Consider the following 61,225-nt stretch of genomic DNA (forward strand, 5'->3'; position numbering starts at 1 on the left):
GCACCATGAAAAAAAACGAAAAAGAGAGAGAGTCACATTTAGTAGAATGAAATGTAAGAGTTGATGGAAGGAGTTACAAAGCTAATTCAATTAGCAGTTACATAATTATGAATGATAAGAATGAATGAATATATGTAAATGTAAATATGTAGTGATAAATAGATGGAAAAATGGAAAAAGCAAAGACTTATGACTTATGTTTAACTTACAATGTTGAAGCATTTCTAGAGGTGCAACATAGGCAAAATTTCTAGCATTAGAATGAATCAAGTTTCTAATTTAAAGATATATAGATATGAAGTTTCAAGTTTCAAACATATAACATATATTTAAGGCCGTGAGTTCACGGAAAAAGAAAACATAGATTTGAACTTTAAAATTCATAACAAACATGAACGACCAAAATATAGCAGAAAAACAAAACAAAGGGCGCTTAAAGTTAAGTTAAGATATTGCATGAGCATTTTTGCCCATTTATCCATCACAATCTCATCGTATTCTTTATACCAACACTTCATTAAATAAACCACCAACATTTTATAAGATTGAATAGGATCGGTCCAATAATTTTCAAAACTAAGTGAGACTTAAAATAAATTTTGATACATGGAACCTTTTTTGTCTGCACGTGACATTGTTGGCTTTAATGACCTTACTTTTAGACCGACCTTATATTTAGAGACGGGGAAAGGAAGTAGATTATTATATGTGTTTAAATGACATTTTGTGAAAACCGCTTGTATTGGATCGGATTTTGGATTGATTTTTCAAAACCAAACCGAACAACATACAAATATTTTAATATATATTTCCATTTTTATAAGTATAATATATTATATTAAGCTATTTGCTCAAAAAATATTATATTAAGCTATTATTATTATTTTCACTTTTTAATTCTTTTAATATTACGTATGAGTTTAATTTAATCAATTTTGTTTCTATTTCGTATGTTTTAAAGATAATCAATCATTATTATTCATTATTCTGAACTATTAATTTTTCATAAATCATGTTATATTTCGTATCAAACTTATTATTTAATCATATTTTTATAAAATTATTACTAATAAAAAAAGTTACAATTTGTAATTTAGATATCTATAAACCGATCCAAATTAAACCACATTAATTTGGATCGGATCTGATCGGCTTTTTAAAACTAATCATCCAAAATCGAACTAAATCGCATATAGTTTTATCTTTGATCGAATGAATTTTTGGCTCAAAACCGATCCAAACCGTACCGTGAACACTCTCAGAAATTGATAATAACGGAGTGGAAGGGACAAATTAGATGATCGTGTTTTCCATTTGGTAAGCTTTTGTTCTGCGTCTGGACCAACCCTTCATCCCACTCCACTAATCGGGTGATTTATCTTTAATTGAAATGAAAGGGATGTTAGAAAAAAACAAATATTTTATTGTGTGCACTCAAGAGTAATTAAGGATCCTTATCCTTATCCTTATCATGTACAAACTGAACCCAAAAAAAAAAATTAAAAAGAAAGACCTCGTGCCTCAAGAATCTGTATCTGCCTCCACACTCTCTCTTTCGGTGTATATTACAATTTCTTCACTCAGATATGTGGTCGAGTGAGTATCTTCTTTTCTTATGTGTCTGTTAAAGTCGCACTTCCTGGCTAAAATCACTAAATCCCACATATTTCGAAAATTCCTTAAACCTTTTTTTTTACAAGAGATTCCTTAAACTTAATTTTGCATATATATATCAACCGTATGGTATACTACTACAATTAATGCAACTAATACGTTATTAGGGTGCCTGTAGCATAACAAATCAAGAATTTAAGATGTATAATAAATTCAATTGATTTTTTTTAACTAAAACTATTTGATATCGAATTATTTTTTTGCATAGAAGAGGGCAAAGCCCAAATTTTGATATCGAATTTAATTCAGAGTATTATTTTCCCACCCTATGCATGACTAGCGCGCCATGTAAATTTTCCAAAAATGCCCTTGTGCAATCCGGATTTTAAAATCCGGATTCATGTTTCACTATTTCGGATTTTATAATCTGGGCAATTCTTATGTATAATCAGCCATCAGACTCTCTCACATTTCAACAGCTTTGAGTTTTGCTTTTAAAAACAACAAAAAAAAACTAAGTAAAAAATGCTAAAGACCTGTCAAGTAAAATCATAAAAATATAAAAATACCACAAAAAAATTCTAAAAATAAAATAAAACTAATGCAAATTTTTTCGGTTTTTTCTGAGAATATGAAAAAAATTTAAAAAAATGAAAAATGGGTCGAAATGATGAAATTTTGGATTTTGAGGGTCGAAGTCCCGTAAGAAGTTCCTTCTACGGGAGTCATGATCTTTGAATTTTTTCTGATTTTCTAGGGATGTTTCGGAGCAATCCGATCAAGTAGCCCGAAAACCCGATTTTTGACCAAGAACGGGTAACAATGACTCAAAACAGAAGGATGAGAGTTAGGAAGATTAATATTGTTCCTTAAAATGACTATCCATGTTACAAACATGTTTAAAATTTGTGCTGGTTTTTCCCTTGAAAACGGGTGTTTAGGGGGTGTTCGGATTATGAAATCCGGAAAAATCATGTAGCGCGCCCTATTTTTTGAAGTTTCCATATTACAAAATCCAGAAAAATCCGAATTTATGAAAAACTCAAATTTTCACCCTATAACAAAGGAAAAAATGAATCCAGATTTTAAAATCCGAATTGCACAAGGTCATTTTTGAAAAATTTACAAGGTGCGCTAGTCATACATAGGGTGGAAAAAGTAATACTCTTTAATTCATATGGATTTACTATTTTAACAACATACATTTTAAAGTATATTTAGTCACTTTTTAGTTTTCATCCGTTAAAATACTCCTTTTTAGTTTTCATCCGTTAAAATACTCCTTTTAAAAAAGAATTGAGTGTATTCTAACTCATATATGTGGGAGTTGGTAAGACACGTCCACTTATTTTTTTAAATGAATATTTTAGCATTTATTTTTTAGAATGAATATTTTAACAACATGTATTTAAGATATATTTAACTATTTTTTAGTTATAACTTACTCTAAAATACGCATTCTAAAAAACAAGTAGGTGTACGTTAGCAAATCACTAATTCATATATATCGACAATGTAAAGTTTTTTTTATATCGTGAATCAATCAAAACTGTTGGATTATTAAAATGTTCAACTTTTATCATAACCACTTCTTACCCTTAAAATTATTAGTGTTATACCACTGAATTTTCTTTAAGTAAACCATAAAATTGGCTCTTGTTTTTGTAAACCGCTTCCAAAGTAGTCTTTGACTGTTGATATTTTAAAGAGAAATGATATTTGAATATCCATTTTATGACAATTTTTAAACATTCTTTCTCATACTCACATTATGGTCTTATTCTTTTTTTTTTCTCTCTCTCTATTGTTCTTGACCAATAAGAAGAGAGAAAAAGAAAGTTGTCACAAAAAAATTTCACAAATAGTTGTACAAATATCACTACTCTATTTTAAAATAGTATTTATCTTTGTTAAACGATTCTCAATTAGGTCACTCCGTTAAATCCGTACAGAGACCGACCTGAAAAAATATTTAATAAACACACTTCCCAAAATATTTCCAACGTAAAAGCCACAAGCTCCAATTTGTAGAGTCTGGAATTCGCATGTTTGAGAGAGTTTGGACGCAAATCCAAACGAGCATTAAGTCGGTGGTTTACTCAATTTTTTATTTATTGATTGTGTCCATGTATTGTGCGGTTAAGAGTATAGTCCTTTCATTAAACAGCTGTTCTAGATGCAGGGCCGTCCCTGAGAATTCGGAGGCTCGGCTCAGGGAATGAAAAGAGGCCAGTGATAAAATCAAAAGTATTTTTTTAAAAAGAGCAATAGATAATATAAAACGAGTTTAGGCGAATACCTTCAAAAAGAGTCTTCATTCGCACCAAAAAGAGACTTCCTACGTGTATTTACTGAAGCAAATTCATCAATCAACTCTTCGTATTGTATATTTGGTGAGGTTAGACATGTAAGATTATTAAGAGGTCAATTTGGTGATAATTATCTAGAGTAGATAATGTGGCAAAACTAATGCTTCTAGAGTAGAAAAACTATGAACTTCCTAATGGACAAGTTATCATAATTGGGGCTGAGAGGTTCCGTTGCCTAGAAGTCTTTTTCCAGCCATCTATGATTGGAATGGAAGTTGCTGGAATGGAGATATTAAGGGGGCCTAAAAAGCAATACTATTTTTTTATTAGAGATACTATCACTACTGGGTATAAAAAAAATTGAGGCCCATCCTTGAGGGAGGCCCAGCTCGTTTGAGCTGTTTGCACCCCCTCAGGGACGCCCCTGTCTAGATGCTAGGAAAGAGGAAACTGGCCTTGCATTATTCTCGTCCATGCTTGTGTAAGTTGGAACTTATGTCATCAAGTTAGCATGAGTATACTTTCAGCCTAACTTGGCATCAATATTCGGAATTTATCAGCACCAAACTAATCGACACAGTAAATAATAGTTTCAAAGTTTAATACATCTCATTTTTTTAGTTTAAGTTTTTTGTTTCTTGAAACAGTAGAATTTTTTTCTATCTCATTATTAAGTGTAAAGATGACGATTGTAGAGTCTGGATAGGGTACTACCCTTGCGTTTCCATATCCGTACTTTTGAAATTTCACCTAAATATTTTGACATATATGAATATTACAATTAATTAATATTATAGAATTTATAAAAATAATTGTATATATTTAAAATTACTATATATCCTCTCATTATCATTTTTTTTTCTGACTGAAACCTCTCATATTAATAATAAGAGTTGAAAAAGATATATTAATAATGATTAAAAGTATAGTGAAAAATTAATCAATATTTTATGAATATTATAAATTAAGTAACATATGACATAAGGAAAAAATCGAATATGTCACGATAACTTTGAATCAAGTCATTAGTCATTAATTTGAGTATATTGTGATCATAAGTATACAATTGTCAAAAACTCTCTCTAATTTACTTTTAAAAATGTAATAAAAAAAATGTAAACCATTTTAGAAAGAAAAAACAAACTTGTGCAACAAAGGAAATACACTTAGTTGGTAGTATTTTATTAAATAGGTTGCAATTATAGTATTTTCTACTTGAAACCAAAAGAAAAATTAAAAGTGTACTAGAAGTAACTTTGTGGCATCCTAAGTAGGAATAACACCATCAATTGGGTATGTTAAAGAAGGAAGAATGATAGAGAAAGTTATGTTATCTTAAAATCCAGTGGCATCTAAGTATCTAGCAGATGGTGAAGGAATTTTCACTTTTAATACTTAAGAATTTGTCCCTTTGAGTTTATAATTTTTTTACTCCATATTGATTTGTTTAGATTGTAGATTAGGTTCCCTGATTGGGAAAAAAAAGGTTCCCTGATTCAGTTTTTTTTTTTTTTTCCTTTCTCATTCTCTTCATTAATTAATAGAAATGCATTTCACCGCCTGATCCCATAATTTTTTTTCTTTAGAATCAATATTATCTCAGTTTTTTTTTTTACGTTAATATTATCTCAGTTTGACTTTAGTTTTTTTTACTATTTTGGAGTTAATTATCAAAATGTCATAATTCTACGATTTTACTTTATTTCTAAAGTTTTGGTAAAAGTTAATTAAAACAATGCAAATGCTAACAAGTGTTTTCTTATTTTGGTTACACTAATGAGTGTTTTAAAGACACGCATGTATATTAAGAAATTAAGTTAGAGATGTTGTTTGAAAGTCATGTATTCTACTTTTTAAAATTTTATATTTTCAATACAAAATATTTTTTTATTATACTCCTTGACATGGGTCTCAAGGACATGACATCTTAAAAAGGAGGAAGTATTGGGTGATCAATGATTACAATTATTTAGCCACACATACATAAATATTTTTTTTAAAAAAAGTAGAAAAGGTAAAAAAAAATTATTTAAAATTAAATGTTTTTTATATCAAGTAGCCTAATGGCTTGAGTTCACACAATTTTAAGATAGCCCCTGCATATATATTTACAATGCACATCGTATTTATCCAATTCAAGCATATTTTACTCTGATGATCGAAAAATTAAGCAATTTTTATGAAACTAACATTTTTAATAATTTTTTTATATGTAACTTTTAATTTGAGAAAATAAACCAACTTTTAATTTGATGAGTGGCTTATTTAACTTACTTCGACCATTTCTTTATTATCCACACTGTAAAATCATGGTTGCTCGCTCCGGTGAGAAGGAAAAAAAAAAGAAACAGTTCATCATTTTATGAAACTCAATTAGATATCTCAATTGGAGATGCTCTACAGTAACACATTTAGTTTAGATAGTAAGTTTTTTTTGCCATGTAAAGGTATGAAGTTTTCATCATAGTTTAGCAATGAATAATCTCCTCGAGGAACCCATGAGACATACAAGATGAGTTATCCACTTCAAACAAACAAAAAAAATCCATACGCAAGAGTCAGATATCAAACTCTTACACAATTTGCTTAAGGGAAATTAACTTGTATTAGATAGTAATTTTATTTTGCTTAGAAAAAAAACTACTTCTATTTTAAGGAAATAAACTTTTGACTCTAAACCACCTCTCACAACTATTTTTTATATCTCAGATTTAATATTTGAGATATGCTTTGGAGACTAAAATTATTTGATTGAATGTTATAAGTATGAATATTAATTAGAAGATAGTTTGTACGAATTTGAAAATGATTATTTTGGGGCTAAATAATCATTTTTTAAACTCAAAAAAATTAACTTGGTTCTTTGACTAAAAATAAATAAATTAATTGAGTCACGCAAAGCTAAATGCATGAATTTCGTTTTTGAAGAGATCGACAAATTTTGAGTTACGCAACATTAATCTTTCTCTTTATTTTTGGTGTGACTAGGACCATAATGAATCTAACATTGTTGCGTTTTTAAGATTGAATTCAAACCACCTGACCCGATTAAGCTGAAAGAGATCGTTGCAATTTCATCAAGTGTTCTTTGGTGAATCCTTCACTTTTGATTTAAGAAATAATGATATAAATGCTATTATATAAAATAATATATGAAATAAATGTTTAATTGCTTTTTCAAATGCTTTACTCAACCCATGGTTCTTGCAATAATCGAAGTGCGTAGTTACTATGGTCTCTCTCTTGCATGTCCTATCACTCATCACGCACTATAAATCTTTCACCAACAACCGTTTCTTCTATTGGCAGCAAAAAAAGCCTGGTTACGTTCTTCCTTAAAAAACTACTAACTCCTTAAAGATCACGAAACTCGTGCACGCTCACCATTCTCATCCAATACATACGCACACTAGAAATTAGAAACACTACAAACAATGTCCCCAAATATTAACTCTTCAAAAACAACAACAAAAATGTCATCAACATGCAAATTAGGAGAAAACCATAGCTCAAACCATAAAACTAACCAACCAATGTCACCTCCTCCACCATTACAAACCCAAAAATGTGACGCAAATCCAGCGAAGACGCTGCTTTCAGAGGAGCTAAGAGTTCAAGGAAGATTAGCTTTTCCAATGATGTTGATGAATTTAGCTTGGTTTGCCAAGACAGCAATCACAACAGCATTTTTGGGTCGACTAGGTGAGCTCAGCTTAGCCGGTGGCGCGCTCGGGTTCACTTTCGCTAACGTTACTGGCTTCTCTGTCTTGAATGGTCTCTGTGGTGCCATGGAACCTATTTGTGGACAGGCTCATGGAGCTAAAAACGTGAGACTCCTTCACAAGACACTTCTCATGACAATTGTATTGTTGCTATTGGTAACAATTCCTATTACTTTCATGTGGCTTCATATTGACAAAATTTTGATTCATTTTGGCCAACAACAAGAAATTTCCACTGTTGCTGGTACTTATGTTTACTATCTCATACCTGATTTGTTTGTTATGTCACTCTTGTGTCCCTTAAAAGCTTACTTGAGCTCTCAAAGCATCACTCTTCCTACCATGTTTAGTTCTGGTGTAGCACTTGCTTTTCATGTTCCTGTTAACATACTACTCTCAAAAACCATGGGTCTAAGAGGGGTTTCCATGGCTGTTTGGATAACTGATCTTATTGTTGTTGTTCTTCTGGCCATTTATGTTTTAATTCTAGAGAATCGAAAGGTATTGGCGTGGAAAGAAGGAGGATGGTGGGATCAGAGTATTATGGATTGGATTAGGCTAATCAAGCTATCTGGATCTTGTTGTCTCAACACATGTATGGAGTGGTGGTGCTATGAAATTCTAGTCTTGCTTACTGGCCACCTCGCAAACGCCAAGCAAGCATTGGGAGTTTTAGCCATTGTGTTGAACTTTGACTATTTACTTTTCTCAGTGATGCTGTCATTGGCCACTTGTGTTTCCACCCGTGTCTCAAACGAGCTTGGCGCAAACCAAGCCGACCGAGCGTACCGGTCAGCGCGTGTGTCTCTAGGAATAGCTTTTATCGCAGGTTGCACCGGCAGCTTGGTGATGGTGGCTGCAAGGGGAATTTGGGGGCAACTCTTCAGCCATGATAGGGGCACTATAAATGGAGTAAAAAAGACAATGTTGTTGATGGCTCTAGTGGAGTTGTTTAATTTTCCATTGGCAGTTTGTGGAGGCATAGTTCGAGGGACAGCTCGACCTTGGTTGGGTATGTATGCAAATCTAGGCGGGTTTTATTTTCTGGCTCTGCCCCTTGGTGTTGTTTTTGCCTTCAAGCTTCGTCTTGGCCTTGTTGGACTCTTCTTTGGACTTCTTACTGGTATTGTTGTTTGCTTGTCATTATTATTAGTATTCATTGCTAGGATAAAGTGGGTGGAAGAAGCTGCCAAGGCACAAATATTAGCAAGTAACGACCAAGTTAAAGAAGTTCCCTGTGATGACGCAGAAGTACCAACTGAGGCTCGTGAAAATGACAAGGTGTAAAATGTGTTAAAAAATACATGTGTACACTTTCATACGTGTTTCCAAACATTTGGCAAGGACAAATAAGACACGTCTCAACCATGCATAACAATTCAAGAACAGAAGATCATACTCTCCAACGGCTGAATTGCTTGTCAAACTCATTTTGAGTGATTACGGATTTTTCTTGAATATCACTCACAAGAAGACAACACTGCCAACCTACATGGGTTCTTTGTAATTTCAGATCACTACTACCTAATGCTTTTGCTTTCTCTATTTATTTATTTCTTCTACTTTTCTTCCTTTTTCTTTTTCTTTTAATGTTTGGGTTTGAGGAGGGGGTTGAAGGGGGAAAGGGTCATTTTACATTTGAAAATATATATGATTATGCAATCAAAATCAATAGGAAGAACAGCCTGTTGATCTATCTATTGTACAAACAATTGCATCAATTATCAATGTGCATTAACATAAAAAATAAAAAATAAAAATTGCTAAATCATCTTTTAAGTAACCATCATTCATCCTTAACAACATGTTTAGAAATTGAGGCCTCTAGCTCTTTAGCTTTTTCGTCATTAATGCCAAGGTTGGATAGTATCTTGTGACCTGGGGAATCCACATCAGACCAAATGCCAAGAATTATGTGTGCTGTGGTTACTTCCCCACCATCAACTGCAATTCACATGAATTTATAAAAAGGATTATATTTGTTTGCACTAAGCCATAGAATATTTGATAAGAATCAAAAGTTTCATAAGAAAAGGAGATGATGATGCACCACACTCCATTCACCAAATAAGTGACAGAAAAAATAATATGGGAAAATATATAAATTAGCAGTGGCTACCCCAAAGTGGCATTCGTATTTATATTGAGAACAACTCTATCCGACAAAATAAAACTCAAACACCGGACAACTAATAAGAATAACGGGCCTTTGTCACAAGATCATTCTAGCAAACAAAAATCATCTAAACAATGGCAGGGTACATAGTACCAAAAATGTGAAAAAGACAGTTTTTCAAATTGCTATACAACCCCTGCTCTCTTCTCATGGCATGTTTGGTATCACGGTGGATTTTCCAAAATCACAGCAAGCCAAATGACTTTGCAAAAGCTAAATTTTGTAGCTTTTGAAAATTCACAGTGACTCACCGGAAACCCAAGGGCTTTATCTTGGAATTCATAAGTTAGTAGCATACAATGATTTCTAAAAGCAGATTTGAGAATATCATTACAATTTGAATGCAAAATCATAAATTCACTAAATCATCATAAACCTGAATGCAGGAATATTTGACAATTATTTTTGCCTGAAGAAAAGCCTCAGCACCAAAACACAAGCCCGACTGGCCCCTATCTTTAATCTTAAGTCAAGGGAAATCAAATCAATGAAGTGAACAACCCAACCTCTTTGTTTGAAGCTTTGCACGTAATTAGCACATGATTAATATCAATAATCATAATCCTGTACATAATCAAAATAGGTAACTAGAAATCTAGAGTCATGGTTAATAAAAGCCTCTGACCTAGGGATTTAAATAAAATAGTGCCTCTCCTTTTCAACTTCAAGCACATATATTATTTGGCACAATCACACTCAGAAACATGAATTCCAATACAAATTATGTTAGTCACCTATAAAATTTCATCAAGAACTCGTTACAAAATATTGTCTAATTGGCATAAGCATGATAATCAACGTTTGAATGCCAAGGTCCTACGATTTTTCGGTTCCATTTATACAAACCATAGCATCAATCCATAAAAGAAAGGAGACAAAAATCTGTCAAGTCTCGTCCGTTAAAATGCAATTAAAAACATCTGGATGAGTGAGACAGAGGAGTCATAGAAAATATCAAAGAGAATTCAAAGCATTAATCCATACAGTCATATAGTTTTTGTAAGAAGCATTCCACTCTTTGGCAATTGATGATATAAATAGTAAAGTAAATGAGAAAAATGGCAAGAACAAACCAGATTTTAATTTTCGATCAACAGCCCAATCAAGGGCCTTCTGAGCATCATCAGTCACTGGTGGACGCTCGGGGGTTTCTGTTAAGTTATCAACTTCTCCAAGTACTTTCACAATTTCATCTCGCACCTTGAAAAGTGTAATTCCATTGGCTCGCAAAAACTTGCTAGCCAGATTAGTACCTAGAACCCCAAAAATAGAGTAGGCTTAATGCACAAACTTAAATATCCAAAACTTTTATTGTAAAGAAATGGGGTAAGGGTCACAACACAGGGGATATGTAAAATTAAAAGCCTCCCAAATATAATAATGGCAAAATTTTGCGCCTCAAAAGAACTTCAGAAAAAATAATACTATAGCTTTTCAGTTCATGAATATTTTCGATATTATTCCCGGTGAAAAAATCAAGTCTCTGTTTCCTTTAATTAGTTGTTACGACTTGGGAGAGGGAATCAACTCCTTACACAAGCCAAGTATTATTCTAAAAGTCATCTAAAGACTCTACCAGAAAGTAAGTTCAGGTGAAAATGTGAAATGAGCATATGTGCATAAGATTAAATGATTGAATTTTTATGAATTTACAAATGACAATTTATGAATCAAGAGAACTATGCACATGAGAATGAGAATCTATGAAGCAAATGACAGAAACTCGTCTATGGTTATCAGCCAGGTAACAACAAAATTAGTCTGTGTAACAACAAACTTTTGCATCGTATGCAAACTAAAATCTGTAATAATATCAAGAACTGACCCAATTACAGTGAGTTAAGTTCACATCAAAACAATATTAACAAGGTTGTCCATTTATATTGTAAAGACAAACAAACACAGATTACACTTTGGGAGAAATTTGAAACATCGCAAACAAATAACTAACCCTCGATAAGAATCCCCAAAATAAGAGCTTCAGTGCCAGTAGTAGTAAACTTGAGTTTTCTCGCCTCGATTGCAGACATTGCAAACGATTTAATAGCTTTAGAAGACCATCTTGCTTTCACCAAACAAAATCAACAATCAACAACATGATTGAATGAACAAGAAAAGAAATTTGACTCACATGATACTCACTTGGGAATTTCCTGGCCTGGAGAAACACGCTCAGGATTTCTGAAAATGCAAAACAACAGTTAAACTCTATTCAGTAAAAAAAATAAAATAGTGGATAACTGATAAAGCAACTTATAGCAGATTGATAAGCTAGCTTATAGCTAAGCTGATACTAGATTAGCTAGCTTATTGAATTCGTAGTGTTTGCTAAAATTAGTTGTTGAATTAACAGATAAACATGAAATTACACAACAAAATATATGTAACTTTTTCGATTAAGATAACAAGACGCAAAATTGAGAGAAAAAAATATAAGTTTAAGCTATAAGCTAAAAAAGTTTATCAAGTCAAACGAAGCACTAATCAAAAGTCCAAAATGAGACAAAACAACATTGAATATGGGAACGGAAGAAGCTTACGAGGTGGGGAGACTGAAGGAAACGGTAGCAGCCAAAGGACGGCGGTGGAAAACGGAGACGGAGGATTTTACACTGACAGAGCAATGTTGAACCCTAATTTTGGTTCCTAGCCAAGAATTGTTAGGGTTTGTTATGTTCAAATTCTGAATCAAACGAAGAGAAGGGTTCGAACGCAGTGACAAGGTTGAAGGGAAATGGAAGTGTGTAGTAGCCATTTCCTTCCAAGACGAAGATGCGACACTTTCGGAAGGAATTGGATAGAATGTTTTTGTGCAGGAAAATGGATACGGCGTCGTGTTGGTGGTGGGCTTTGTTGGGTTTTAATGGTAGTTGGGCTTGGGCCTCCAAAACTTCTTGATACAAATTAATCTTTATGCACCTAGGATTGCTCACAAGCACCTTGAACTTCCGAAAATACCTCAACTACGATCGATTACAAATTGCTCACTAGTAAACGGAAGTTACGAGCATTCTAGAGTGTTGGAACACTAGTTAATTCTAGTGAAGAAAATTGGAAAGAAAAACACTATGAAAAAACTAGTGTGTGGGTGTGACTTAAAAATGTCCCACATTGAAGGGTCACCCCAACTAGTAAGTGTTTATATATGGGAAAAGTGACCTCTAAGGGTGTGCTCTTGGGGTACCCAATTTTGTGAACGGGTGAACGCTTAAAAAATTGATATATTTTTTTTTGTCACTTGAAAATGTTAAATTAATTAATTAATTAATTTAATCATTATCCGTAAGCGCTACGTGTAACAAATAAATTTGTTACGATCCGACCCAATCCAAAAGCATATCCAGAAACTTCCGGATATATCCAATTAAGAAACAAAACGCGTTTGCTTAAGGATTAAGCAGACTTAATCCCCAAGTCACTCGTTTTTTGTTACAAACTCTCCCTATAAAAGGAGAGCTCGCCCCATTTGATTCTTCACACCAAAATCTCACAGTTGATGCTTCCTGTGCGGTTTTCTCTCTTCTCCCTTTCGATTTTAACAAATCGTTCTTCTGCTTCTACTCCTTTCTGTCCCTTCGGTATTAAGAGTGTTCTTAAGACCATAGTCCCTTGGTCTTAAGTTCATATTCCCTTCGATAATATATGATTCTTCGGAATATAGAGTACTATTAAGATCATATTAAAGAATGATCTTAACAGTATATATATTATTTTTTAAGGAGAAATGGTGGTATCACCATATTTGAGTGGTCGTAGTGCCATATTCATGTTTTGGAGAAGTTAGAATGGTGGTAACACCATATTTGAGTGGTCTCAGCACCATAATAGGATGGTAATAATACCATATTAATTTGAACGGTTTCGAATAGAGCGGTTACGTACCGTATCGAGTGGCTTCGATCAAACGATTGAGCCATATTGTGAGGGTGTAATTCTCGAACGATTTTTCTACTGTGCAGTAGTTAATCGAACAGTTGTAGCTGGGCTTGTTTTATCCTGGAGGCGGCGTGGTTGATAGTCTACCTTGCACAACTTTGGGTAGTGCCACGAAACGTCTTAAAGAGAGCGACCTGGTCGTGACTCAACCTAGTAACAACTTCGGTAGATGATAGAATTTGGAAATTCAAATTTAACAGTTTGGAAATCCAAAAACCAACAATTTTAAGACGTTTCGATCTGCTATGTCTACCGAAGAAGTTACATATTAAGGTTAAGTTATCCCTAAATACATTAAGGATAAATCAAGCTATAGATTTACATCTTTCGAATGAAACGATGAAGTGATTGTTGTTTCAATCAACAACACTAAAAATTTATTTGATGAAAACAATAATTTGTTACAAAACAAATTATTAGTTACTAAAAAATTTATTTGATGAAAACAATAATTTGTTACAAAACAAATTATTAGTTACTAAAAATTTATTTGATGAAAACAATAATTTGTTACAAAACAAATTATTTGTTACAGAACCAAACAAGTTTAGTTTGTTACAAAACATAAAAAAATTGTTTGGAGCGGAAAATAAAATAATGCAAGGCTGTTATTTTGTTATGGTGAATTCTAAAAGTGTTTCGTTTAAACATTGATATCACGTACTGGTTTTCAAATCTTTAACAAGAATTGATAAACATATGCATCGATCGCTTTACATAATCCAAACTTGTAAATATGCAATAAGGAAAATAAATGGAATTGTGAAATTCTATTTATGTTTAAGAAAGAATCTGAATTTCAGATTTCTATTGAATAAGACTGAGTTGACTCAGACTTAAAGAGAGACTTGTGTACCATGCACTCTTGTGGAAAAAGATTGCACTTTGATGGTATGTTAAAAATTAAATTCTCCTTCTATGTTATTAGTTGTGTGATTTTAATATTTGACATATCAAAATTGATCACGAATAAGTGTTTAAATTTTAAAACTTGAGTAACTTGGACTTAATTCCAAAGTTATATAATTAAACAATTTTATTTATTGCAGTCAAGATATATGAATCAAAAGTTCATATAAATTAGAATTTAGAGGATATGAATCTCTAAACATAATGATATGTGTTAGTTTGATGACACATAAAATAGAAATGATAAAATAATATTTTTATCATATTTATTGATGACTGTGAACTTTGGAAAAATAAAATTGATATGCTTGAATGTTCAATTTTTTATAACGAAAATTGAAATTTATAGAGTACCCAAGTCTAAGAACAAAAATTCTAATTAAGAAATTTTTGAAGAAAAGACAATCCAACTTGTCTTATTTTTCGAACTTGGGATTGTCTGGACTATATTAAGATCATGGACCCCAAGAGAGTTGAACTCACTAGTAGAGCCTATGAATGTGTATTCATCGGGTATGCGATAAATAACGAAACATATAGGTTTTATGACCTAAATGTTAAAGTGATCATAGAATTTAAAAGATGTCGAATTCTATGTAAATATTTACCCCTTTAACTAAAGAATAGTGGGGGCACTAGTGGGGGCTCTAATGGGAGCACGACATTAGTGGGGGCAAAATAAATTTCCCTTTAAAAATTAAGAACTAGTGGGGGCACTATATCTAATCACATTCATGTAATTAGAAACAGTTATGAAAACATCGTACGAGATGTTATAGAACCTCAAGGAGGTAAGAAAGCTAAAATTGCTAAAGAGTATGAACTTGGTTTATACAATGGAAGAAGATCCATTAAGCCTTAAAAAGCTATATCCTTAATGGATGCTGAATTATGGCAAGAAACAATAAACGATGAAATGGATTTTCTAGAGTCTAACAAAACATGAAACTTAGTTGACTTGTCTCATAGTTGCAAAACCAATCGGTTGTATTTGGATTTTTGAAATAAAAGGAACTAAAACCTGATGGTACGGTTGATGAATACAAGGCTTTCCTTGTAGTCAAAGGTTTTAGACAAAGAGAAAAAATATAGACTTCTTCGACATTCATTCACCAGTCACAAAAATCATATCCATAAGAGTACTAGTCCCTTTAGCCGCCATTTATAACTCGATAGTACTCCAAATGGATGTGAAAGTTGCCTTTTTATGGTGAACTAGAAGAACAAGTCTATATGGAACAACCTGAAAAATTTTGCAATTCATGGACAAGAAAACAAAGTCTGTAAGTTAGATAATTCTTTGTGAGGTCTAAAATAAACTCCTGAGGAATGGCATGAAAAATTTGACATTCTAATGTTATCGAATGAGTATAAAGTGAATGAAAGTGACAAATAATATTTGCACGATCATATATCTCTATGAAGACGACTTGCTCATATTTTATTAAAAGATTCATGTTATGAATTATGTGAAATCATTGTTTATCAACAACATTGATAAGAAAGACCTAAACAAAAAAATTGAAGTAATTCTTGGTTTCAAGATTACTAGATCAGAAAAGATAACTTTTTTGATAATTCTCACAAAGTTGAGAAGATCTTAAAGAAATGTAAACTTGCAATCACATATTATGATCCAAGTGTAAGAACACTTGAGATGGAATTAGAAAAACAGAATATACGAGCATCATTGGCAGCACTTAGGTATGCCAATGAATGTATTAGATCCGACATTGTCGATGTCGAGAAACTCTTGTGCAAGTTTACTAGTAGACGGATGAGAAGCATTGCCATGCTATAGAAAGAGTCATGAGGTGCCTTAAGAAGACTATGACTCTAAGATTACTTCACTAGGAGTAACATATTGTACTTAAATGGTACAAGATATAGAATTGAACATCTTTCAGATGAATATTTAGTGACTAGTGTTTACACATTGAGCATCACTAGAGGAGTTGTTTGTTAAAACAAATGATATTGACTCAGTCCACTATGGAATGAATCTGAGATGAGAACACTAGATAAAAACTAGTGAAGAAGCAAGTTGGCTAAGATCCTTGCTAGCTGAGATCCCTCTATGGGAAAAACCGTTACCTGCTGTGTTAATTCATTGTGATAGTACCGCGGCTATTGCAAAGATTAAGAATCGTTATTACAATGGTAAGAGACGACAGATAAGGCGAAAACATAGCACGATTAGAGAGTGTATCTCTAAATGGAGCGGTTAGAGTTGATTTTGTACGTACGAATGAAAACTTAGCTGATCCTTTGACGAAAGGACTTAATAGAGAGAAAGTCCAAGAAACATCCAGTAGGATGGGACTAATGCCTATAGCCCGCAAGTGATGGTAACCCGACCTACATGACTGGAGATCCCAAGAAATAGGTTCAATGGGTAAAAACAAGTCATGAAGTGGTAGAACATGCTATGAGAGAAAGAATATAGAAAGCATGATCCTGCAGCGAAAGAAGGATGAGGTAATAGTAACTCTTAATGAGATCTATACTCTATGTTGAGTGGGCTACACAGCTACAGGAGTACCCTTGATAGACTCACCTATACGAATGTGGAACTTAGGCCAGTCCTATGGAATTTCTAGGCAGAATTCCTAGAGCATTCGTCAAAACCGGGATACACGTGCAGGGCCTTAAAACGCACGGGCTTTTAGAATACACCTATGAAAAGGTTTGTGTGTGGATTCTATGTCTGAGATAGAGTTCAATGCTGTAAGCAACTCTTGTTAAATCAGAATATCTTCCACTATGCTAAGGTTCAAGTTGTAGGCGACACCTTTGTATATTAGCAAATCTTATGGAAACGTTTTACGTTATTTCTCGAAACCATTTTGAAGTCAAGTGGGGGATTGTTGGAACACTAGTTAATTCTAGTGAAGAAAATTGGAAAGAAAAACACTATGAAAAAACTAGTGTGTGGGTGTGACTTAAAAATGTCCCACATTGAAGGGTCACCCCAACTAGTAAGTGTTTATATATGGGAAAAGTGACCTCTAAGGGTGTGCTCTTGGGGTACCCAATTTTGTGAACGGGTGAACGCTTAAAAAATTGATATATTTTTTTTTGTCACTTGAAAATGTTAAATTAATTAATTAATTAATTTAATCATTATCCGTAAGCGCTACGTGTAACAAATAAATTTGTTACGATCCGACCCAATCCAAAAGCATATCCAGAAACTTCCGGATATATCCAATTAAGAAACAAAACGCGTTTGCTTAAGGATTAAGCAGACTTAATCCCCAAGTCACTCGTTTTTTGTTACAAACTCTCCCTATAAAAGGAGAGCTCGCCCCATTTGATTCTTCACACCAAAATCTCACAGTTGATGCTTCCTGTGCGGTTTTCTCTCTTCTCCCTTTCGATTTTAACAAATCGTTCTTCTGCTTCTACTCCTTTCTGTCCCTTCGGTATTAAGAGTGTTCTTAAGACCATAGTCCCTTGGTCTTAAGTTCATATTCCCTTCGATAATATATGATTCTTCGGAATATAGAGTACTATTAAGATCATATTAAAGAATGATCTTAACAGTATATATATTATTTTTTAAGGAGAAATGGTGGTATCACCATATTTGAGTGGTCGTAGTGCCATATTCATGTTTTGGAGAAGTTAGAATGGTGGTAACACCATATTTGAGTGGTCTCAGCACCATAATAGGATGGTAATAATACCATATTAATTTGAACGGTTTCGAATAGAGCGGTTACGTACCGTATCGAGTGGCTTCGATCAAACGATTGAGCCATATTGTGAGGGTGTAATTCTCGAACGATTTTTCTACTGTGCAGTAGTTAATCGAACAGTTGTAGCTGGGCTTGTTTTATCCTGGAGGCGGCGTGGTTGATAGTCTACCTTGCACAACTTTGGGTAGTGCCACGAAACGTCTTAAAGAGAGCGACCTGGTCGTGACTCAACCTAGTAACAACTTCGGTAGATGATAGAATTTGGAAATTCAAATTTAACAGTTTGGAAATCCAAAAACCAACATAGAGTTAACATATATCTGACAAATTTCGCTTGTACTACACTTATCTATCACCATCCTACTACACTATTTCATTCATCTTCAAAGTTCAATTTTTTTTGGTTGGTTTTACACTGACACTGCAATGTTAATCTTTGGTGCATTGTGATTGTTGTATAATTTTAAGTTATGATATATTGGTGTTGCATTATGAATGATGATGTATTGTTGTTGAATTATGAGCGAGTTAGTTGTTTAATGAAAAAAATTACTGGTTGTTAAATTGTTTGTGTGTTGAGTGTGTCTAAACTGACCGTTTTGAGTCCTGCTTTTGTATTTCAATTTTGATATTGCATTTCGTCCTGCAAACATATCGTAACTCACATTCCTATTAACGGTGTGTAACTACGGTTCTTGGAAACGTTGTATAACAATCATTTAATAGTAAAAGGCAATTAACTGTCGTTTGAGGTATTTTCGAAAATTCGAGATGTTTGTGAGCAATTCTATATGCCTAAAAGAGCAACTTTCCCTCTTGATGCCCATTGAGCTGGTGCTGTAGTTTGGGGAACGTATTACGTATACTATAGGTTTTTCCACCCTTAGATTTTCATATTTTTCTTTAGGTGAAAAAAATTTAGGGTGATAGAATGGCGAGTAAGCTCAAGATAGAGATGATACTAAGGATGTGTTTACGACGTTTTAGAGTGAAGTCCTCGTGAACTTAGCTCAGTTGGTTTGGATAATGCATAATATATGTAAGATCCGGGGTTCAAACCTCGGCCACTACAAAAAAAAAGAGTGAAGGATTTCGAAGCACTAATTTATATTTTGATATATATTTGATATTTAAGAAAAAATAAAAGAGTAACACGATATTATTTGTTCATTTTTTTTTACGAATATTATATGTTTATGTATCATGTTGTTCTTTCAAAAAAAAAAAATTGTGTCCCCGTGAGTTTGTATCAATTGGTAAGGACAATGCATATTATATGCAAGGTCTGGGTTCGAACCCCGAACACCACAATTTTTTATTTTTTTTGAATTATGAGATATAGATTAAAAGATAAACTTAGCTCTCCAAAATTTTAATATAGACTTAATTACACTTTTTGATACCCAAGTTATATTTCACTACAATTTTGACCCTTTAAGTTTGAAATGAGCGATTTCGACCCTGACTTTACCTCATTTTGCACTTCCTTGTCCCTCGTACATATTTTGACCAAAAAAAAACACTGATTTGACTAACTTTAATGACATAACATCTCTAATTGTTTGCCAACGTGGAAATTAATGTTTATTTAAAATAAAATAAAAAGAATAGAAAATCATGTTGCATATGTTTTCTATCATATAGGTTCTGTATGTTCGACCAAATTTTATTTCTTTCTCTTTTTGTACAATTGCACTTTGGGAAGATATGGAATTATCTTCGTCTCAGCCCTTGGAGAATGACTTGATCTCCCACATTGGATATGTTGATGATGAATGGTGCGCTCAATATTTATGGTTCAATGCTTCCTTGTTTTACATGGAAGTGATTTGATGAACATGTTACGGGAAAGACGATGAAGTTCTTCTTCCTAAAAAAAAAAAAGACGATGAAGTTAAGGGGCTTTAAGCATAGGGTTATTAGGTGGAATACTTTCGGACATTATTAAAAGGGTTAAATATGTTTTTGATCCCTATAAAATTGAGACCTTTTAAGTTTAGTCCTTACTTAATTTTAATAGTTCTTTTAGTCCCTAAAAAAAACCTGCACTCAGTATTAATCCCTTCTCAATTCAAATTTGTTTAATTTATGCTTAAACTCTTGAGTTTTTGAACAATTTTTTGCAGACGTATTAAGAACATTACTAAAAGTTCATCTGAAAAAAATTGTCGCAAAATTTGATATCTACGTCCAGATTTTGTTAATTTTATCTTTAACTTTTACCGTTTTAAAAAATTCATATTTAATTCGTTTCATGTTAAAAAATTCTAAATTTTAGTAAATGAACCTCCCATAGTATTCTAAACTTGTCTCAAAAAAAATCGTTCAAAAATTTAAGAGTTTAAAGATAATTAAACAAACTTTGTTGTAACAGGGACTAAAATTAGAAGTAGTTTTTTTTGTAGGGACTAAAAAAACCTATTAAAATTAAGCAAGCACTAAACTTAGGATTTCCCAATTTTATAGGGACTAAAAACATATTAAACCCTTATTAAAACAACATTATTCATTGTAGTTATTGAAATACTCACGTGTGTAATTTTACTTGAAAAAATTGGTTAAACTTTTATTGATATTCAAAAATGACAATTAATTTGAAATAATAAAGTTTTACAAATGAGACATTTATTACGAAACAAAAAAGTATTTTTAAAAATACATGTCATCTCTAGTTAATTAGCATTTCATATTATCTCAATCATAGTTTTTTTGAAGAACTCAATCATAGTTATTCGCTTCAAAAATCTTTTGTTTAAAATTAACTCTTATTTAAATAAAGTATGTTTTCATAAAATAATTAGTAAATAAATAGATCTTAGTGAACTTAATAAATTCAACGTTAACTAGAGGGAGAGTAAAGTCTGTTTCTTCAATACTGTTCAAAGGTTATTAATCTTTTTAAGACGTGAAGCAAACAAATGGTAGCATGAACGTGAAATATAAAGAAATCCATTAGAAAATGTAGGGTAAGAATCGAGCAAGAAAGTGGGAAACTAAAACTTGTCTAAAACCAGAGAAGGTATGAGCAAAGATTTGCAAGGAATCATATCATCATGTATTCTGATTTCGGGGCTCTGGATTAACTATTATTACTAGTAATTACATTTATTTATTGAAACATGTTGAGGCACGTTGGAACAAAACATGCATCGAGTGTCCCCTGGAGAGATATGCGGCGCCGTAGTAAAACTCTCTCCAATCTCACACCTTCAATCCCGCTTCAATGTCCAACAGCACAAGGTTTTAAATTCATTGGCGCTAGTCTCTTAAATAATGGTCAAAAAGTAACGTATCTATAACCCATAAATATGGGATTTTACGAACAATTTAAACCATATCACTAACAATTTATGTAAGAGAGATAAATTAATAAGGCCAATTACTGAGGTCCATTCATTGAAATGAATCTTACTAATCTTCCACATGCTTTTATCTTTCTCGTAAATAAATACTCCCTCCGTTTCAAAATGAGTGTCGCTTTAGCCAAAAAAAATTGTTTCAAAATGAATGTCACTTTCAGTTTCCAATGCAATAATAATTTTTTCTTTTCAATTGTACCCTCCAATTAATACTCTGCACACTACTTCCAAAGTATTACTTTTAAAACTAACCAATAGTTAATAAAGATAATTTGGTAAAATAACCATTCTCTTTCTTTTAATCATTGCACTCTTTTATTTAGTGAAATTAGTGTGTCTCACACTTTTGAAAATGAATTTCAAATAAAATGGTGATATTCATATGAGTTTCATCCAATAAAAAAATGAATATTAAAAAGAAAGTGTTTTTAGCATTTATCATAAAAAAATAAAGGTCATAAGTGCTAATAACATTGTTTAAGGAAATTTAAAATGAAACTTGTCTTAAAAATGTAATTCAGATATTCTTAAAATCATAAGTGCACAATTTTCTATAAAAATACCTTTCTTAGATTCCTTGAACAATCCACTAATGCCATTTGTTACTCCCTCCGTCTCGAATTAATTGAGTCATTGACTTATTTCACACTTGTTAAGAAAAATGTATAAATAAAGGGGAAAATAAAATATATTGAATTGAAAATGATGAAAGTAGTATTAATTAGAGTTATAAAGATGAAAAAATGGAATATATTGAATTGGAATGATGAAAGTAGTATTGAAAATTGAAATGACTCAGTTATTTTGGGACACTTTTTTTTAGTAAATGACTCAGTTAATCCTGGACGGAGGGAGTATCATTTTTCAAAGAATAATGTGATAGTAAAAAAGTTTCTAGCACAAATTTTTCAACACACTATTCCATTGGTTAAACTTACATGAGATCCACCAAACGAAGAGAAACACTTGTGTGGACCTGGACCAAGAATTTTGGTTTGGTCACACACACAAGATTTTCTCCTTCTCTCTCTTCTCTTCTCTCTTCTACATTTTCTCTCTCTTCCCTCTTCTCTCTTTGTGTGTGACCAAACCAAAATTTTTGGTCTTGGTCCACACAAGATTTTCTCCCAAATGAAACACTCATAGTTTGATGGAATCCATGCAAATCTAATTTCAACCAATTAAATAGTGATTAGAAAATGTGTGTTAAAGAATGAGTATTTTAGCACCAAATAAAATTCAATTATACCGTTGGTTATTGCATGTGGTAACTAACACTAACGACATGCCGTTTCTCATAGTAGCCGGCTTTTGTTGGTGTTGGGCAATTGAAGTTGGAGGGTAAAACAATAGAGTCAACTGGGAACGTGTTTTCTGATAGCCGATAGGCCTGCATGTGATACAACACAACGAGCACATCTCCCCACGACCCCATGGGCGGATCTCTATTGAGACCCCCAGGTGCCATGGCACCCCCCAAGTTTACTATATATATATATATAGTATTATCCATAATACAGCAAGGAATTTCCAGTTGTTCTAGCGGATAGGGGGTGCTTTTACAAGGTTAAAGGTCGTGTGTTCGACCCTTTAGCCAGTAACACAACGCTTATTTAAAGCAATTCAAACCACCAGATCACTTATGATTTTATGATTGTATGATATTATTTGAAATATTATAATATATAAGCGTTCATTAAAAGTGGAGTATACAAAAGCATTTGGCACCCCCAAGAAAATAAGTGAAGATCCGCCACTGGTCCCCATGGTTCTATCATGGCTCTCCATAAAAAAAATAATCTGAGTATATTGTGTCAATTTAAAAACATTATCCTCATTAAAAAACAAAAAAAGAAAACTTGTAGTATTATATTCAATAATAATTGTTTACTGTATTTGATGAAAAAACATATTATTGTCAAACTACGGCGTATATGTGTGCATTGATACTACATCATGTTCGTTTCTATTAATAAACATAAACATGAAGGCGTGCATCCATGCCTTAGTAATCATCATGCGTGCTATACTGATCCATAAGCAAAGATCATCACTATAGTTTCAAGTTATTTTAATTCTTTATAAAAAAAAAATCAGATATATTGTGCGTAATTAAGAATTAGTATTTGTTACCAAAGAAATTGTTTGAAATTATTATGGAATTATATATATATACACACACACACACACACACAAGATCCATATTTTGACTTTATTTAAAAAAAATAAAAAATTCAAAAGACTAGTTTTGTCTTAATGATGCATGGACAGTGATGAACATTAAAGAAATGTGTTTCAATGGTGATTTGCGGATAAACGCAAGAATATTCTGCTTAATTTAATTAAGAACGCAATTAAGTAGTTCGAATGCCATATTGTGTCGGGGATTTTTCCTTTTTTTATTTCAACTATTATGATGTAAGACCTCTAAAAAAAAAACTATTATGATAAGAGTAGAGATTCAATAAAAAAATATTGAGAATAGGGATTCATTCTGATCTAAGGCAAAAAATATTGTATCATTTAGCTTGCTAATTTTTTTAAATAATACAGCGTTTTAGGTCTTGTGAAAAACAAATTGAGACAATATATAGTCTCTAATTGAACATTCATACAGATAATAATCATTTTTCTATGCTGATTTTTACTATATCACGATTTTATTGTATCAATCTATTAGGCAATTGGATCCTCTCAATCTCCCATTCTCCCATTCTTCCTCCATCCACAGTTTGTTTCTATCTCTCTTTAGTCTTCACGTTCTCTTGATCTTTTTATTTTTCCCATATTATACACATGTGAACTCTCCAATTAAGAGACAATACCCTTATAATAATTGCAAAGCAACATTTAAGTCTCATGACCATAAATCTTAAATAAAATATCTCACGATCATAATGTTTTTTTTTTCCTTCTTAAAACCCAGACTTCTCTGTCAAAAAATCCTATACAACGCAACTCTATCTTTTAGGGTGTGTTTGTTACTTTGTTTTAGGTTTACCAAATTTATTTTTAGAAATAACATTCTTTGGAATATAAAGATGTGAATTATATTTTAAAGTATTTAGAAAAAAAATGTTTGGTTAACATTATAATATTCACATGAACCTTAAAAATAGAGATTATAATAGGTAGTTACACACATGAATTTATTCTCATATTCATGTAAACTTTATTCCCACCTCTTTCTTTGGAAAAAAAAATTCTATTCACAAGAACATTTTATACCCGAAAATAAAATTTAGTAAACTTGTAACAAAACATAACCATGTATATTTCTATCATTTGCGAGAGTGACTGTTTGGAAGCAATAGACCTTATTCTCAATGTGACAAATGCAAGTTTGCATGTGTATGCCTCTGTGTTACTAGAAATCTCAGATGCCTTGCACCATGGGACTATCAATTTAGTTCATATTCCAAGGGAGCAGAATATATGTGCTGATTTTATGGCTAAGAAGGGTGCCCATTCCGCTTCTTCAGCTCATTGGGATCGTCCTCCAGATGGCTTAGAGTCTCTCCTTCTGAGAGATAAACTAGATATGTAGTGTTTAGTTTTTTTTTCCTTTTTTTTTTGTTTCTTTTTGCTTTGTTACTTTGTAACACCACCAAAAAAAAAAAATATTTCTATCATTGTATTCCTAGAAATCTACTAATGTAACTTGAAACAAACACACCCTTAAAGACAAATTCCACAGTCAAGTTAAATAAAAATTTGTTTAGATTTTTTCTGAAACAATAGACACTCGTTTTTTTTTTTACTTTTTTAAAAGAAAATTAAGGATAAACAAAAATAATGCTAACTCTCTCTTTTATATTTTTTTGAAACCATTTATTTTCTAATTTGCTGTAAATATTGAAACTAAATAATTTAATTCTTATTTAATTAGATAATTATCGTCACCAAAAATTTGTATGCACATATTTGAGTATAGAAGCTACGACTTCAAGTGCCATTAAAAAAAAAAACTACGACTTCAAGTGAAATACAAGAAATGGGTCGAAATCAAGACAAAATGATTCTCTACATTTAAAAAGAGAACATGTTTTTTGTTTATTTCTCTCATATTTTATTTTCTTGCTCATCTTTTTCATCCATATTCTTTTACATTCTCTCTCATTGTTTAGCTCAAAATCATTAGTAAAAAATATTCACTTGTTCGAATATTGATGCATTCATCATGATCGTAATTGTAAAATAAAAGATATTAAATTGTGAGTGATGTAATAAATACTAATTATAAAGTATAATTGAAAAAAAATTAATATTACATTAAAAAGTAAAATAAATTATTTATTTTAGAGAATTTATTTTTTTACAAATGTGTTTATTAATTGAGTGAGCGACACTGACCAAGGGGAAAGCCAATAGAAGCGGTGTTGTAACGTGGAGGGCATCATTTGGGTCTGCAAATTCAACCTTGATTACACAATTTACTCAACTGGACCATGGATGTAGGCCCCACAAAAATTGCCACATAGGCCGACACATTTCCTCATTCATTTCAAATGTGCTGAGTTGTTGAGTACATAGCAAGCAAAGCTAACCTATTGAAGTCCCACGTGTCATCCATGTTGGATTACAAACATCCCTGATTGGTGGCAAAAATGGAGACGTGTCACCTTCATTTGTTGCTTGATTAAACACTTTAACAAAAACTAATCAATAATTAATGGAATAAACAATGATTTGTGGCGTGGAGCAGCACAAAATTGGAAGATGGGTCAACGCTGCATGCGCTAGTCACGCCATGTGATGTGGAAAAACTTTGCTCCATTAAACACACACACACACACCTTCCTAATATATTTTAGTACAACTTGTATTTTCAGACTTCTAAATAATAAAATAGGTAATATCTTTAAACATTTGTTTCCATATATAAATGTAACGTAACTTTATGAGTTACAAACAAAGCGTGGTTTGTGTCAGGAGAAAGAGCATACACAGAAAGAAAGTATTGGACACTCAGATCACACAACATAGTTTGAGTTGGTTAAGGTTGTGTGTGACGATTTGGTTGAAGAAGTTGAAGCAGAGATAAAAGATCATACATATTTTGATTTGTTTTTGTGATACCACAAAGAAAAACATGGAGTGGCCAGCATGTACGGATGAATATGAAAAGCTCTTGATAAGGATGAGCACACCCAGGTTTGTTAATTTTCCTTGATCATGTAGTTTATATGTTTTGGATTGATCTTAAATAGTCTATGTGATTTTATGAATTTCTACATGATGTTTTGCCAATTTTATTTACTCCTTGATCAAATATTTTGAATGATCCTACCACATATATGTTGAAACTAGTAGTAGATACTCCTGTCTTTTAACCATTTCATTCTCGATTTGATCCATTGGCGATGCTTATAGCAAAATATATGTTGAGAGAGGTGAACCTCTTGAATGAATCTAAGTTACTTCGAGGGATTTGTCTATGCAATTTTGCATGCGACAAATTTTTTGAATGATCCCAACCTGGATTTTCTTTAGTTTAAAAACATTTACTATTTTTATGTGTTGTTTTTGGTTTCTTTAACTCCAGCAGAAGTTTATTTCAACAAGCAAGAATGTTCTTTGTCTATGACCGGTTGCCGTGGTTGCAATAATTCAGTTTTATTCATTTTAATATCTCCAAATGGCATCAATAATGTGTATAAAATTTGTAACAATTGTAATTGATACCATGTCCACTATAATTTTTTAATAATTTGTTGACTTTTCTAGTCAATTTTTATTTTCTTTTGACTTTTCTGTTCTTATCTCTTCTAACAATTGCCCTTCTAGAACGTCTATGTTCCCAATTCTGATGCTTTTTGACCTTTGTGTATGAAACAGGGTTGTGATTGACAATGCCGTGTGCTCTACTGCTACTCTGGTCAAGGTAACATTCCTACCAAAATTCTTTCCATAAAGGATCAATTTGTCATAAAAAATGTTTTATTTTAATTTTCAATTTTCAAATAAATAATAGTCTTTAACTCGCTTTTTTGATGAAATTTACAGGTTATTAGTGCAAGAAGGAATGGTAGTTTACTTAATGCAATACAAGTACTCATTGATCTTAATCTTTTAATTAAGAAGGCTTATATATCTTCTGATGGCAAATGGTTCATGGATGGTAAGCTAGCCTGCATTTTCCTTTTGAACTTTTCGATATGATTTTGTGTTATTCTGCTAAATTGAATAATGCATTTAGCTACATAATAACATTTGGCTCTTCAATGTACAGTTTTCCACATCACTCATCAAAATGGAAGCAAGATAATCGACGAGAAAATTTTAAAATATATAGAACAGGTATTGTAAATAATGACTTTACAACTTATTATTCCACATATAATGTTAATATTGATCTTTAATCTTAATTTTCGGTTGTATTTTGCAACAGTCGCTTGGGAGCATTCATAACGTGAGAACTAATTCCTCAAACGGTCTCACTGCGCTTGAATTATCAGGAACCGATAGAGTTGGTCTTCTGTCGGAGGTGTTTGCCGTACTTGCTGATCTTCAATGTGATGTTGTTGAAGCTAAGGTGTGGACTCACAATGGTCGCATTGCCTCTTTGATCTATGTTAAAGACTGCGATTCTGGATCCACTATTGAGGATTCTCAGAGAATTAAAAAGATTGAAGTGCGTTTAAGAAATGTTTTGAAGGGAGACAATGACATTAGAAGTGCAAAGACTTCTGTTTCTATGTCTGTCATGCATAGTGAAAGAAGGCTGCATCAAATGATGTTCGCTGATCGTGACTACGAGAGGACTCCCATTCTCAAGCTTACTTCCGATAACACTGTAGTGACAGTCCAGAATTGGGCAGAAAGAGGTTATTCAGTTGTAAATGTTCAATGCAAGGATCGAATCAAACTATTATTTGATGTGGTATGCAATTTGACAGACATGGAGTATGTTGTGTTTCATGCGACCATCAACACAAATAGTAACCAAGCTTACTTGGTAATTATTAAACATCCTTCCATGAAGTTCAGTATATGTTTGCTTTGTTTGTGTTCTAAGTTTTGTTATTGATATTCAAATCATTAATTATTTCAGGAGTTTTATATAAGACACAAGGATGGCACCCCAATTAGTTCAGAACCAGAGCGACAACGCGTAATTCAATGTTTAAAAGCTTCTGTGGAGAGAAGGGCATCTGAGGTATATGTTTGTTAAATCATTTATTTATTATGACCTTTGCTTAAGGAGTAGTTAAGACTGATTAATTGTTAATTGTGTGATTATAGGGTGTTCAACTAAAGTTATGCACAGAAGACAAGCAAGGGCTTCTAGCAGAAGTGATGCGAACCTTCCGAGAGAATGGGCTTAATGTTACAAGAGCCGAGATATCCACCATAGAAAACATGGCTACAAATGTTTTCTATGTAACAGACGTGACTGGAAAACCAGCTGATCCAACAACCATAGAGTCTGTTAGGCAGAAGATTGGTTCAAGCAATTTAGAAGTGAAGGAGTTACCATTGATTTATCATCAGAAGACAGAGAGAGAGGATCAAACAGTTGGAATTGGTGGTGCAGTGCTATGGTCTATTGGGAGCCTTGTGAGAAGGAATCTGTATAGTTTGGGATTAATTAAATCATGTTCTTAATGCAGATTCTTGTGTACTATAATATTCTTTGCTTAGTTTTTGGGATTGTGTACATAAAAAGTTTAGAATGATGGAATTTGGTGATAGTTAATAGTGGTTCTAGTTGGTTTGGTAGGTTGTAAGATGAAAGTAATACAGAATTGGATTCTTGGTGGCTGATAGACAACTTTTAGGTACAGAATTGGACAGAACAAATTGGGTTCATTGTTCATCTAGGACTTTGGTCATGTGTACATACATACTTATTTTATGATTATTAATATCAATTTTAGTGGTTGACTAACTTAACTCCATTTTTATATTGAACTCTATCTTCCATGCACCTTCCTTGTGCTCAACGTTTTGCAATTACAGAATTTTATTGGATCATTAAAGTTTGCACCATTGAAAGATTTCTATATTATCAATGGAATGGTGTGGCATCATTAAAGGGATATATCATTTACATAAAAATATGATAATTTGGTTTTTCAATAATGTAAAAGAAGCTAACAATATTAAACAAAATCACATTGGAGTATTTGTCTTGGATTAGTGTGAAGTATACTTCCAGGAATTAATGAATGAAATAACTAAGAACATCAAAATTCGAATATCCCTCAAAGGGTTCTGCAATTCACATTGGATTGTCATGTAGTTCAAAACAAAATCCAATCCTGCATGCTTCCTCTTTTTCGCATTTCATCCCGAGATAAAGTAGGTTATATATTCATTTTCGATATCATTGTCATGATGACTGATTAGAATAAATGGCTACTACTTGTCATTTGATTGTCTGAGGATGTTGCTATGAAGGTAATGACATTTTGTCCACAAGGAGCTATAGGCATTCTATATGCAAGTGGAGTCATTTCAAGAGCCATCATTAATCGGCCTCAAGCGTCTGGAACATTATACACATTGACATATGAGGTGAAGCATTCATGTAATAATCTGAGAGTATTAATAGCATCAATTTTTACTAATTCAATGAACTAACATGGAGTTTACGTGTAGATTGTTATTCATATGTTGTTTCTATGTGTTTCTTTCAATAATGGAAATTGAATTTCAGGGCATTTATCAAATTCAATCTTTATCTGGCTCGTTCATGCGTAGATCTGGTGGCATGAATGTTTCTTTAGTGGATTTAGATGGAAATGTTGTTGGCGGTCGCGTAGCTGGTCCATTGGTGGCTGCAAGTCCTGTGGCTGTAAGTACCTGGGAAGGGAATAATAGGTCTATAAAATCAAATCAAATATTAAGAGGCTAATAGTCTAATATGTTTTTGAAATAATAAAACACCAATTAGAAGGAGGTTTATGTAGTAGTTAATCTCGGATAAGTAAAGTTTATGTAATTCTCACCATTCTTTCCAATGGATTGATATGTATCAGGTAATGGTAGTTACTTTTCTTGCAAGTAAACAACATAAGCAGAAGCTAAAAACACAAAAGAATGATGTAATTTCAACAGTAACGCCAACGTTAGCTGCTCACATGTCTTCTGCTGGTCCAATGCTTAATAATTTGTCGTCTTCATCTTGCTTCCATGGAGATAATCAGTATAGAATCCCTCCCAGCAGTGGCAGATACTAGGAATAACTAAACTGACATAAATGTATCATTTCATGGAGGTTGATTCTCATTTGTACTTGCTAGAACATATTTCCAGTTTTTCCTTTTACCTGGCTTCTGACCTTGTAATTTTGAGTTTTGGATTAATTAGATATGCTTATTATTCATCTTTTGTCATGAAGGATGTTTTGAATTTTGATGTACTTTTCAAGTTATATTGGCTATGAAATTATTTAGTTCTTGAGTTATGACAAACACTAATTTTAGAATGATTTCTAATTATTGGCATTGAGGCTACATTTGAATTGGCTTATGAATAACTTATTTAGGCTTATGCCATTGAGTGGTCTTAAAGAAACCGTAAATGACATGCCTATAAACTTTATAAGGACCAACAACACATTCTTTGTTTAAACTTTACAAGGTCTTATCAAATCATGTGAGTCCCATATAAATTTGGTGGGACTCGAATTTTAATTAATAATAGATTAAGTGTTGAAAAATGTTTCTTAAATTGTGCCTTGCTACCGTAAGATGATGAAAACTCCGGTATCCGAGAGTTTTGTTGGATATCATCCATCATCCAACCATTTAATGTCATGTCATTATTTATATATGATCATTTTAAATTAATTTTTCATACATAGTATCCGCATCCAACAAAATTTGAAGGTACCAAAGAACTTTCATTACCATAATCCATAAAAAAAAAAAAAAAAAAAACACACACGTTTTAAGTATGATTCATCAAAAAAAAAAACTTTGCCAATTCAAAAAGTTCACCGCCATCTTCAAGTGAATATCATGTACATCTCCACCAATGTTCCACTTTTCTAGGATGCATAGCATATATTTTATGGTTATTAACACCAATTTAGGACTTAGGTCACGTGTACATACATATTTTATGGTTATAAATATCAATTTTAGTGTGCCTCAAAAATCATTTTATTAGTTTGTAAGTGACTGCATTTTCTGTCATTTTTTTTAAAGGTATATGTTCTGTCATTTGTTATACTCAATGCATTTACATTATGAACCAAACAGTGTGTTAGTGTGTTAAAATAGTTAGAGGTAGTTACTGATCAGTTAGACAGTTACTTATTTAAAGTTTGTTAGTTTTGTTAGTTAAGTTTCTTTTTTCAGCACTTGAACCTATACATAGGACACTCTTCTTTATTCTTCTATTCTGTTAATAATAAAGATCAGTACTCATTTCTTTTGTTCAAAAGTGAATACCATTTTCTTGAATCTTTCCAAGAATTTTCTGTCAACATCTACAGAATCATAATCTGCTTTGGGTTTGGACGAGTAAGTTTGGACTTTGTAGTAAAATTCATGGCGGGTGCTAGCAATAGTGGTGCTTCATATACTCCAAGAGATTACCATGCAGCTCCAAGAACTGGAATCCCAGCTTTTGCCGGTGGATCCGCAGCTGATTCGACATCTCAGGGAGGCATTCCACCGATGCAGACGGTGGTGCCAGCAAAGAAGAAAAGGGGTCGCCCCAGAAATTACCGACCAGACAGGTCTTTAAACTTGGCGATGTCGCCAAAGCCAACATCTAGCTCCATTGGCAAAGCTGTCAAATTTGATTTGGAGAAACCAGGTAACTAAGAAACTCTCTTTGTGATCATGTGCGTTTCTTGATTGAATGCTTGTGCAGTAGTATAAAAAATAGTGTATTTTGTTGTTTAGAATGTATGCATTATTAATATATATGTATCGGCGGTACTTGCATCAATATAATAAGATGTAATTGTGATGTAGGTTCAGCTTTCTTACATCTTGATTCTATTCTTTGAATGAGATAGTGATGCATCATAATAGGAACAATGAGTGTTCATCATTTCCTGATTTCAGCACTGAGTACTTCATGGTTGTATGATTATTCAATGAAAGTTCTTTCTTTTTTCAGGCCAATTGCTTGCAAGCTCAGTTGGTGCTAAAATAAATTTGGATCCTGATGAGGACACTATTGTTCTTCCTAAGACATTGATTCATGAAGATCAAAATCAACACCCTCAAGAAGTAGAGCATCAGGTGTCGAAAGCCACTACTTTTACACCCCGTATCGATGTTATCACGGTTAATGCTGGAGAGGTAATATCGTGATATTTTAAATTGGTAGATGTACAACTTTTATCTAAAACTTCATGCAATAATTATATTCATCTTCTATATCACTATAATGACTGATTAGAATAAATGGCTACTTGTCTTTTGGTTGTCTCAGAATGTTACTATGAAGGTAATATCATCATGTCAGAAAGAACCAGAAGCTATATGCATTCTATCTGCAATTGGAGTCATATCAAGCGCAACCATTAGTCAGCCTCACTCGTCTGAAAAATTATCCATATATGAGGTGAAGCATTTCTGTAATCTGATAGTAATATTAATAGTATCACTTTTCCTAATTCAATCTACTAAAATGGAGTTAACATTATATAGTTTGTATTCATATGTTGTTTGCCTATTTTGATGTGTTTCTTTAAATAATGTCAATTGAATTTCAGGGTAAATATTGTATTATATCTTTATCTGGCCCATTCATGCCAAACTAAAGTCGCGGTGGTGGCATGATTGTTTCTTTAATGGGTCTAGATGGACATGTTGTTGAAGGTTGCGTAGCTGGTCCATTGGTGGCTGAAAGTCCAGTAAAAGTAAGTACCTGGGAAGGGAATAATATGTTTTTCACATATTAAAACACCAATTAGCACTTTAGCAGGATGCTTAATTATGTAGTTATCTTTTGAAAAGTAAACTTGATGATCTAGTAACATTGTTAATGTCCTTCTAAAGAAATTGGTACTATGTAACAAAGGTGTGCATTTCTGATATGATCCAGTGTGTAGTAAAACACCACCTTTGTGGTAATTAGTACTCGGTGTCGGTGACAAGTTTACTGAATTCTCAGTATTCTTTCCAATGGATTGATATGTATCAGGTAGTGGTCGGCAGTTTTCTGGCAAATGAACAGCATGAGCAGAAGCTAAAAACGCAGAAAAATGAGGTAACTTCAACTGTTACACCAACGGCAGCTGCTCCCGTGTCTACTGCTGGTACAATACCTAACCTCTCATCTCCATCTTCCTTCCATGGAGATCTTTCTTTGTGATCGTGCACGTATCTTGATTGAAATAGTTGTGAAGGAGGTTCAAGAATAGTGCATTTTGTTGTTCGGAATGTTCAATATTGTATTATTAATATGTATGAAGTGTCTTGGTGATACTTGCATCAATTTAAGATATAATTGTAAATGATGCTTCATAATAGTGTGATTATTTACCCCTAAAAAATAAAAACTAGTGTGATTATTTAGTGAAAGTTCTTTCTTCTTTTGCTTTCAGGCCAACTGCTTGCAACCTCAGTTGGTGCTACTCTTACACCTCATATTATCATTGTTAATGCTGGAGAGGTAATATCATTTTACGGATTTTTATGATGCGAAGCAATTCTATGTACCGTAATATTCATTATTAGACAAGTGCCACAATTATTTTGTGGTGGCACATATATGTTGATATTTTTAATTGATGTTTTTTGCAGTCACTGTATTCATTTTCGATATAACTGGAATGATGCCTGATTAGAATAAATGGCTACTACTTGTCTTTTGATTGTCTCAGGATGTTACTAGGAAGATAATGTCATTTTGTCGTCAAAGACATGTAGCTATACACATTCTATCTGCAAATGGAGTCACATCAAGAGCCACCATTAATCGGCCTCAAGCGTCTGGAACATTATACACATGAGGTGAAGCATTTATGTTATAATCTGATAGTAGTAATAGCATCAATTTTTCTTAATTCAATAAACTTATATGGAGTTCAGGTGAAGTTTGTTATTCATATGCAGTTTCTATGTGTTTCTTTCAATAATGCAAATTGAATTTCAGGGTAGATATGACATTCAATCTTTATCTGGCTGGTTCATGCCAATGGAAAGTCGCGGAAGGTCCGGTGACATGAATGTTTCTTTAGTGGATCTAGACGGTAATGTTGTTGCCGGTCACGTAGCTGGTCCATTTGTGGCTGCAAGTCTTTGTAACTGTAAGTACCTGTGAAGGAAACTATATGTCTATAAAATCAAATGGAATATTTAAAGGCTAATAATAGCCTAATAGGTTTTTGATATGCTAAAACACCAATTAGTAGGATGCATATGTAGTAGTTAACCTTTTTTTTTACTCGAAGTAGTAGTTAATCTTCGATAAGTAAAGTTGATGATCTAGAAACATATTTAGTCTCCTGCTAAGGAAATTGGTACAATGTAACAAATGAATGCAATTTTGTGGCAATTAGTACACAGTGACAAGTTTATGTAATTCTGATTACTCTTTCCAATGGATTGATATGTATCAGGTAACGGTGATTACTTCTCTTGCAAGGGAACAACATAAGCAGAAGAATGATCCAGATAAAGATACTAGCATAAACTCAATTGACCTTAATTTATAGAGCTTCATCTCATTTGCAATTGCTAGACAATGTTGTAATGATATTCCCTTTTTTTTTTTGTCTGATATAAGCTTACTGATAGCTTAATAGAACTACCTTGTTTTGACAGTTTTGGCTAATTAGATATGCTTCCTATTCATGCATGTTTGTTGTCTCCTGAAAAATCCAACTTAATTTCAAGTTATATTGGCTATAAAATTTGTTATTTCTTGAGTTATGTCAATCAACAATTTTAGAATGATTTCTAACTATTGGCATTGAAGCTACATTTGAATTGGCTTATGTCTGACTTAGTTAGGCTTATGTCAGTGTTTGAGTGGTCTTAAAATAAATTGTAAATGACATGCCGTCTGCTTGTTAGCAAGACACTCTTTAACTTAAACATTTCAAAACATTGTTTTTATTGGTTAAAATTTATAAGGTCCAAACAAATCATTTGTGTTACGTATAAATTTGGTAGAGCTTCGTCAATTTTTACTAAGAAAAGAGTAAGTATTGAAAATGGTTTGTTAAAGAGTGTTTTGTCCAAGGTTGGCTCAAGGATAAGTAAGGTCATCAAGGCAATCGTCTTACGCCTAAAAAAATATATAAAAAAACTACTTTGTAAAAAGGCTTCAAATTCTACTATTAACAAAAAATTTACTTGAGAAAAAAACTTCATATTTTTTTCTCTAAAAAAAGCTTCATGTTCTACTAAAATTAATAAAATATTATCTAAACTTAATATTTGCCCGACAAAGACTAAATCGGTCGACTTTATTATCAATAAAAAAGAAATATTAAATGAAGTTGATTACATTAGTTTAATAATGATTGTGTATCTAAAACACGTATGATAAACTTAACTAAATATGTGTTCAAGTGGCTATTTAATGTCATTTCCTTTTCTATTTTTCAATTAATTTAAATTTTGAATAAATTTTACCTACATAGTACCTGTATCCAACAAAACTTCGTGTATCAAAAAAAATTATTTACCATATTCATAAAAAAAAAAAATAGGCTTTTTAAGTATGAATATTCATCCCTCTCAAAAAACAATATGAATATTTATGGATAAACAACTCTGCCAATTCAAAAAGTTTACCACCGTCTTTAAGTGGAATATGTGTATCTTCATTGATGTATCCACCCATTTAACACAAATATTTGTTCTCTATCTCTCGTTCTTCCGATCACATCAGTAACATATCACATTTATCACATCTTTTTCTCTATTTCTTTCCCTCTCAAGGTGTGGATGAGAGCATGGGTGTACATAGATCATTACTTCTTTTTCTTTTTACCCTCATCTTTTCACACACACACACACACACACACACACACATATTTTATTGTTATCAATATTAATTTAGGACATAGGACATGTGTACATTCATACATATTTTATAGGTCATGGGCTATGGTGTATTGTCTAAATATTCTGTCATTTGTTATATGCATAATGCACTTACATGACCAAACCAAACTCACTAAAATTGATAATTTTATGGGACAATGACTTGATGGAGCTATGAGTTTTCTTAATGAGTGAGGATAATGCATGGAGAAAGTGTTGCTGTAATATTGTCTTATTTATCTACCTCTTAGTGTTGGAGTGTTAAAATCTTTAGAGGTAGTTACTAATCAGTTAGACAGTTACTTTGTTTAAAGCTTGTTAGTTTTGTTAGTTAAGTTTCTTTTTTCAGCACCTGAACCTATATATAGGGTACTCTTCTTTATTCTTCTATTCTGTTAATAATAAAGATCAATACTCTTTATTTTGTTCAAAAGTGAATACCATTTCCTTTAATCTTTCCAAGAATTTTCTGTCAATATCTTCATAATCATAATCTGTTTTGTGTTTGGACGAGTAAGTTTGAACTCTAGTGAAGTTCATGGAGGGTGCTAGCAATAGTGGTGCTTCAGATACTCCAACAGATAACCCTGCAGCACCAAGAACTGGAATCCCAGCTTTTGCCGATGGACCCACAGCTGATTCGACATCTCAGGGAGGCATTCCACCGCTGCAAATGGTGGCGCCAGCAAAGAGGAAAAGGGGTCGCCCCAGAAAGTATGGACCAGACGGGTCTTTAATCTTGGCGATACCTCCCAAGCCAACATCTAGCTCCATCCGCAAAGCTGCCAAATTCGAGTTGGAGAATCCAGGTAGCTAAGAAATTCTCTTTCTTTGTGATCTTGTGCATTTCTTGATTGAATGCTTGTGAATGAGTATCAAGAAAGAATAGTGCACTTTGTTGTTCGGAATGTTCAATGTTGTGTTATTAATATATATCAAGTGTATTGGTGGTACTTGCATCAAATATAAGATGTAATTGTAAATGTTGGTTCAGCTTTCATACATGTTGATTTTATTCTTTGAATAGAAACTGTGTCTGTTCATAATTTCCTGATTTCGGCATTGAATATCTTTGTGGTTAATTAGTATGATTATTTAGTGAAAGTTCTTTCTTTCTTTTTGTCTGGCCAATTTCTTGCAAATTCAGTTGGTGCTATAGTAAATTTAGATCCTCATGAGGGCCCTATTGAAGATCAAACTCAACACCCTCAAGAACTAGAGCATAAGGTGCCAGAAGGCACTACTTTTACATCCCGCATTATCACAGTTAATTCTGGAGAGGTAATATCTTCGATATTCATAATTGGTAGATGCACAAATTTAACTAAAATTTCTTGCAGTAATTATATTTATTTTCTATATAACTGTAATGACTGATTAGAATAAATGGCTACTACTTGTCTTTTGGTTGTCGCAGAATATTACTATGAAAGTAATGTCATTTTGTCAGCAAGGACCAGAAGCTATATGCATTCTATCTGCAAATGGAGTCATATCAAGCGCCACCATTAGTCAGCCTCAATCGTCTCAAAAATTATCCACATATGAGGTGAAGCATTTCTATAATCTGATAGTAGTATTATTGGTATCAGTTTTAATATGGAGTTTAGGTTATATAGCTTGTATTCAAATTTTGTTTGCCTGTTTTGATGTGTTTCTTTAAATAATGTCAATTGAATTTCAGGGTAAATATGAAATTATATCTTTATCTGGCTCATTCGTGCCAAACGAAAGTCGCAGTGGTGGTATGAGTGTTTCTTTAGCGGGTCTAGATGGACATATCGTTGGAGGTTGCGTAGCTGGTCCATTGGTAGCTGCAAGTCCTGTAAATGTAAGTACCTGGAAAGGGAATAATAGGGCTAATATGTTTTTCACATACTAAAACACCAATTAGCAGGATGCTTAAATCTTAATTATGTAGATATCTTTTGAAAAGTAAAGTTGATGATCTAGTAACATTATTAGTGTCCTGCTAACGAAATTGCTACTATCCAGTGGTAGTAAAACGCAAACTTTGTGGTAACTAATTCTCAGTGACAAGTCTATGCAATTCTCATTACTCTTTCCAATGGATTGATATGTATCAGGTAGTGGTAAGCAGTTTTCTGGCAAATGAACAGTCTGAGCAGAAGCTAAAAACGCAGGAAAATGAGGCGACTTCAACGTCAATGCCAACGGCAGATGCTCCCGTGTCTACTGCTGGTACAATACCTAACTCTCATCTTCATCTTCCTTCCACGGAGATGATTCTCTTTCTTTGTGATCATGCGAGTTTCATGGTTGTGGAGGAGTATCAAGAATAGTGTATTTTGTTGTTTGGAATGTTTAATATTATATTATTAATATATATCAAGTTATTGGTGGTACTTGCATCAATTTAAGATATAAGTGTAAATGTTGGTTCAGCTTTCTTACATGTTGATTGTATTCTTAAATGTTGATTATTTAGTGAAAGTGCTTTCTTTTTTTCTCAGGCCAATTGCTTGCAAGCTCAGTTAGTGCTACTTTTACACCTCATATTTTCATTGTGAATGCTGGAGAGGTAATATCATTTTTTGGATTTTTATGATGCAAAGAAATTCTATTTCCCATAATATTCATAATTAGATAAGTGAATATATATCTTGATATTTTTAACTGGTCAATGCACAACTTTAACTACAATTTCTTGCAATAATTGTATTTGTTTCCGTTATCACTGGAATGATGACTAATCAGAATAAATGGCTACTACTTGTCTTTTGATTGTCTCAGGATGTTTCTATGAAGATAATGTCATTTTGTCAGCAAGGACCAGAAGCTATATGCATTCTATCTGTGAATGGAGTCATATCAAAAGCAGTCATTCGTCGGCCTCAATCGTCTCGAACATTATTCACGTATGAGGTGAAGCATTTATGTAATAATCTGATAGTTGTAGTAGTATCAACTTTTCCTAATTCAATGTACTAATGTGGAGTTTAGGACCTTAGGAGTAGTTTGTTATTCATATGCTTTTTGTATGTGATTCTTTCAATAATGCAAATTGAATTTCAGGGTAGATATGAAATTCGAACTTTATCTGGTTTGTTCATGCCAAAGGAAAAGCGCGGAAGGCGGAGTATATCTGGTGGCATGAGTGTTTCTTTAGTGGATCTACATGGACATGTTGTTGGCGGTCGTGTAGCTGGTCCATTGGTGGCTGCAAGTCCTGTAAATGTAAGTACCTGGTCCTGGCTAGGGAATATGTCTTTTTCGCAAACTAAAGTCTAGCAGGATGCTTATGTAGTTATTTATCTTGGATAAGTAAAGTTGATGATTTAGTAACATTATCTGTTTCCTGCTAAAGAAATGGCAACTATATAACAAATTTATGCAATTCTGATAATTTAGTGGTAATTAGTGCTAAGTGACAAGTTAATGCAATTCTCATCACTGTTTCCAATGGATTGATATGTATCAGGTAGTGGTAGGCAGTTTTCTGCCAAGTGAACAACATGAGCAGAAGCTAAAAACACAGAATAATGAGGTAATTTCAACTCCAGCTGCTCCCATGACTACTGCTGGTCCAAATACCTAACAGCCTATCTTCATCTTGCTTCAACTGAGAGGATTGGTAGGCAATCCCAGCTGTGGAGGATACTGGGAGTAACTCAACTTGCAATAATGTATATGGAAGATGATGTATAGCCTATAGGACTTCATCTCATTTGCATTTCTAGACCATGTTGTAATGAGATTCCCATTTTTTTTGTCTGTTGCAAGTTTACTAGAATGAGCTTGTTTTGAGTTTTTCCTTTTACATTTGAATTAGCTTATGAGCAACTGTAAATGACATGCCCATAAACAGTTTTTAGCTTATTTTGACACTTTTTATGATAGCTCATGAAAATACTCTCTTTGCTTCTTTTTGCTTATGGCTTTAGTAGAAAAACTTTGTTTCTTTTTATGAAGATTATGAATACCTGTGAATGTAATGCTTACTTATGTTAGGCTACTCATATGCTCCTTGAACTAGTCCACCATTATATGATAGATCCTTTTCGTAGTAATAAATAAAGCATAGATTTGCTGAAACAGTAAAAACTAAAAAGTTTTGTACACAAATTCAATATGAATATTGAATACATTATCTTTTTTATCCATAGGCACACATCGGCCAATAACACTATGCAAATAACCCAAGTCCCTCATCAGCCACCAGCACCTCCCTTTGATGCCTTCACCCATATACATGAAGTCATAAGTTAGATAAGCATAAAATGCTTGCCGTATATAAAGATATCTTACTGTCCAACTATCAAAACAAGCTTGCAGTTGCAACTCACCCCAAAAATACAGTCAGTCATATGTCACATACGCGAAGTAATGAACTGCTCTCTACCACAAAAATCTGGAAATTTACGGCAGTGGTAACTTTCAGAAAGCACTCCACAAAACAAGTAACCAACTGCAATTACTCATTGTGATCCTCCAATGTTGTATAAATCATCCTACAACCAAACAAACATTTAAAAATAAAATCATATAGTCTAATTGAATTCATAACATTGACAGATAATCAGGCCTTCTCATACCAAAATACAGAGAAGAAAAGGGTTAAAACAAGATAGAAAAGTTTGACGAGCCGTTGCTTCTTTTCCCATGCAAGCATGTTGAATATCTCAGTAACATCGACTAAATGCTTTTTTTGTCTGTACCTGATCACAGGAATAAAATATGCAATTAGCATGACCATTTTAAGCACATTCCCTTACATAAGATGTCAAGCATCATAATTGCAACAACAACAACAACAACAAAAAAACAGAAAAGAAACAATTCATCTCCCCAAATCCTCTAACTGGAACACCTATCATAGGGTGGTTTCAAGAGATCGAAGGAACACTGATTTGACTATGTCAATTAGAAGCTAATCCCGAACTTTTTAATAGGTTTCAAGTTGTTACACTAAACACGATACTGACACTGTATAAGCGCGTTCTTATACAATATCACGATTTACGATTTTTCTATACTCAAACGATCTTAGGTAGGTGGGATCCCGACTCCCGAGTTTAACAACCATGCTTGTTTGTCGCAGCCTTCCTTAAACCACCCTCTGCCCGAAAACATAACTATTACCCAATTTCAGTTGTTATGACAGAAAATTGGCCTTGTTATATTGCAGCGACCAAACAGCATCTCGGAGGAAAACACTACATTCGCCTTGCATCACCAATACCTGCACGCTATCGCCTCCCAAACCAGCCATGATCCACAAAACTGGACTTGCCTATTAACAAACTCAAAGTAAACAATCTTATTAATTTCAATCACAAAACTGGAATGTCTCTATCCCCCACTAGAAAAACTACCCTCTCTACCTACGGCAATTGTTGCGACACCAATTCTTCCTCTCATTGGAACAACGCCCATCTCCATCTTAACACCCACTCCCACCTTCCATCTACCGACCTCCTCAACTCTGCCACACTCGCTTCTTTTTCTAAAGATAGTGAAAACAATCAACTAAATCAATAAAAGAAATGTAGCTTTACTGCAACTCTAAATGCTAAAACCAAAACAGTCTACTGCTATCAAATTGAGCTAACTCATCCACCATCAGTATCAGAGCTGCCAAATAAACCCCAAATTTTAAATCCCCGCTTACTAAGCCTCTTATGGGTCTTCTATTTGATGTACTTATTTTTTGCCCGAGTCCATTATGTCATTATTTTTTGGGTTAAATAAGTTTTTAGTCCTTATAAATACATCAAATTTTGTTTTTAGTCCTCATAAACAACAAAAGTGACATGTTTGAATCCCTATAAAAAAAATTAGCATGAAGTTTTATTCCTTTCTAAATTCAAATTTGTTTAATTATCCTTAAACTTTTAAATTTTTAAGTGATTTATTTCAAACATCTCTAAAACATTATAAAAAATTCATTTGTAGAAAATGAGCTGAAAATATGATTTTTAGGTCTAGATTTTAATTAATTTTATCTGAAGCTTTTGAAAGTTTAAAAAATTCTTTTTTTTTTTTTTTTTTTTTGTGAAAGAACATCTTATAAGGTTCTAAACATATCTGCAAAAAGAAAATTTAAAAGTTAAAGCATAATTAAACAATATTGCTAGATATCTCAAGCAATCGTTTAACACACAACACAAACTAGAATACAAAAGCAGTTAAATATTTCATTTCTCCAAAACAAATGATTTATTAACATTTTGTGAAGAATAGGCATGAGTATAAGTTATATTATGAAATTGATATAAAAACTTACAATCTGAAATTGAAGTATAGATAAGGAAGACAGAAGAAAGACATAATCCAATGGCCAGTAATAAGGTAGAAGAGGGTAAGAATAGCTTGAGTATAAAATTCAGGTAACATCACCACATTTATTCGTTTTGAGAAATCATATGGATTTAGATAATCAAATTCTAGTTCTGCAAGGCACATTAACTGCAATAAAACAAATATCAAAATAATAATAAGTCAATATTGAAAATTTGAAATGAAATAAAAAATTCATTGCAGCCTTAAGAAGAAGAAGAAAAGAAGAATACCTGGTATGTGACGAGAACGAGTAAGGCGATGAGGAGGAAGAAGGAGATGAGCCATCCAAAGAGATCGACCATGCTCCCTCTCTCTCTCTCTCTCTCTCTCCCAAATTCACAATCACGACAGTAACTACGTACACCACGTGCAACGACCGCAACTTTGCTCTACAAATCAACGCAACACTAACTAACTGTTTTCTTTCTTTCTTAAACAATGTTTTTTTTAAAAATTAATCAACAAAATTGTTTGTAAGATTTAAGACAATGTTAGCGGGTCTCGTTTAAGAAATTTGTGTAAAATGTTCGATTAGCAAAATTAAGGTAAATGTTAACGTGTATCCTCGAGAGCACATGTTAAAGAATTTATTATAAAAATATACGCATCAAAAGTCAATTTCTAAAAAGTTAAAATATCATGTTTTTCAATACAAAATTGTTTTTTTTTGGTTCCTTAACATGTGTCTTTTCAATACAAAATTGTTTTTTTTTTGTTCCTTAACATGTGCCCTTAGGGCACAAGTTAACATGACCCAAAAATTCATTATAAATAAATGATGTGTACATGTGGATCTATTTAAGTATACAAAAATGAGTTTCTCTTTTAAGGATGTTCTAAGTCAATTGACTCGTATTATTAGGTTGAATAACTTTATCTTACTCCTTTCGTCTCTAATTATAAGACAATTTTTAAGAAAGTGTTTGTCCCCAAGGCCTTGTTTGCGAGTTTAAAGGGAATGAGAGTGGAGGAGTCTGGAAAAAAAATGAATGAACAAATGGAATAAATGGATCACATTGAACGGGGAAGGCTTTGGGAGTTCATTTTTCTTCATAATACAAAATCATCCTCATTTAGGGAACTCAAAAATTGTATTGAATGAGGGTTTTGAAAGGTTCCCATGAATTCTTCAAATTTAATATATGTAGTTATAATATTCTTCAAATTAAAAATATATTAATCATAAACAATACTTTATCATTCTCTAAAAAATTACTCTTTTAAAATATGTGAAAGATGTTTCTATTTTTCCCTATATTTCCAACCCCTCAAAGACCTCTCCTCCAAACCTCCAAACAAAGCATAAATATAAGACAATCTATAAATTTCTAGATGCATTCATTACTTTTTTTCAACTATACATTTTATTAATATTGTCAATTATCTTGGAATATGAAAAAAAAAATCAACATTGAATATATTTATACATAAAAGGGTAATTTAATAATAGTTACCTGTTGTATGCGTGGGTATTGGCTAATTGTTGTTGTGCTATTGTTGAACACTGTATTTTTTGGCTATTGTTTCCAGCACACCTTGTGCTGGGAAGGTAGTCTAGGATTATTAATATATTCCATTTTGATCTCTTCAAAAAAAAGTATTAATAGTTAACAAAATTCTTACTTCAACAACTATTCTTAATACCTATGATTTTTGTAAACAACTCTTATATCAAGGAATGGAAGGAGTATTTTAAACTCGGAATCTTGTGTTTTTGTGTGAGTTCTAAATAATATATCACTTTTCTATAAAATTAAAATTAAAAAAAAAATAGAACAAAGAATTTTTTAGAAATGTTTTGGTAAATCAATATATATTTTACACGCAACTTTAATGATTAATACGTGTGAGTTTTAGATAATGTTTGTTATTTTGTTTAAAAAATATAGAACAGAATTTTTTTAGTAATATTGTGGTAAATCAATGTATCTTTTGCGTACATAGATTAATGATCTATATAACCGAAATACATTGAAAGGTTTGACAACTCTTAGCTTATGTTTTTTTCATTCACACCGGCATAGGAACCTTCAACTAAATAGTTAAGAAAATCCCCGTATTTATCACTTGTGTTGTATAATGTTTCACATTTTTAGTAATGTTTTTTTTGTGTGCAAACCTTCAGTTCTCAGGGAAAGGGGTCATGTCCTGATAATCTTGATTCCAACGGACAGGCCAAGAGATAAATAAAAATTGATCAAAAAGTGTTTCATCTAAAAATCAAATTCAATTTCTCTTGAATAATTTGTGTTGGTGGACAATTTTAGTAATATTATTAAAAGATATGGCTGCGTGGGGGGGGGGGGGGGGGGGGGGGGGGGGGGGGGAGCTTGGCGGTGGAGGAGATGTTTGAGGGTGTGGGAGGAAGAATTGTTGGGAGAGTGTTAGTTGTTACTTCGTGATGTGGTTTTGCAGGTTCAGTGTTCATATAGATGGTGGTTACTGGATCCTCTTGAAGGGTACACAGTCAGGGGCGCATACACTTTCCTCACCAGTGATGGCACCTCACTCGATGCAGTTGCTCCGAATGCTATATGGCAGCGGCACATTCTGTTGAAGGTGTCCTTGTTCATTTACGTCTCATGAGGGATTGTGTCCCCACCAAAGATAATATGTTTAAACGATGTATGATTTCTATTGATAATCATATGTGTGTTTCAGGTTGTGGCCAGTTGTAAACGGTTGGTCACCTATTCTTGGATTGTTCCTTTTTTGGAGCCATTTGGATTGATGTTTACCATTGGTTATGAATTGCTACAGTTTGTCCCCCCTGATTTGTCTAATCATTTACAACAGTTTGATCATATTGTTGTGATCTTCAAATCTCACCGTGTGTGGCTTTTAATGATTTGGTGCGCTTGTATTTGGATTATTTGGAAGGACAGAAACAACAGATTTTTTTACAGATAAATCAGCTTCTACCCTGCAGCTTATTATAGTGCTAAGCTCCTCTTGTTTTGGTGGTTAACGGCAAAGATCCCTAACTTGTCCTTTGATTACTATAGATGGTAGCTTAACTCTTTATTGTGTATGGCCATTGGTTGATACCGATATTCAACAAAAACTTAAAGGGTGTGTTAGAATTTTCCATCTTTCTTTTATTCAAGATGAAAATACATTATTATGTTACAAACAAGAATATAGTCTAACAGAGAAATTAGACTCTCACATGTCGAATTAAAGTTAAAATTTTGGTTGATATATATCTTATATTCAATGTTCACACGTCTCGAATAATTTTTTTTTGGTAGTGTTGGATTTTTTTTGATAGTGACTCGAATAAAATTATTTAATTTGGAGAGAAAGTATATAGAAGAGAAAAACTCTTAGTAATTTTTTTCTAATTAATCACATAGTATTATTGATTTTTTTGGACACAATCGCTTTAGTTATTGCTCTATATTAGATGTAATTCACTTGGGAGACTTTTCAATTCAAAAAGTCAATCATCGTCATCATCAAATGAATCTAGCAACCATGATTATTATTTTTTTTGGGTCAGTCTTGTCTTATAGAGTATCTAAAGAATTACTAATATATTTTGATTTTATTCATTACATGATACTAAAAAATATGGTTGTACAAAAAGTTTTTTTTTAATTGCAAATATAGATATACACTGGCAAAAGATGGGCACAAAAAATACCCAAAACACATCCAACGCAAAGAAAACCAATACAAAAAACAAGGCAATAAACGCAAGAAGCCAAACACAACAAAAACCAGGAAAACAACTACAAGGACAACTCCACAAAAGAAAAATATATATAAATTGCTCAACACCTAAAGTCATATCCTCAAGCAGAGAAAACCAAACCTTGAAAGACCAGAGCGATCGACAACACCTGAAGGATAGTCGAGGACCAGCACAAACTCCAAAGTCACAACACCAACACCACAAAACTCTACTGTAATTTGAAGTTCGTCTGAGAAGTAAGTAAAGTCTGGTCAACAATTGTTCCATTCACGAATCAAACTCAGATCCTTGTGCAAAAATCGCCTTTTGATAGAACTCGTTAATCACTTGAGCCTAATTGTTTGATTTAATTGTATCCTTTTTTTTAATGAAGGGAACTTTATCTTAATGTATTAAAGTTGTATTGAATACAATATAGTATGTTTTTAAGTTGTTAGTACTTAAGACTTTTGTTAAATATAAAAGAGGTATTTGAGTCAACAAAAACTAGTGTGTTTAAACTAAATTTGATATACTCGTAAAAAAATATTGGTAACAGTACCCAATGTTGTAAAAATTAAATAAGTAAACTATATAAAGATACAATATTATTAGATACTCTTTGACTATCAAGATTTTGGGAAATAATGTGAATTTTAAGTTGCTTGGGAACTACCTTCAAAGGAGATGAACAAAGAATGGAAGTATCTCAATGGTTGATATGGTTGATGGCTACTTTCTTGTCTATTTTAACCAAGAAAAGGATTAATAACACGCGTTATTCAAAGGGCCATGGGGAATTTTTTTTGACACTATATAGTGGTCCAACAATGGCCTCATATGTTTCTTCAAACTATGAAGGTTATGAAAAATATTGTGGTACAAATTTGTATACCACGTGTCTCCATGAATCTTTATAGCATAGAACTCCTTACTCGTATCGGAATAACCCTCAAGATGATGCTTAAGGTTGATTTTCTCACATCAATCCACTCACGATGACAATTCACATAGATTTGTATTGAAATCGGTCTAGAAAAACCACTGGTGCCATATATTGTCATTAGAAGCTATACGTTTCTATTGGAATATGAAGACCTCCATCAAATTTGTTTCCATTGTAGGTATTATGGCCACAAGATGGAAAGTATCAGTGAGTTTCTAGAATAGCAGAAGGTATGATGAATATCAAGGTGGTACGGCAGCAACACAATCTGCAAAATTCGGAGAACAATGCTTGTGATCTCTGGATGCTTGCCAAATGAAAGTCATATGAGAAAATTCCAAATATAGTTACCATACAACATAACGGATGAGAGAAAAAAGATCAGATCATAGGCAGTCATTGTGTTACAATTCCATTCCTAACTCTAAGGGGTATCGTTTTGACTCACATAAAACTGAGGACAATACAATAAGTTCACCAAATAAGGAAACAATTCATAGGAAAACATTACACCTAAAAATAATTACCCTATTCACCGAATTCGACAAATAGGCAATTGAAAAATTATGTGAGAAAGCCCTTCAGTCGAGCGAAGCATAGGCGATGCTAGAGCATCCGAGCAGGGAAGCTGATTCTTTCTCAAAGCCACTAACTCATATTATCGCTGCTTAGATAATTTCTTTACGCACAACAATAATAAAGGAAACATAGATGAAAGTGGCCAATCTCAGGATATAAATTTGAAAATATGTAATTCAAATGAGATGGTGCATAACTCATATTTCCAGCATACTCAAAAACGCATCTAAAATAACAATAATCTCATTAACCAAGAGCGACCCACTCTATCAATTTTTCATGAATGAGTTGAAAATCCAAAAAAATAGAAAATCAAAGAAAAACACACATAAAAGTTATAGAGAAACTCTCACAATTTGTCTCAATTATTAAAACCACCCTTTCAGCATTAAACCTGCAACCACAACCACCTTGCAAATGACTTACTTTTGCACCAGCAAAACTAAAATCCTATCCTTTTACTACTGAATTTGGCGACCAAATGAATTCTGGTGCATCGCCATAGTAGGAAAAGGTTGACTAGAATTATTGTAGCTTCCAAGCCCCTGGCCAAAAGGACTATTCTGATTGTCACCAGAGGACTCATATGAAGGCCCTTGAAGGGTAGCATCGGTTGGAGTCCCAGAAGCAACAAATTGGGACGATGGCACTGAAGAAGACCCAATTTTCAAGTTATTCGGGCTAGCCTTCTTAACATCCAAAGTAAAACTACCCACAGTGACCTGTAAATGATTTTTAATAAGTAATATAAGTAATGTAAACAAAGTTTGATCAGTCCTTCAAGCAGGAAAGACTATCAATTCCCAAGAACTTAAATTCACATTGTACTTTAAAAATCAACATAACTTGTTGTTTATCATTTGAAAGCAATACCTGTACTGAAGATGCTGCAATAAGCTTATTAGCCACCACACCTCCTAAAGGGCGTAAATCAGGACCCACCAGTGACACTTTAAAGTTACCCATTCTTTTACAACCACTACTCCTGTCACATACTTCTGACATGCCTGATAGGGATACAAGCTCAAATCGACCCTGGGATAAAAAAAAAATACATCACAATAAGAAAATTAAACCAAAACACAAGTAGTTATATAAATCAACTATCATAATAACATAATGACATTTTCGCACGTACACATTGAAAAATTAAACAAAAACAAAATTAACAATGTTTCTTTTTTCATAGACAAATCCCACTACTTTATTTTTTTAACTTTCAGATAACCATAGTAAGCGACATTAATATTAATAAAGATAAAACAAAACACGGCATGTGAAACAATCCTCTAAATATAGTTGTGATTATGAAAATAAATATGCTTAAATTGTGCCAATAATGATTTGAAAATGTACGGTCCCACCATTGTTGTCAAAGTTGGGATCCTGCTTATAAGATCATGAGGGGGTAAAATATCATAATTTAGATAATCGTAAAATTATACCCATATTATAAAATCATACTCACACACACAAACACACCTAAAAAAATAACATAAACAAGAAAATGAAACTTAAATTATAACATTATACCAACTTAAAGTTGCGTACTTTTAGGTATCATGGTTAAAATTGAATTGTGCAAAACACATGGATTGTTTTATGTACTCTCTAGGTAACAAAGTATAACCATAAGTGAACAAACAAAAATCAAATGTATTTAGTCCAAAAACACTTAACTTTTTTGGATCCCTTTTACTTTCATTTTATCACGTGGGGAGCATATTGAATATTAAAAATTGAACAAAGATAGTATAATCAAAGAGAACAAAACGAATGGATCCCTTTTACTTTCATTTTATCACGTGGGGAGCATATTGAATATTAAAAATTGAACAAAGATAGTAGAATCAAAGAGAACAAAACGAAACAAGCAAATTTCTTTTCCTTTTCTATATGTGGCAGTGTTGTCAAATTGCCCTTGTGGCATGCAGACCATGTGCGCGTCTCCATAGACCACAATGTCAATTATACGCACCATGTTTCTTCCATCGACTGCTATAATGGATAGTCGTCATAATATGAAAAAGACAACATTATCCCATGCCAAATGCTAGCTTAAGAATTTATGTGCATCAAATAAACACAACTTACATCAAATTTCATATCTATTCCAATTAATATAATACAAACATAACTTTTTCATTATTAGATACTTAGTTATTCAATGGATACTAATAAAAAAGGATGTAAAATGCACAACCTCATAAGTAACAATGCTTCCTGATTGTTGAAAGGAGGCAATGCCAACTAAACCATGAGCTGAAAGAATGCACATCTCTGTGTTAGGTCCTCCTTGACAATAGGTTGCTAGTTTTGCAACAATATTCTACAGGCAAAACAAGATAAACATTTTATTAGGAAACAAGAAAAGTAAATTAAATAAAAATCTAGGAAATACAAACACTGGGGAGGCATAAAACCGAACCAAGGAAATCACAAAAAGTTGTAGGTTGACCTAAACACGCGATACAAACATACAAAGCAACACAAGTGGAACTAACCCTAGTCAATCCTAACAAACAAGCACCATCACGAGTACAATCTAGCTAACCCTACATACGGGTGCCAAACCATGTTGTAAAAAAAGATGATGTCTAAATATCTGCAGCATCAACCAGAGTTTAAAGAGCCAACAAATGATTTGACTATGACCAAAAACAAAAACAGATACACATATTACAACTCCTTTCTAGGAACAACAACAACAAGCAATAAGCCCTTTCGAGCCAAACAACGACTAAACTCAATCGCCAACAGGGTAATAAATCCAGGCACCAACCATTTACTATAAGAACAAACATCAAACTCGTGACCTTTTATAGCTTACCATTCCTGATCCAGTCATGAAGAACTTAAGCAAATATCAAGAACCTAAACCTCCAATTGTGTGATGAATCCATATCGAGGGATGAATCCAACACAACACTCACAGACCAGATTTGAAACAGACATTTTTCAAGCTTTCAAGACCAAACCATGTCAAGAACATCGATGAGTGAACTACGCCAATGGCCAACCCAGAACAATCCATACCAATCAGGCTGTCACATGAAACCACACCCAGAAAACTACCGTGATAGACAAATTAACATAAATTAGCATAGGTTCCAAGGAACTCAAAACAAGAGGTCACAAGTTGTGAGCCACCATAATTGAAAACCTCAGATCTGGAACCCAAACTCCGATCATGAAGCGAACTAATGACAAAACAAATGGAAACCCTTCGACGCAAAGGAGGCAACATAATTGAAAATTTGGACCTACAAATCACAAAGCGGAAACACGACCACAACTGCGAACAACAACAAAAGATCTCTAACGAACCATAATCCACAAGCGTGACCCACAAACCAGATAAAACTGGAACCTAAACAAACCAACATAACCCTTGCAAACCCATAAGAACGACGAAGAACATAAGAACAACGTTGATGGAAATATGTTAAGAGAGCATTGGAATGGACGACCATTGAAATGGAAGGAGTAAAACAACCCTAATAGGGTGACACATTGGTGAGAAGGACAGTATAGTCGCACCACCACCCAATGAGGCTATATCTTGAACTAGATTTGGATTTTGGGGGTAGACAAGTACAATGGATGATAAAGGTTAGAGAGAGGCTAGATAAATATTTGGTTTAGAGAGTTATACAAAGTAGTATGTTGATTCTAAAATGCATTTAACATGAAGGAGTATTGAGAGATATTTGTTTAATTTAGCTCAAACCAGTTCAAAAAACATGTTTGAAATAGACCCTTCGGGTTTTTGAGACCAAAACATGTCAAGAGCGCGAGAGTGGCGGGGATTCAAACACACCAACAACCAACCCATAACAATCCACACCAATCAATATGACGCATGAAGCCACACCTAGAAAGCTAACGCAATGAACGATTTAAGACTAACTAGAAGCGAATCTCAGCAAATCGAAACAAAAGGCCATAGATCGTGAACCATCATAAATGAAGACCTCAAACATGGAAACCAAACTTTGATCATTAAGCAGACAAAGGGAAAAATAGACCCAAACCGTCTAGCACATATGAGGTAACAATCGAAAATCAGGACATCAAAATCAAGAATCAGAAAGGCCAGCACAACCACGAATAAAAACCAAAGATCTCCAAAGAACTATAATCCAGAAATGCGGGTCTCCAACGACAACAAACATAAGAATGACGACACCAAAAATAGGTTGAAAGAGTGCTGAAATAAAAGACAGTCAAATGGGAAATGGTTAAAACAATCCCAATAAGGTGAGACAGTTGTGCGGAGGATGAATATTGTCGCACCATAACCCAATGAGGCTACATCTTGAATCAGAAATTCAGATTTAGGGGTAGAGAGGCGCATTGACATATTAAGGTTAAAGAGCGGTCAGAGACATATTTGGTTTAGGTAGCTACACAAAGTTGTCTCTCGATCCTAAAATGCTTACTTTAACATGAAAGGGTCTTGAGAGATAATTGCTTAATTTAACACAAACCAATCTAGAAACTTGATTTGAAACAGACCCTTTTGAGTTTTTGAGATCGAACTAGGTCAAGAACGTTGGTGCAGCAGTGGGTTAACCACACCAACGGTTAACCCAGAACAACCCACACCAATCAATCCATTACACGAAGCCACACCTAAATAGTTGCAGCGACAATCGATTTAACGAAAACTAGTAGCAAATATCAGCGAATCAGAACAAGAAGCCATAGATCATGAGCCAAAATAAACTATAACCTATGATTTGGAAACAAAACTCTAATCACGAAGCGGATCGATGGAAAACATATCTAAACCCTCTGACACGGAGGAGGCGACATAATCAAAAATCAAGACCTACAATCATGTACCAGAAATGCGACCACAACTGTAAGCGAAAAGAAGATATCTTCAACGAACTAGAATCCAGGTTATAATAATTCTTAACAAAAAAAGACTATAAAGCAAAATAAAGAAAGCAAAATCTACATTAGCATTTCAACAATAAAACGTTTCTAACATCATCAAAGTCTACATTATCAATCTAATTTATGAAGTAATCAAATTTTTAAAATTGTGAATGGTAATTATTTGTATATATGACATTTTAATATTGGAATAATAAATTACAAGTTTAGTTGCATACCTCTCCATGGTTCACAGTGATCAAATGTGCAGAGAAATCAGTGCCATTAATTCCTGAGAAGATGAACAACTAGAATGAAAATTAAATAATAAACAAAATTCGATATTTAAATAATGAATTTTTTTTAATATACCATGCACTTCAACTTGCTGATTCTTCTTCATAGTGGAAGAAGGAGAAATAATGGCAGCATTCTGGGTTGGGACCGAGCTTGAGCCCAAAGTAATGTTGCCATAAGGGAAGTACTTCCTCAGTCGGCCCCTCTTTTTCTTGATTGAACTAGAGCCGAAAGAAGCCTTCACACTGGAGTCCAAGTTGGACATAACATTGTTGTTGTTGTTGAAAGAAGGAGAAATATTGGCAGCAGTCTGGGTTGGGACCGAGCTTGAGCCCAAAGTAATGTTGCCATCAAGGAAATACTTCCTCGGTCGGCCCCTCTTTTTCTTGATTGAACTAGAGCCGAAAGAAGCCTTCACACTGGAGTCCAAGTTGGACATAACATTGTTGCATGGAGGGATTCTAGCATTGGTGGGTTCCACCATGGTGTTTGGGACAGTGTTTGTGAATGTATTAGGATCCACTAACGCCATATTTTTCAGTTGATGATGGTGTGTGTGAGGGTGTGGTTGTTGTGGTTCACGCGGATCCATGAAAATTAACTGTAGTGAAGAAAAATGCGATTGGAAAAAATTATGAGTGAATGTGTATATATATAGTCATTAAAGTAACTGAATGTGGTGAATGGTACAATGATGATGACGAAAGAAGAAAAGTGTGAACCAAAAATTCAATAACCGATAAAAAAAAAGGGAGGAAACAAGATTTTAGATATTTTTTATTTAATTTTAGACGAATGCTAACAACACACGTGTTAACCCACTCTTTTTTATTAGTTAAAATTCACATGGATCCCACCAAATCATGTGGGTCATATATAAATTTGGTGGATCCTATGTGAATTTTAACCAATCAAAGAGAATGTCGAAAAAAATGTGTGTTAAAATATGTGTTGTTAGCATTTCTCTTAATTTTATTTAGTGTTTTCAGTTTGCTTTAGACTGAAATTTTTATTTATTTATTGTTTGTTGTGGTCCCCTCCCTACCGTCATTCAAGGACTTAAGTTATGTATAGTATTGTTTTTTTTTGTTCTGGTGTCCGGGGTTCGAACATCGGACCTTGCATATATTATACATTATCCTTACCAACCGAGTTAAGCTCACGAGGACCATGTGTAGTATTGTTTAATGTTTAATAAATTTAATACTTTTTTTAATAAATAAATTTAATACTTTAGGAACTTTCCATTTGACTTGAAAATAAATTTAATAATTTTTTATTGCATATTTGACTTTTATATGGCTTGTTATTATTTTACGTTTTTTTTAAAATTTAATTTTAAAATAAAATATAACTTTATTTTGACTTTGCAATAAAAACTAACTAATTTAGAACATTTTTTTGACTAAGCGTTATTAAAGCTCCATTTATTTTTTTTCCCTTGTAACAAAAAAAAAACTCTCTTTATTTCATTACAATGGTCAAAGTTTTTTTTTTGAAGAATCAAAAATGAATTATATTACCAAGAACCACGTAATTGTTGAAGCACAAACAATGGTCAAAGTTTGTTCTTAAATGAGTCACACTCAATTTTTCTTGTAGTCTTAATTATTTTTATTTTCAATTTTCTCTTTAATTAATATTATGTGATTTTGTCTCTAGTTTTTTTAAGAGTGAAGATTCATTTTAGTTTCTGAAAAAATATTAAAGACCAAATTTAGTTCTGAGAAAAATAGATTGGGACAAGTTAGTCCCTACCCTCTTTATGCTTTGTTTGGCTTATGAAAAGAATATAGAGGAAAGAAAAGAAAGTCAAAAGAAGAAATTATTTAGTAGTTTGGTATGAGAGAAATTGAAAGAAAAATATAATAGAAAATAAATATGCGTATTTATAAAATGATATAAACACCTTAAACAAAAACTTGATATAATAAAAATAAACTAAAATAATTATTTTTTATAAAATAAAATAGGTATTTAATTACAATCAATAAAAACTTCAAAAAATAAAAATAATAAATTAAAATTATTTTAGAAAAATCAAAGAATTTTCTAAATTCAATAAATTATTAATACAATGAAGACTCATTTTAGTCCAAAAATAAATTCATGAGTCCCAATTTGGTCCATAATAAAAATAAAAACAAATTTTAGACCTTGAAAAAAATAATATCGGACTACGTTTAGTCTGAAACCAATTAATTCCCTCAAAAAAGATGTCGCTGATATTAATTAAAATATTTAAACGAATTTTTTTTGAGGAATTTAAATGAAAAAAAATATTTGGTTGTATAAAAATAATAAAACATATGTGACCATGAGTCATGTGTCACGCGAGTTCAACACAGTTTAAAATATATGCGTGTTAAGTTTCTTGTGAATTTTATTTTTCTCAACCATAAATAAAAAAGCTAAAACTAAATTTGATACCGGGATTTTTTCGGAGAACCAATGTTTAAAGAAAAGATTAACAGGAAGGATAAAAGTTGATAATTATTTTGAGACTAAATGATCCCTGTAAATATTCAGAATTTTGTTTATTTATTAATGTTATTTTCTTAAAGTCCCTCTAAGTATAGCTTAGTTGACAAGGGACGTTACAATATGTAGGGGCGAAGTTCGAATTTCGGATTCTCCACTTATCCACCATAATGATCAATTTCTAGCTACAAGAATACTTAACAAAAAAATGTTTTTTAGGGAGACCAAAAAAATGTTATTTATGCAATTTATTTTATTTTATTAAATTGAAAAAAAAACTCTTTGATTGTTATGAAATATATACTTTTTAATAATTAAATATATTTCATATGTAAACTTTTTTATTTTATTTTGTTGACCGAATTTAATTATAATAATTAAAATTTTACTCTTGACCAAAAAAGAAAAAAAAATGTTGCTCCTGAGTAATGAATTGAAATGATCTTTGATAATCATATTTTATTGAAAATTGAAATGATTATTCATGGAACTTATTTAATAATAAAATGTAACCTTTTTTTATTTTTTTGAAATAAAAATGTAACCTTTTTTTGTTGACCGGGTGTAATCTAATCTAATCTATATATATAATCTTCCTGTCTCCTAAGAAGTCACTTGGTTGTAAGGTTTGTTCCACAACCTGGAGGAACTCGGTTCGAGACTGGGTGAGAGAGAAGAAGAGAGAAAGATGATAAAATTTTATATTTAGTCTCGATTAAACTCGTCATCTTTTAAATTTTATGAGCCAAATCGTCATTTTGCAAAGAAAAAACTATGTATTATGACATAAATATAGGAAAATGGTTTATCCTCCCCTTTTATGTCATAAATATAGGAAAATAATTTATTCTCATCTATTTTAATCTCTTAATTAATATCACTAATTTTCTTATAAAATTAAAAAAATCATTTTTATTTTATAATAGAAACACTTCAGTAATATATATATTTTAAAAATAGTCATAAGTTTTCAAATTTTTATCATATCATTACATCAAAATTTGCTTTTGCGGATATAAGTACATAAAATCTGCAACGAGTGAGTTGCAAAAAACTAACGATGTTTTGCATATAAAATAAAAAAAAAAATCCATGGAAAGACAACATTAATGTTGATATTTGGAAAATAGTCATGAGTTTTCAAAATATTATCATATCAACCTTCTCATATTGGTACATAAAAATTTGCGATCAGTGGTATAAGCACATAAAATCTACAACGAGTGTCGTGAAAATATTTAATGGTGTATACCATATAAAATAAAAAGCTATTTAACAAAAACATTACATTAATATTGATATTTTGAAAATAGTCATGAGTTTTATAAAAATAAAAATAAAAATTGAGGGGCAATTTTCAATTTTTTATCATATCGAACCCACTTGGGTTGACCTGGTGGTATTGGCTTGGGATCTGGGAGTGTGCTCCTCCTCGAGGTTTCAGGTTCGGTTCTCTCCAGTGCCAATTTAGGTGGGCTAGTTTAGCTTTTTCAATTTTTTTTTTATCATATCGAGTTGCTAGTATCAATATATACAAATTTGCTTCCGCAAATATAAGCACATACAATTTGCAATGGGCACGATGCAAATAGTTAACGGTGTTTTGCATACAAATAACAAAATATTTAATAGAAACACTATACTAATGTTGATATTTTGAAAATTGTCAAGAATTTTCAATTTTTTATCATATCGACTTTCTAAGATCGGAACATGTAAAAGTGCTTCCGCAAACATAGACACATAAAATATGGAAATATCGTCCCTGTGAGCTTAGTTCACATGGTAAGGGACAATGCATAATATATGCATGGGTCTGAGTTCGAACCCTGGACACCTACTTATATTTCCCTTAAGTGTGGTTTTTTAATCACTATGCTACTTGACATAAAAAAAACCGCAAGTAACATGATGTAGATATTTAACGGTGTTTTGCGTATGAGATAGCAAAATATTTAAACTACATTGATGTTGATATTTTCATGTTTTTTTATACTTTATCATATTGTATTCCTTATATTAGTACATAAAATTTGCTTCTGCCTCTTAAAAAAAATTATTTTTGCAAATATAAACAGATAAAGACTACAACAGACGCAATGTAAATATCTAACACATTTTTGCATATAAAAGAAAAAATTAATAGAAACATTACATTAATGTTGATAATTTTTATTTAATATCTTTAAACATTTCACAATATTACCAATGTAATTGTTTTAAGGCTTATTTATACGTTCGGTCATTGTAAATATGGTTCATTTGAGTTTTGGTCCTTGTACTTGCCACTCCTTTCAAAATTGTTATGCAATTATTAATCACTTGAGTTTTGGTCTCTGAGGTTATTTAAGTGATGACATATCACATATTAGCTTATGTGACATTGATGACTATGCAAGGATGCTGCTGACTCATAAACATTTGTCATGGAAGGATGAAAATGCCCCTCTGACATATAGAACAAAAGTGAAATGACCACAATCATCGGAGCCTTGTTTCCAGGGACTAAACATATAAAATAAATAAGCCTCGTTTTTAATATAGTTACCACGAGATTTTTTTTTAACAAGATAATTACTGCAATATTACATGATATGTGCGAACACACGAGTCTTTTATTGGTTATAATAAATACATCAATATACTTTTTTTTTAAATAACGGTAGTCCTGACTTTTATTTTTTAAACGAAATGTTACTCTTGAATTAGTACACAAATTTGGAAAATATAAGTGAATATTATTTTTTTAGGGAAAGTAAGTTTTAATTACTCGTCTCATATTTAATGGTCTTATGCCCTCGTGAACTTAACTCAGTTGGTAGAGACAATGCATAATATATACAAGGTCTGGAATCGAACCCCAGATACCAAAAAAAATAAAAATTAACGGTCTTATCTCTAGAATACCAATCATTTAATTTTTTTGCATGTTTAGGAATCAACGTATAATGAGAATAATTTATAAAATAGACTTAATTTTTTTTATTAAAATTGGATAGATTAAATATAAATAACTATTTTTTTAATATGTGCAATTTAGTCAAAATACTTGTTGTAGTCAACCACTTTATACATGTCAATACATAACTTTGACTGTTAATATCTTTAATTATCTATGGTTATAAAAATTTAATATTTTAAAAATATTTATTTAGACAAATCGATCAACATCTTACATGCTAACATTTGTATTTATATATTAGTTAAAAAATATTGTCAAAGTAAGTTATGTGAATAGTGTGAATGCTAGGTCGTCTCCCCGAAGCAATGCGTTGTTTAACTCGAGTAAAGTGTTAAATGAGCAAGAGTTGCTGCATCGCCGTCTGGATGCAGTAAAAAACTTGTTTAATAGATCAACTACGGAAACGATCTACTTACTTTGACGTGTAATGGAGTGGTATCAGACAAGTAAAAAAGACTTGCACTTAATATTCATTGATTTGGAGAAGACGTATGATTAAACATCTATAAATATTTTGTTGAAAGTCCTAAAGAAAAAAGAAGTAAAAATTAAAAACTATCAAAGATATGTACGAGGGACTTCAATGTATCCTTTACATGTTGCATAAGGGCAACTAAATATAATTTGGGTAGCCTAAACTACCTCATACTACTCAATAGCTTCGCCAGCTTGACGATTCATAAATTTCAAAGAAAAGTAATTGACAATAAATCGCACAGTAAACCAAAAATACATGCAGCTAGATTATAAAAAATCCAAACAGTATTATTTTTTACTTTCTTTTTCATTTCACCTTAACCTTTCACAAGATACATAAGATTTTGTCCCTCAAAAGTGTTGAGTGGCCAATTGAGATTCAATCAGTCACAACCTCAATCACTTTAGCATTAATTATGGCTTGAAGCCAATAAGTGTGAATAATATCTTCAAATGAAATATTGCAGAATCAATTGCCATATGCTGCCTTGGAAGTTCAGATTGAAGTAGGCTTTGAGCATAGAAAGAAGTTCCTTGACCCCAAGTTCTTCAATTTCTCACTAACCTTCAAACCTGCACCATTTCATTTGGTGGTTGATTAACATGGAAAATATTTTTGTATCATATATACACGATGCATATGATAAGGACATCAGAAAAATTAATTGAATTCGTATTCATATATTGTTGTCATCGATCAGTCTAAGTATACATTAATATGCAATAATAAAGATCTATAACATCTAAAAACTAGTCTAAAAAATGATATGAAAAAACAAGGATATAAATTATGAAAAAAGGGAACATTGAAGGATTAAGGTTAAAATAATTACTTTCAAGCGTGAATGGAGAGAAGTGAAGTTGGTAGCGGTTTGGATCGGTGTCCTTCAATAATGGCCTTCTCTTCTCCTTATCATAAGTCATCAATGCAACCTTCACTAATTCGCCAACGGTATTTTCAGGCGACATCAAAACTTGTATTGCACCCAACGTGTTCTCGATGGACACGTTGAGTAGAAGTTTCGATGGTCTAAGAGGAGAGTCATTGGTTTCCGTTGTATCCAACGGAAATTTGTCAGTTTGAGGAGTAGAAACGGTACCACCCATGAAGCCAAAGACAAAGAGAGTTTGGATTTCAGTTTACGGTTTTTTCACTATGTTGTTGTTGTTGTTACGAGAAAGGTGGTTTTTTTCAAAAGTGAAAGGGTGAAATTTGAGTTTGTGGGGGCTTAAATGAGTGAAGGAAGCTTCTAGGAAAGTGCGATATTTAACTTATATTTCGATTTGTAGAGGTTGGTTTTGAGACTTGCTGCAAGATCCCGAATTTTCCAGCAGTGACCTGACAAATAATAGCCTCATCATCCCTAAACAGTGAGGTTTTGATGTTCATGGATTGGTATCTTTTCATTCAATTCAGATCTCTGCTTTATATCCGATCAAAGATTAGACGATTCAAAAAATTATAAATTTTTATTTTACGATAACTTCCCAATAACAAATTTGAATTTGGATTGTCCGAGTCCAGTGAAATATCATCGATGTTTCGACTATATGAATGCGGGGAATAACCGTGTCCAAACTCCAAAGCTCACATTATTTTCTCTACCAATAAAAGATAATTTTGAGTCCTCCTATTCTTTGTTTTCAAGGGTATTTTTTTAAAGTTTTTTTTAATAGTCTATTTAATCATTTCCCTCAAAAAAATAGTCTATTTAATCATTAAATATCATATATTTAAATTTTTTTATGCTATTGTCAATAAAAAAAAGGATGATAAGAAAATGCTTTTTATCCTGAGAAATTGCATTGCGAAAAAACAGAGGCCAAATATATCATTGGTGAATTTCACAGACTTTAAGAAGGAATACACTCTCATGTCCCAAGTTAATACTACCAGACTAACCCAAAGTGGATTTCACGGTATC

At 32.6% G+C, this 61,225-nt stretch overlaps 7 protein-coding genes and 1 pseudogene across 9 annotated transcripts; 4 read left to right on the forward strand and 4 right to left on the reverse strand.

Annotated features, from left to right (window-relative positions):
* Positions 1–7,224: 7,224 nt before the first annotated feature.
* LOC146919360 (MATE efflux family protein) lies at positions 7,225–9,194 on the forward strand. The gene has a single exon (XM_085712721.1). It carries the CDS (start codon positions 7,358–7,360, stop codon positions 8,930–8,932), a length of 1,575 nt encoding a protein of 524 aa, XP_085568847.1. The 5' UTR covers positions 7,225–7,357; the 3' UTR covers positions 8,933–9,194.
* Positions 9,195–9,313: 119 nt separating this feature from the next.
* On the reverse strand, positions 9,314–12,600 carry LOC146919361 (ATP-dependent Clp protease ATP-binding subunit CLPT2, chloroplastic-like). The gene is made up of 5 exons (XM_085712722.1): positions 12,362–12,600; positions 11,964–12,002; positions 11,773–11,882; positions 10,895–11,074; positions 9,314–9,589 (listed from the first exon to the last, which is right to left on the reverse strand). The coding sequence occupies exons 1-5, from the start codon at positions 12,574–12,576 to the stop codon at positions 9,432–9,434; spliced, it is 702 nt and encodes a 233-aa protein (XP_085568848.1). The 5' UTR covers positions 12,577–12,600; the 3' UTR covers positions 9,314–9,431.
* A 14,028-nt stretch (positions 12,601–26,628) lies between these two features.
* Positions 26,629–29,617, forward strand: ACR7 (ACT domain repeat 7). Its single transcript, XM_085712728.1, has 7 exons — positions 26,629–26,880; positions 27,565–27,610; positions 27,733–27,847; positions 27,959–28,026; positions 28,118–28,684; positions 28,781–28,885; positions 28,972–29,617. The coding sequence occupies exons 1-7, from the start codon at positions 26,819–26,821 to the stop codon at positions 29,332–29,334; spliced, it is 1,326 nt and encodes a 441-aa protein (XP_085568854.1). The 5' UTR covers positions 26,629–26,818; the 3' UTR covers positions 29,335–29,617.
* Positions 29,618–32,127: 2,510 nt separating this feature from the next.
* On the forward strand, positions 32,128–34,761 carry LOC146919363 (AT-hook motif nuclear-localized protein 1-like; annotated as a pseudogene). The gene is made up of 7 exons (XR_015011480.1): positions 32,128–32,499; positions 32,809–32,993; positions 33,127–33,258; positions 33,410–33,556; positions 33,841–33,955; positions 34,244–34,311; positions 34,523–34,761. The product of XR_015011480.1 is annotated as an AT-hook motif nuclear-localized protein 1-like (transcript).
* Positions 34,762–37,120: 2,359 nt separating this feature from the next.
* LOC146919364 (AT-hook motif nuclear-localized protein 3-like) lies at positions 37,121–40,566 on the forward strand. The gene is made up of 9 exons (XM_085712723.1): positions 37,121–37,504; positions 37,843–37,976; positions 38,113–38,244; positions 38,380–38,526; positions 38,783–38,897; positions 39,170–39,237; positions 39,450–39,581; positions 39,732–39,893; positions 40,138–40,566. Exons 1-9 carry the CDS (start codon positions 37,234–37,236, stop codon positions 40,252–40,254), a joined length of 1,278 nt encoding a protein of 425 aa, XP_085568849.1. The 5' UTR covers positions 37,121–37,233; the 3' UTR covers positions 40,255–40,566.
* Positions 40,567–40,714: 148 nt separating this feature from the next.
* LOC146919365 (protein cornichon homolog 4-like) lies at positions 40,715–43,403 on the reverse strand. 2 transcript variants are annotated; one of them, XR_015011481.1, is made up of 5 exons: positions 43,229–43,402; positions 42,943–43,124; positions 41,252–41,374; positions 41,003–41,167; positions 40,715–40,894 (listed from the first exon to the last, which is right to left on the reverse strand). XR_015011481.1 is itself a non-coding variant. In XM_085712724.1 (4 exons), the coding sequence occupies exons 1-4, from the start codon at positions 43,298–43,300 to the stop codon at positions 41,131–41,133; spliced, it is 414 nt and encodes a 137-aa protein (XP_085568850.1). In that variant the 5' UTR covers positions 43,301–43,403; the 3' UTR covers positions 40,715–41,130. The 2 variants fall into 2 exon arrangements, 1 of the variants encoding a protein (XP_085568850.1); XM_085712724.1 differs by having other exon boundaries at positions 40,715–41,167; positions 43,229–43,403.
* Positions 43,404–48,426: 5,023 nt separating this feature from the next.
* LOC146919366 (AT-hook motif nuclear-localized protein 10-like) lies at positions 48,427–54,121 on the reverse strand. Its single transcript, XM_085712725.1, has 5 exons — positions 53,456–54,121; positions 53,323–53,375; positions 50,403–50,528; positions 49,073–49,234; positions 48,427–48,921 (listed from the first exon to the last, which is right to left on the reverse strand). The coding sequence occupies exons 1-5, from the start codon at positions 53,970–53,972 to the stop codon at positions 48,661–48,663; spliced, it is 1,119 nt and encodes a 372-aa protein (XP_085568851.1). The 5' UTR covers positions 53,973–54,121; the 3' UTR covers positions 48,427–48,660.
* A 5,421-nt stretch (positions 54,122–59,542) lies between these two features.
* Positions 59,543–60,677, reverse strand: LOC146919367 (uncharacterized protein At4g22758-like). Its single transcript, XM_085712726.1, has 2 exons — positions 60,134–60,677; positions 59,543–59,873 (listed from the first exon to the last, which is right to left on the reverse strand). The coding sequence occupies exons 1-2, from the start codon at positions 60,405–60,407 to the stop codon at positions 59,797–59,799; spliced, it is 351 nt and encodes a 116-aa protein (XP_085568852.1). The 5' UTR covers positions 60,408–60,677; the 3' UTR covers positions 59,543–59,796.
* Between the last annotated feature and the right edge of the window lie 548 nt (positions 60,678–61,225).

The sequence above is a fragment of the Medicago sativa genome, chromosome 5 (assembly GCF_051527215.1).
Source record: "Medicago sativa cultivar Bolivia chromosome 5, Bolivia_mono, whole genome shotgun sequence".
NCBI lineage: Eukaryota > Viridiplantae > Streptophyta > Magnoliopsida > Fabales > Fabaceae > Medicago > Medicago sativa.

What these genes read in the sequence shown, in the direction of transcription:
- LOC146919366 (XM_085712725.1), bottom strand. Translation starts at nt 53,972, where the DNA reads ATGGATCCGCGTGAACCACAACAACCACACCCTCACACACACCATCAT. An exon ending in TCACTGTGAACCATGGAGAG is followed by an intron (nt 50,529 to 53,322) that starts GTATGCAACTAA and finishes TTTTGCCTGTAG; the next exon opens with AATATTGTTGCAAAACTAGC. An exon ending in GAAGCATTGTTACTTATGAG is followed by an intron (nt 49,235 to 50,402) that starts GTTGTGCATTTT and finishes TTTTTATCCCAG; the next exon opens with GGTCGATTTGAGCTTGTATC.
- LOC146919360 (XM_085712721.1), top strand. Translation starts at nt 7,358, where the DNA reads ATGTCCCCAAATATTAACTCTTCAAAAACAACAACAAAAATGTCATCA.
- ACR7 (XM_085712728.1), top strand. Translation starts at nt 26,819, where the DNA reads ATGGAGTGGCCAGCATGTACGGATGAATATGAAAAGCTCTTGATAAGG. An exon ending in ATAAGGATGAGCACACCCAG is followed by an intron (nt 26,881 to 27,564) that starts GTTTGTTAATTT and finishes TGTATGAAACAG; the next exon opens with GGTTGTGATTGACAATGCCG. An exon ending in ATAGTAACCAAGCTTACTTG is followed by an intron (nt 28,685 to 28,780) that starts GTAATTATTAAA and finishes TAATTATTTCAG; the next exon opens with GAGTTTTATATAAGACACAA.
- LOC146919367 (XM_085712726.1), bottom strand. Translation starts at nt 60,407, where the DNA reads ATGGGTGGTACCGTTTCTACTCCTCAAACTGACAAATTTCCGTTGGAT. An exon ending in CTCTCCATTCACGCTTGAAA is followed by an intron (nt 59,874 to 60,133) that starts GTAATTATTTTA and finishes GAAATGGTGCAG; the next exon opens with GTTTGAAGGTTAGTGAGAAA.
- LOC146919364 (XM_085712723.1), top strand. Translation starts at nt 37,234, where the DNA reads ATGGAGGGTGCTAGCAATAGTGGTGCTTCAGATACTCCAACAGATAAC. An exon ending in TCACAGTTAATTCTGGAGAG is followed by an intron (nt 37,977 to 38,112) that starts GTAATATCTTCG and finishes TGGTTGTCGCAG; the next exon opens with AATATTACTATGAAAGTAAT. An exon ending in AAAAATTATCCACATATGAG is followed by an intron (nt 38,245 to 38,379) that starts GTGAAGCATTTC and finishes ATTGAATTTCAG; the next exon opens with GGTAAATATGAAATTATATC.
- LOC146919365 (XM_085712724.1), bottom strand. Translation starts at nt 43,300, where the DNA reads ATGGTCGATCTCTTTGGATGGCTCATCTCCTTCTTCCTCCTCATCGCC. An exon ending in TCGTTCTCGTCACATACCAG is followed by an intron (nt 43,125 to 43,228) that starts GTATTCTTCTTT and finishes GTTTTATTGCAG; the next exon opens with TTAATGTGCCTTGCAGAACT. An exon ending in CTTTTCTTCTCTGTATTTTG is followed by an intron (nt 41,168 to 41,251) that starts GTATGAGAAGGC and finishes GTTTGGTTGTAG; the next exon opens with GATGATTTATACAACATTGG.
- LOC146919361 (XM_085712722.1), bottom strand. Translation starts at nt 12,576, where the DNA reads ATGGCTACTACACACTTCCATTTCCCTTCAACCTTGTCACTGCGTTCG. An exon ending in CCAGGCCAGGAAATTCCCAA is followed by an intron (nt 11,883 to 11,963) that starts GTGAGTATCATG and finishes GGTGAAAGCAAG; the next exon opens with ATGGTCTTCTAAAGCTATTA. An exon ending in TTTGGGGATTCTTATCGAGG is followed by an intron (nt 11,075 to 11,772) that starts GTTAGTTATTTG and finishes TTGGGGTTCTAG; the next exon opens with GTACTAATCTGGCTAGCAAG.